At 42.7% G+C, this 72,089-nt stretch overlaps 4 protein-coding genes across 4 annotated transcripts in view; 3 read left to right on the top strand and 1 right to left on the bottom strand.

Annotated features, from left to right (window-relative positions):
- Positions 1-4,520, top strand: part of LOC106612928 (metal transporter CNNM4) — a 28,338-nt gene extending 23,818 nt beyond the window's left edge. Inside the window, exons 12-13 of the mRNA XM_014214606.2 lie at positions 127-217; positions 1,931-4,520. Coding sequence (XP_014070081.1) covers positions 127-206 — 80 coding nt within the window. The 3' untranslated portion in view covers positions 207-217; positions 1,931-4,520. The remainder of the gene's footprint in view (positions 1-126; positions 218-1,930) is intronic.
- Positions 4,521-4,671: 151 nt separating this feature from the next.
- Positions 4,672-26,779, bottom strand: got1 (glutamic-oxaloacetic transaminase 1). The gene is given in 9 exon segments (NM_001141739.1): positions 4,672-6,688; positions 7,078-7,220; positions 7,427-7,592; positions 11,666-11,816; positions 12,148-12,252; positions 12,514-12,626; positions 17,159-17,282; positions 17,584-17,765; positions 26,616-26,779. Coding segments are annotated over 9 exon segments (1,233 nt in total). The 5' UTR covers positions 26,725-26,779; the 3' UTR covers positions 4,672-6,548.
- Positions 26,780-44,861: 18,082 nt separating this feature from the next.
- On the top strand, positions 44,862-48,991 carry LOC106612940 (homeobox protein Nkx-2.5). The gene is made up of 2 exons (XM_014214626.2): positions 44,862-45,562; positions 47,727-48,991. Exons 1-2 carry the CDS (start codon positions 45,172-45,174, stop codon positions 48,356-48,358), a joined length of 1,023 nt encoding a protein of 340 aa, XP_014070101.1. The 5' UTR covers positions 44,862-45,171; the 3' UTR covers positions 48,359-48,991.
- Positions 48,992-58,423: 9,432 nt separating this feature from the next.
- Positions 58,424-60,270, top strand: nkx3.3 (NK3 homeobox 3). Its single transcript, XM_014215926.2, has 2 exons — positions 58,424-59,037; positions 59,414-60,270. The coding sequence occupies exons 1-2, from the start codon at positions 58,689-58,691 to the stop codon at positions 59,926-59,928; spliced, it is 864 nt and encodes a 287-aa protein (XP_014071401.1). The 5' UTR covers positions 58,424-58,688; the 3' UTR covers positions 59,929-60,270.
- Positions 60,271-72,089: the final 11,819 nt, after the last annotated feature.

The following is a 72,089-nucleotide window of genomic DNA, read 5'->3' as shown; positions in this document are numbered from 1 at the left end:
TGTTGAGAAGGAACCTGCAAGTAAGCATTTCATTGGACGGTGTATACCATATGTATCCTGTACATACGACTAATCGTAAAACTCGAACTTGAAACTTGAACTTGACACTGTGTCCTATCCTTCCAGGTAACAAGAAGAGGAAAAAGTCCCGGGATGGGGAGAAGAGTGTGGAGGAAGGCTTGGAGCAGCCATTGGTGACCACCTAGCACAACGCCAGGTAGAGACAGCAGGGAAGACCTAGCATAGAGAAAGATAGAGAATAGACTGGCTCTGTTTCTCTCTCAATTCCCACTGGGAACTGGGTTAGAGGTTTGGTATGGACCAGACTCTAGTACTTGTCAATAGACGTCGAGAACCTCAAGATCTCTCTCTGAACGGTCTACTCCCCAGACCCTACCCCTGCATACCCTCTGTCCACTCCCCAGACCCAACCCTACCCCTGGATACCCTCTGTCCACTCCCCAGACCCAACCCTACCCCTGGATACCCTCTGTCCACTCCCCAGACCCAACCCTAACCCCTGCATACCCTCTGCCCACTCCCCAGACCCAACCCTACCCCTGCATACCCTCTGTCCACTCCCCAGACCGAACCATAACCCTGCATACCCTCTGCCCACTCCCCAGACCCAACCCTACCCCTCCATACCCTCTGCCCACTCCCCAGACCCAACCCTACCCCTGCATACCCTCTGTCCACTCCCCAGACCCAACCCTAACCCCTGCATACCGTCTGCCCCCTCCCCAGACCCAACCCTAACCCCTGCATACCGTCTGTCCCCTCCCCAGACCCAACCCTAACCCTAGATACCCTCTGTCCACTCCCCAGACCCAACCCTAACCCCTGCATACCGTCTGTCCCCTCCCCAGACCCAACCCTAACCCCTGCATACCGTCTGTCCCCTCCCCAGACCCAACCCTAACCCCTGCATACCGTCTGTCCCCTCCCCAGACCCAACCCTAACCCCTGGATACCCTCTGTCCACTCCCCAGACACAACCCTACCCCTGCATACCCTCTGTCCACTCCCCAGACCGAACCCTAACCCTGCATACCCTCTGCCCACTCCCCAGACTCAACCCTAACCCCTGCATACCGTCTGTCCCCTCCCCAGACCCAACCCTAACCCCTGCATACCGTCTGTCCACTCCCCAGACCCAACCCTAACCCCTGCATACCGTCTGTCCACTCCCCAGACCCAACCCTAACCCCTGCATACCGTCTGTCCCCTCCCCAGACCCAACCCTAACCCCTGCATACCGTCTGTCCCCTCCCCAGACCCAACCCTAACCCCTGCATACCGTCTGTCCCCTCCCCAGACCCAACCCTAACCCCTGCATACCGTCTGTCCACTCCCCAGACCCAACCCTAACCCCTGCATACCGTCTGTCCCCTCCCCAGACCCAACCCTAACCCCTGCATACCGTCTGTCCCCTCCCCAGACCCAACCCTAACCCCTGCATACCGTCTGTCCCCTCCCCGGACCCAACCCTAACCCTGCATACCCTCTGTCCCCTCCCCAGACCCAACCCTAACCCCTGGATACCCTCTGTCCCCTCCCCAGACCCAACCCTAACCCCTGGATACCCTCTGTCCCCTCCCCAGACCCAACCCTAAGAAATCTGAACGCACTAGCAACACTTTGAAAAGTTTATGTAATTATACTTTCCTGAGGATATATTGACTCACATTCCTACCTGCAAAAGGACTGACCGCATTGACAAGCGGTAAAGTTAAAATATAATTTTATTCAACATTCTGGCTTGTAGAGGTCGTGAGAGGAAACTTTCCCGAACCAAACGCTCATTTATGCCCAATGTAGAATTCAATGAAATTCAACGTTGTGTTTCCAGGCTGGCTGGGTAACAGACTACGGAAACATTAAGACTTTAATTAACTTTACTATATGTTTCTGTTGAGTTACCTTTCAGCCACCCATCTCTACTGTGCTAGAGGAGTCTGAAGAGGAGAAAGAAGAATAAACTAAATGAAGAGAAAAATAAGAGGGAAATAGCAAGTCTAGATATGAGCCATCTTTTAAATCTTTTTTATTGCTCAACCAAGAAGACAACAATTTCTGTCTTCTACCATCAGATGATTGTTTCTTATTACCAAGTGCTTTCTGCACAGGGAACTGTCCTTATCATAGAATAGAGTACTTCTATCAGTCAATCAACTGTGGTTGATAGGAGTCCTGCCATATAAATGCCATCCACACTGCCAGTGTTCTGATGACACATAAGGAAGAAACAGCCAACACACACCAGCCATGAGAACAAGCACAATGTCTACAACCATGGACTTTATACTGATTTAAAGGAGCAGTCTGTCATTTCTTTATCCCATGTGGCCACTGGATGATTTTTTTCATGCACAAACAGTCTAGTCTCAAGCAAAACACCACACACACACACACACACACACACACACACACACACACACACACACACACACACACACACACATTTAGTTCCATTGAAGTCAATTGACTCCCAGTTCTGTCAGATCTATACATTTGATCAGATTTTAAAAAGCCATATAATAACTAACAAACCTGCCAGCATAAAGAAGGGATATGCAATATTCACAATCCCAAAAACGTAGGTTGCGTGTTACCTAGATTTGAACAGGTATTTTATTATGATTAGATAATATGAGGTTTGACATTTTTGTGATGATTGGATGATATTTGATCATTTGATTTATAATATGGTGATTAATTGGTAACCTGTAATGAATAGGTTGTTTTAACAGCGATCGTTCAGCCATTTACTGGTTGCTAGCATTCTAATAGTTGGCCTAATTTCAGTTTGTGACAAAACAAGCAAGTGTAGTGTAGAGAATCATTGTACCATCTAAACCGCTTTGAGATATTTTTCCATAACCAAATATATTTTATGTTCAGCTGTTTGAAGCTGGTGTACAAAACCCAATGTAAAAGATGCAAAAATGAAATGATTTATAATAATATGGTGATTAATTGGTCATCTGTAATGAATAGGTTGTTTTAACAGCATGTACCTAGAACAACTCCTGCCTGCCATATCATTTCCTTTATCATCATAATATAGATACACACCCACTAAATGTCCCATCTCCATATCACCATGACATAAAGTAGTCACCATAAGTGTGACATTGCAGTAGGTAACAGTTGTAACACCCTATCTGTGTTTAGCCCCATGACGAAGTGAAGTGTTACTCCCACATGCATGCTATTACTACAGATGCAAACATAACAGGTTAACTATTCTCTTTGAATAGACCCCTCCAGGGACACGCAAGGGCATAGGAACACAGGGGGCTGGAAGCTGAGCTTCTGGGATGAGAGGCTGCAGATACAGGGGCCTGGAGGCTAGGGGTGTTTGGTTATATACAGTGGCACAGGAGCTGGGTGTATGCTTACTGCTTACTGCTTTCCCAGTAGAATATATTCCTATTTAAGGACAACGCCTTGGGCTAGATACTCGGCTTGATTATAGACAGGAGCATGACGCAAACCTATGGTTATGAAAGACCAGGCTGACGTGGAGATGTAGTTTTGATGGGAGGTTGTAGTGTATAGAAAACTGCTAAGCAATACATAAGCATGAGAAGAAAATACCTGAGTGTAATATTAGGTGACAGCTGCACAGAGTATCAGGACAGTGTAACATGCTTAAGGACAGACACCCCTGTAAAGTCAGCCAGGCACAGATTAAAATATATATACTGTTTTATAGGAATGTATGCCAATGTACACAGGGGTTCATAGTTAGAATTAGAGATGTACACAGAGAGATTACATTTTATAGTGCCCTTTATTATATAGGTGGTCAGACAATGGACTCTGTCCTATTCATCTGTAGCAATAATAATTCCCTAGATCCTCCCTGAGACCATCACTATTCCCTATTGGTTAGCTGCTATTAGGCTGGACTTAGATTGAGTTGCTCTTTATTGCGCAATACTGACAGATAACTGATTTACTGAGAGCATAGAGAGGGTGAGTGGGAGGGAAGAAGAAAGGTAGTGAAAGAGAGCAGGAGAGAGGAAAGGAGAGAGAGAAGGGAAAGTGAGCACTGCAGGGAAGGTGGGAGGAGACATGACGCAGTCTGACGTCAAGCCACTGCCTTCCTTGACGCACGCAAACACACACGCATTCAGTACTGAACTGCTTTACAGAAGGACCCCCCCCCACACACACAGGATCCCTTATGACCTGACAAATACAGTAGCTGAGTTGTTGAAATCAAAGAACTAAGAAACCAAGCACTCTCTCAGCCTCATGCTCTCAGAGAACACATTTGGTGAGGGTGACAGAGATACAGTAGATAGTGATAGCTTTTATATAGATTATAAGGGACAGGAGGATATGTAAGGGAACATTTTATGAATTTTTTTCCAGAATGTGCTAATTTAGGGATGGTTTAACAGTTTACATGATCTTCAGAATATCAGGGTTTTCAGGATATCAGGCCTCCCAATGTATTAAAAACGATGAACTCCTCAATAAAAAGATTAACACAGATTCATATCTGACTTGTTGTTCTGAATTCCATTTGTGTATTGATAGTGTTCTTTCTGCACTGATCCCCAATGTCATGAGAAACACACATAAAAGAGACAACTTGCACAATCAAAATATATTTTCCATCCTGGCTCTCAGATGGAAAGAACTGGCATTCTATTGTGGTGTGCCGACATTTATTAAAGGATTTGAGTCATACCCCCTTGAGATACATAGGTAATCACAGCATCTGTTAGTGCATTTGATTTGTGCAATTTTGAACAATACATGTATACCACTGAGATGTCAGATACTGATAATAGTGCAATAACAACAGAGAACGACCGCTTCGGAACAGACTGATTGGACATTCACATTGAGCAGACCCTTCTTTCAAATGTTGAAACAAAAATAACAGGGATTGTTGCTCTCTGATTGAGAACAGTCCTGTTTGTCCCTATTGAACGCACGCCAGGACTTCGAGCGTGAAATTCAACAGAGAGCTACACAGCTTAAGTCTGAGGTATTGGTACATAATTTTTACTTCATCATCTTAGGCCAAAATAAACATGATCGTAAATATAACGTCCATAGTTCAAGTTCAATATTAGCATCCTTATTACATAGCTACATCTCTTCGACATACATTTAGTGCATGACTGATTTGGTCAATTGATTGTTTTTCACTCTAGTACTTGTTGTATGCTTTCAAGTCAAGTACTGATTACTTGGTCACAATTAATATTTAGCTTCTCTTTCAAGTGGACCCAAACAACTCCTATAAGTTATGCAGGTGGGTAAGTCAAACAGAACAGGGAATGCGCCTTTCACAGTTGGAATGAAATCCGCATAAAAATGGGTCGTTCTTGAATTGAGATGGCATTCCTTTTTTTTTTATACGTTCTTCTGTATTGCACCTGATAGTACCCAAATACATTTAAAGGTGAAATTTGCAGAAATCGTTCCGCCATTTCCTGTTTGCTAACGTTCTAATAGTTTAAGTAATTTCAGTTTGTGACAAAACAAGCAAGTGTAGTGTAGAAAATCATTGTACCATCTAAACCGCTTTGAGATATCTTTTCCATAACGAAATATATTTCATGTTCAGCTGTTTGAAGCTGGTGTACAAAACCCAAAGTAAAAGATGCAAAAACAAAACTTAAGAACGGGAAGCATAGAATTAGTGCACATAGAACAGATCTACCGCTTTTTTGACTTGCTTTCAATGAGAACGCCAAATCTATAACTCACAATTCTACGTGAATTTGGTCAGGTCGCCCAAAAGCTTACTACTGCAGCTTTAAATAAATATAAATACAAATGAGGTCAATTTTTTTCAAAATGCCAGGCCCACATCCCACCGCAATTCAACGACCCAAACAATACTAATCACAAGGTAATGTTAACAATATTAATAAGCAATGGAAGATCACCATCACCAGCACTGCGGGAGCTAGTCCTAATACATCCAGAAACACTGGGGCTGTGTCTCAATAGTTTAAACAATATAGCTTATTTTCCATATCTCCTTTCCTTGTGTCCTTCCCTCTATGATCACTGATCTGGCTGGACACGATAGGTTGAAGGAACATCAGTTGTAATGAAGGAGATGAGGAAAGGAAGCCATTTCAGAGTATTAAGACACAGCCAGCTAGTGCCTTAGCGTAGAACCACACAGCAGCTAAAATGCCCTGACACACAGTGCTTAATCAGTAAACAGGACTTCAACACTACTGAACAAAAACAGTACAAATTAAATCACACCACACTCTACTGCAAGCAGCAGTGATGACACACAGGGATGATACCCACACAGAGACACACAGACAAATTATAAACACTTCTCTTTAGCCTTTACGCTGCCTGTGCATTCATTTAAGTGTTCAAATACAATGTACCTATAGACAACAAGTGACATTATAGGCCCAGCATAGGCTAGTGTGCTGGGGGTTGGGAATGGGGCTTATTATGTGTGTTTGGTCCAATACATTATACACACACACAAACACAGCTGGTGGGGGTCAGGAGGGAGTGCTGGTGGTTGTGGGTAGTGTAGTCTTCTACTGGACGTTGACAACAGTCTCGTGGATAGACTCGGCCACATAGTCGATGTTCTTAGTGGTCAGACCACACATGTTGATACGACCGCTGGCCATTAGGTAGATACTCCTCTCCTTGATCATGTACTCCACTTGTTTAGCTGGACAGAGAGAGGGAGAGAAAATATAAAAAGGTATGACATCACAAATATTATATTTTCAGAACGTACAATATACTATCGGTGTGAAAGGAGAGTTAAAGAAGAGAGGATATTTCTGTGCCAGTGTGCTGTGAACATGTGTATACTGAGTAGAACCGCCCCCCCCCGTTCAGTTAAGGCATCAGTGAGCCTTAGCGTCAGTGTTCTCTACGCTGGGAAGCTGTTTCCTGGTTCTAACAGCTTTTTGAAGCTCTCAGGAAGACAGCACAGCACAGAGGAGTTTAATGTTGATCCAGGAAGTTACTTCACACAAACAGTAATGAGGATGTGCTCAGCGGACTGGTGAAGCTAAACATAGCTGGGTGGTGAGTGTATGTGTGTGTGCTTACGGTTGAGGCCAGTGAAGCTGAACATGCCGATCTGCTGTGTGATGTGGTTCCATGTTCCTGGTGTTTCCAGAGCCTGCAGTTTAGCCTGGAGTGAAGCCCTCATCAACAACACACGGTCTGCCATGGTCTTCACATTATCCTTCCTACAACAGAGAGACAGGGAGACCGAGAGAGAAAGAGAGAGAGACAGGGATAGACGGAGAGACAGGGTTAGACGGAGAAACAGGGTTAGACGGAGAAACAGGGTTAGAGGGGGAGGAAGGGAGGATATAGATCAACGTTTTGACCACTCATGTATAATTGTTGGACGTGCATACACTACTTTTGTACTGTCTGTGTGTGTACCCACCATTCAGCAAAGAGTTCAGGTGTGTTGAGTGTGATGGCGACCAGCCTAGCACCCTGGGAGGGAGGGTTGGACCAGGTTACCCTGACAATCTTCTCCATCTGAGACAGAACTCTCTTCAGGTTGTCAGAATCACGAGCTACAATAGTCAGGTTCCCCACACGCTCATCTGCCAGCACACAGAACATTTATTTCAGGGTTCCCTTATGCATTATGTACATATATTACATTTGAAATGTGTGTGTGAGTGTTATGTGTGAAAGGTGGGAGTAGGAATACATTGATTGGTTTCATATGTTTCAATGCATCTTACAGTGTGTTTGTGAGTGCGTGTGTGCTCATCTTGGCAGATTTAGTTTTAATCTTAAAATACCTTTTTAGTCATAGTCAAATTTTTGTCCTTTCATCCGTTAGTTTTAGTTATTATCAGTCGACTAAAAGTCAAAACAATTTTAGTCACAGCCAAATGAGTCACATATTTTTTAAAGATATTTTTTATTTAACCTTTATTTAACTAAGTCAGTTAAGAACAAATTCTTATTTACAATGACGGACTACCCCGGGCAAACCCTAACGACTCTGGGCCAATTGTGCGCCGCCCTATGGGACTCCCAATCATGGCCGGTTGTGATACAGCCTAGAATCAAACCAGGGTCTGTAGTGACGCCTCTAACCCGGAAGCTTATAAGAAATCCTGCTATGCCCTCCGACGAACCATCAAACAGGCAAAGCGCCAATACAGGGCTAAGATTGAATCGTACTACGCGGGCTCCGACGCTCGTCTTATGTGGCAGGGCTTGCAAACTATTACAGACTACAAAGGGAAGCACAGCAGCGAGCTGTACAGTGACACGAGCCTACCAGACTAGCTAAATCACTTCTATGCTCGCTTCGAGGCAAGCAACACTGAGGCATGCATGAGAGAACCAGCTGTTCCGGACGACTGTGTGATCACGCTCTCCGTAGCCGAGGTTAGTAAGAACTTTAAACAGGTCAACATTCACAAGGCCACGGGGCCAGACGGATTACCAGGACGTGTGCTCCGGGCATGTACTGACCAAATGGCAGGTGTCTTCACTGACATATTCAACATGTCCCTGATTGAGTCTGTGATACCAACATGTTTCAAGCAGACCACCATAGTCCCTGTGCCCAAGAACACTAAGGAAACCTGCCTAAATGACTACAGACGCGTAGCACTCACGTCCATAGCCATGAAGTGCTTTGAAAGGCTGGTCATGGCTCACATCAACACCATTATCCCAGAAACCCTAGATCCACTCCAATTTGCATAACGCCCAAACAGATCCATAGATGATGCAATCTCTATTGCACTCCACACTGCCCTTTCCCACCTGGACAAAAGGAACACCTACGTGAGAATGCTGTTCATTGACTACAGCTCAGAGTTCAACACCATAGTGCCCTCAAAGCACATCACTAAGCTAAGGATCCTGGGACTAAACACCTGGACTTCCTGACAGGCCGCCCCCAGGTGGTGAGGGTAGATAGCAACACATCTGCCACGCTGATCTTCAACACTGGAGCCCCTCAGGGGTGCGTGCTCAGTCCCCTCCTGTACTTCCTGTTCACCCACGACTGCGTGGCCAGGCACAACTCCAACACCGTCATTAAGTTTGCAGATGACACAACAGTGTCACCGACAACGATGAGACAGCCTATAGGGAGGATGTCAGAGACCTGGCCGGGTGGTGCCAGAATAACAACCTATCCCTCAACGTAACCAAGACTAAGGAGATGATTGTGGACTACAGCAAATGGAGGACCGAGCACGCCCCCATTCTCATCGACGGGGCTGCAGGGGAGCAGGTTGAGAGTGTCAAGTTCCTTGGTGTCCACATCACCAACAAACTAGAATGGACCAAACACATCAAGACAGTCGTAAAGAGGGCATGACAAAGCCTATTCCCCCTAAGGAAACTAAAAAGATTTGGCATGGGTCCTCAGATCCTCAAAAGGTTCTACAGCTGCAACATCGAGAGCATCCTGACTGGTTGCATCACTGCCTGGTATGGCAACTGCTCGGCCTCCGACCACAAGGCACTACAGTGAATAGTGCGTAAAGCCCAGTACATCACAGGGGCTAAGTTGCCTGTCATCCAGGAGGTGTCAGAGGAAGGCCCTAAAAATTGTCAAAGACTCCAGCCACCCCAGCCATAGACTGTTCTCTCTACTACCGCATGGCAAGCGGCACCGGAGCGCCAAGTCTAGGACAAAAAGGCTTCTCAACAGTTTTTACCCCCAAGCCATAAGACTCCTGAACAGGTAATCAAATGGCTACCCGGACTATTTGCATTGTGTTTGTGTACCCCCCAACCCCTCTTTTACGCTGCTGCTACTCTCTGTTTATCATATATGCAGAGTTACTTTAACTATAAATTCATTTACAGTTGAAGTCGGAAGTTTACATACACTTAGGTTGGAGTCATTGAAACTCATTTTTCAAACACTCCACAAATTTCTTGTTAACAAACTATAGCTTTGGCAAGTCGGTTAGGACATCTACTTTGTGCATGACACAAGTAATTTTTCCAACAATTGTTAACAGACAGATTATTTCACTTATAATTCACTGTATCACAATTCCAATGGGTCAGAAGTTTACATACAATAAGTTGACTGTGCCTTTAAACAGCTTGGAAAATTCCAGAAAATTATGTTATGGTTTTAGAAGCTTCTGATAGGCTAATTAACATAATTTGAGTCAATTGGAGGTGTACCTGTGGATGTATTTCAAGGCCTACTTTCAAACTCAGTGCCTCTTTGCTTGACATCATGGGAAAATCAAAAGAAATCAGCCAAGACCTGGTTCATCCTTGGGAGCAATTTCCAAATGCCTGAAGGTACCACGTTCATCTGTACAAACAATAGTATGCAAGTATAAACACCATGGGACCATGAGGCTGTCATACCACTCAGAAAGGAGACGTGTTCGGTCTCCTACATTTCACATTCTTAAAATAAAGTGGTGATCCTAGCTGACCTAAAACAGGGAATTTTTACTAGGATTAAATGTCAGGAATTGTGAAAAACTGAGTTTAAATATATTTGGCTAAGGTGTATGTATACTTCCGACTTCAACTGTACATGTACATACTACCTCAATTAGCCCGACTAACCGGTGCCTATATATAGCCTCGCTACTGTTGTTATTCACTGTCTTTTTACTGTTGTTTTTTATTTCTTTACTTATCTATTGTTCACCTAATACCTATTTTTTACATAACAATTACACTGTTGGTTAGGGCCTGTAAGTAAGCATTTCACTGTAAGGTGTATTCGGCGCACATGACAAATAAACTTTGATTTGATTTGAGCCCACATAATATTTTTTTATATATTTTTTTATGAATATTTAGGCTACCTTTACCAGATAGCTTTGTCCAACTAGGCCTACTATCCCTTCCTATACCTTAGCTGGCAACATTGATATTGTGGCTTATTGTTACCAATGCCAGCCATAATTAACCATATAGGCCATAAAGCCTATAGGTTAAACAATTTACATCTCAGATTTTCTCCCCATCGTAACCGTCAAGGGTGTTAAATAACAATGGTTTCCTTGAAAGGGGGAGAATTTGAGCTTTCCAAAAATGCCAGAAGTATTACTGCAATCCTAATATTCAACAAATGGCATTTGTTTTTCCCATAGGAAAATAGCAACCGCAACTCGCATTTGAGTACTGTGGCGCGAGAGCGGCAACACGGATGAATAAATAACAGCTCACATGGGAAAACAGTCTACATGAAAGTAGGAGAGAGTAAACATTATTGTTTCTAGTTGAGGTTAGCCTAGTTACAAGTGAAGTGTCCTGGCTTCGCATCAGTTCAGAAGATTGACGAGTGACTGAAGTGACTGCCTGGGAGCTGTGTGGGAGAGCCAGACAGATCAGCTCACGGCAAGTGAAGAAGTTCATTCTGCCAATGAGAGGATTGCATGAAATATTCTGCATGCACGCATGCTTAGGATTGAACAAAACAGATGAAAAGGAGCTTCATGTCAAATTAAATGTCCATTAGTCTCATGTGGAATTCTCATCTCGTCACATTTCCATCGACTAAAATTAAAAGTAATTTGTAAGTTATAGTTTTTTCCAGGGCATCTCGTCTCGTTATAGTCATAGTTTTAGTCAGGAAAAATAGGTAGTTGACAAGTATTTTTCTTCATAGTTATTGTTGACAAAATTAACACTGGTGTGTGTGTGTGAGTGTGTCTCTCACTGTAGAGGCCAAAGTTCTTGGAGAAGGACTGGGCACAGAACATCTCAAAGCCCTGTGTTACAAAGTAGCGCACGGCCCAGGCATCCTTATCCAGACAGCCTGATGCAAAGCCCTGGTACGCTGAGTCAAAGAACACAAACAGCTTCCTCCTCTGGAGAGAGAAAATAAAAATAGAGAAATATTAAAACCTCCAGGAGAAAAAAAAAATTACATACAAAAAAAGCATTTGTTTTTTAAAATATATACTTTTTTACAAAAGTTGCGCATGTACACACACACACAGTGTGTGTCTTACTATACTTTTTGGGAACCAACAATTGATTCCATTCAAAATGCTATTTTCACTAACCCCTAACACTAAACCTAACTCTAACCCCTAAAACAGTATTTTTACAAATAGCCTTTTTATTTGGTTTACTATTCCTGTGAGGACCTCTGGTACTCACAAGTATAGTAAAACGTGCACACACACACAGTCTTACCTTCATGACCTCAGCCACCTGCATCCACTCTACGTGTGTAGGGTCTGTGCCGGTGGGGTTGTGGGCGCACGCGTGCAAAACAAAGATGGAGTGCTTTGGTGCACTCTGGGACAGGGGTCAAAGGTCAATGTTAGTCTACAGGACAGACAAATTACATATTGTGTACTGGGAGTTGATGCACCAAGTTGGTATCGCTAGAAAGCCAAACCTATCCTCTTTTCAACAGTGTGTAAAAAGCTAATTTACTATCTACGTTGACATGAGCAGTTAAGATATTCAATATTCACTATTGTGATGTAAACTCAGAGTTCGGGAGATGGTCTGGTCTCCATGTCAACACCACCAGTTCAGAGGTCAGCGTCTCACCTCCAGGTCGCCTAACAAACCGTCCAGATCCAGACCCCGCTTTTCTGCGTCCCAGTACTTATAGGGACGGATGTCCTCGAACCCGGCGTTGGCAAACACAGCATTGTGGTTCTCTAGAAACAAACAGTAGAGGAGATTTCACAACACTTTTCTCTAATAGAGGAGTCTTTCTTTGAATGCTTCATGTGTCTTTTGAGGCCTGCTTTGTAACATTAGCTGACATTGTTACAAAGATTAAGTCCAGCATGTTAAAAAGTAACATGTTGGACTTAATCACCTACAGTGCCTTTGGAAAGTATTCAGACCCCTTGACTTTTTCCACATTTTGTTACGTTACAGCCTTATTGTAAAATTGATTAAATAACAAAACTTCTCAGCAATCTACACACAATACCCCATAATGACAAAGCAAAAACAGGTTTATTAAAAATAAAAAACAGAAACACCTTATTTACATAAGTATTCTGAACCTTTGCTATGAGACTCGAAATTGAGCTCAGGTTGATCCTGTTCCACTGATCCTCTTTGAGATGTTTCTACAACTTGATTGAGGTCCACCTGTGGTCAATTCAATTGATTGGATATGATTTGGAAAGGCACACACCTGTCTATATAATGTCCCACAGTTGACAGTGCATGTCAGAGCAAAACCCAAGCCATGAGGTTGAAAGAATTGTCCGTAGAGCTCGTAGACAGGATTGTGCCGAGGCACAGACCTGGGGAAGGGTACCAAAAACATTCTGCAGCATTGAAGGTCCACAAGAACACAGTGGCCTCCATCATTCTTAAATGGGAGAAGTTTGGAACCACCAAGACCACCAAGGCCAAACTGAGCAAAAGGGGGAGAAGGGCCTTGGTCAGGGAGGTGACCAAGAACCCGATGGTCACTCTGACAGCGCTCCAGAGTTCCTCTGTGGAGACGGGAGAACCTTCCAAAAGGACAACCATTTCTGCAGCACTCCACCAATCAGGCCTTTATGGTAGAGTGGCAAGACAGAAGCCACTCCTCATTAAAAGGCATATGACAGCCCACTTGGTGTTTGCCAAAAGGCACCTAAAGACTCTCAGACCATGAGAAATAAGATTCTCTGGTCTGATGAAACCAAGATTGAACTATTTGGCCTGAATACCAAGTGTCACGCCTGGAGGAAACCTGGCACCATCCCTACGGTGAAGCATGGTGGTGGCAGCATCATGCTGTGGTGATGTTTTTAAGCGGCAGGGACTGGGAGACTAGTCAGGATCAAGGCAAAGATGAACAGAGCAATGTACGGATAGATCCTTGATGAAAACCTGCTCCAGAGCGCTCAAGACCTCAGACTGGGGCAAAGTTTCAACTTCCAACAGGACAACAACCCTAAGCACACAGCTAAGACAATGATGCAGGAGTGGCCTCGGGACAAGTCTCTAAATGTCCTTGAGTGGCCCAGCCAGAGCCCAGACTTGAACCCGATCGAACATCTCTGAAGAGACCTGAAAATAGCTGTGCTGCAACGCTCCCGAATGGCAGGGTCTCCCGAGTGGCGCAGCGGTCTAAGGCACTGCATCTCAGTGCTAGAGGCATCACTACAGACCCTGGTTCGATTACAGGCTGTATCACAACTGGCCGTGATTGGGAATCCCATAGGGCAAATGTCACGACTTCCGCCAAAGTTGGTCCCTCTCCTTGACGAGTGGAAGACGGCATTCAGTGCCACCTCAGGGCACTATGAGTACCTCGTCATGCCGTACGGGTTGATGAATGCGCCATCAGTCTTCCAAGCCTTTGTAGATGAGATTTTCAGGGACCTGCACGGGCAGGGTGTAGTGGTGTATATGGATGACATTCTGATATACTCCGCTGCATGCGCCGCTGCATGCGCCGCTGCACGCGCCGAGCATGTGTCCCTGGTGCGCAGGGTGCTTGATCACCTGTTGGAGCATGACCTGTACGTCAAGGCTGAGAAATGCTTGTTTTTCCAGCAATCTGTCTCCTTCCTAGGGTATCGCATTTCCACCTCAGGGGTGGAGATGGAAAGTGACCGCATTTCAGTCGCGCGTAATTGGCCGACTCCCACCATGGTAAAGGAGGTGCAGCGGTTCTTAGGGTTTGCCAACTACTACCGGAGGTTTTGGTCAGGTAGTGGCTCCCATTACCTCACTGCTGAAGGGGGGCCCGGTGCGTTTGCGGTGGTCGGCTGAGGCGGACAGGGCTTTTAGTCACCTGAGGGCTCTGTTTACCTCGGCTCCCGTGCTGGCCCATCCGGATCCCTCTTTGGCGTTCATAGTGGAGGTGGACGCGTCCGAGGCTGGGATAGGAGCGGTGCTCTCTCAGCGCTCGGGTACGTCACCGAGGCTGCGCCCCTGTGCCTTCTTCTCGAAGAAGCTCAGCCCGGCGGAGCGAAACTATGACATGGGGGACCAAGAGCTGTTGGCTGTCGTCAAGGCCTTGAAGGAGTGGAAACATTGGCTTGAGGGGGTTTATGTTTCCTCCTGCTCGGGGTGCGCCCAGTGGAAGGCTCCTAGGCACCTGCCCAGAAGTAAGCTACACCCCTTACCCATTCCACAGCGGCCGTGGTCGCACCTGTCGGTGGATTATCTGACTGTTCTTCCACTCTCACAGGGTAACACCGCGATCCTGGTCGTTGTGGATCGTTTCTCTAAGTCCTGTCGTCTCCTCCCTCTGCCCAGTCTCCCTACGGACCTACAGACTGCGGAGGCCTTGTTTACACACGTCTTCTGGCACTACGGGGTGCCTGAGGATATAGTGTCTGATCGGGGTCCCCAGTTCACGTCTAGGGTGTGGAAGGCGTTCATGGAATGTCTGGGGGTCTTGATCAGCCTTACTTCAGGGTTTCACCCCGAGAGTAATGGGCAGGTGGAGAGAGTGAACCAGGATGTGGGTAGGTTTCTGCGGTCCTATTGCCAGGACCGGCCGGGGGAGTGGGCGACGTTCATGCCCTGGGCCAAGATGGCACAGAACTCGCTCCGCCACTCCTCCACTAAATTCTCTCCCTTCCAGTGCGTACTGGGGTACCAGCCGGTTCTGGCGCCTTGGCATCAGAGTCAGGCCGAGGTTCTTGCGGTGGACGACTGGTTCAGGTGCGCGGAGGAGACATGGGAAGCCGTCCGTGTCCACCTTCAGCAGGCCATGACGCGCCAAAAGGAGAACGCAGATCGCCACTGCCTGCCCTGCCGGAAGCTGAGTCCGCGGTTTGTGGGACCATTTAAAGTCCTGAGGAGAGTGAACGAGGTTTGTTATAGGTTACAGCTTCCACCCGATTACCGTATTAACCCCTCGTTCCATGTGTCTCTCCTCAGGCCGATGGTGGCTGGCCCGCTCCAGGAGTCTGAGGTGCGGGAGGTTCCTCCGCCCCCTCTGGACATTGGGAGGGCCCCGGCGTACTCTGTTCGTTCCATACTGGATTCGAGGCGTCGGGCGAGGGGCCTTCAGTATCTCGTGGAGTGGGAGGGGTACGGTCCGGAGGAGAGGTGCTGGGTTCCGGTCGAGGACGTGTTGGACCCTTCAATGCTGCAGGAGTTCCACCGTCTTTGTCCGGATCACCCTGCACCTCGCCCTCCGGGTCGTCCCCGAGGCCGGTGTCGACGCGCAGCTGGAGACGCGCGTCAAGGGGGGGGGTACTGTCACGACTTCCGCCAAAGTTGGTCCCTCTCCTTGTTCAGGCGGCGTTCGGCGGTCGACGTCACCGACCTTCTAGCCATCGCCGATCCACTTTTCATTTTCCATGTGTTTTGTCTTATCTTCCATCACACCTGGTTCCAATTCCATCAATTACATGTTATGTATTTAACCCTCTGTTCCCCCCATGTCCTTGTCCGTAATTGTTTGTTGTAGTGCTTGTGCACGGTATGCTGGTATTTTACCGGGTTTTGTTTGACCCATTTATTGTATTGTTCTGTTGACGGTGGTTTATAGTTATTAAACACAACCGTTGTAAATCCGTTTCCGCTCTCCTGCGCCTGACTTCTCTGCCGCCAGTAGCATCGCATTACAGCGAAGCACAATTGGCCCAGCGTCGTCCGGGTTTGGCCGGGGTAGGCCATCATTGTAAATAAGAATTTGTTCTTAACTGACTTGCCAGGTTAAAGGTTAAATAAAAATGTTATCAAAAAAAAGAATCCCCATCCGACCTGACAGAGCTTGAGAGGATCTGCAGAGAAGAATGGGAGAAACTCCCCAAATACAGGTGTGCCAAGCTTGTAGCGTCATACCCAAAAAGACTCGATGCTGTAATCGCTGACAGAGGTGCTTCAACAAAGTACAGAGTAAAGGGTCTGAATACTTATGTAAATGTGATATTTCAGTTTAGTATTTTTAATAAATTAGCAAAAATTTCTAAAAAACTGTTTTTGCTTTGTCCTTATGAGAAGGGGGAAAAAAACGATCCATTTTAGAATAAGGCTGTAACGTAACAAAATGTGGAAAAAGGTCAAGGGGTCTGAATACTTTCCCAAGGCACTGTATATAGTCACCTATTAATTAACTATGAAGAGGACTATTTAGCAGTATAAGGTCTAGATAAGATAACAACAACGAAAAGTTTATATCTTATTTGAGGACATTCATACAGCCCTGAATCAGCCGTACAAGCAACAGGTGTTTTTGTGTTGTCATTCCTGTGTGCATGTGTGTGTGTGTGTGTACCCCAGGTAGGCGCTGAGACATAGACAGGTGTTTTTGTGTTGTCATTCCCGTTGTACCAGCGTCTGAGAAACTCTGCCCCCATCTTCAAAGCACCTGTACCCCCCAGACACTGCACTGCTCCCACCTGACAGAGAGAGACAGGAAGCGAGAGAGCGAGAGAGAGATAGGGGGGAGAGGGTGAGGGTGAGGGTGAGGGAGAGCGAGAGAGGGTGACCGAGAGAGAGAGACAGTTGAGAGAGGGGTAGAGAGAAGGTGGTGGCTGATACACACTAAGTAAGTGACTTGATAACTACTTAGGAGCAATGTAGCGCACCAGTACAAATTTAAATACATACCTTTAAATTCAGCTCAATATCTGCATAATCACGCACACATGCACACAACACAACTCCCCTAACACATTCACACTTCATAAACTACCCTACCCTGTTCTCCTGGATGGCAGGGCTGTCTTCTCCCAGGGCGATCTTGGATGCAGAGGACCTAAACTCAGGCAGACCCAGAATGGCCAGGTACTCATGGTTCAGACTGTTGTCCGCTACGATGATCTTCTCCACCTTCTTAACCACGGGCAGCACCCAGGGCTGGCCCTCATCTGTCCTGTAGGCTGTAGGGAAGAGACAAGCTAGCTACAGCAGGTGAGGGGGGATACAGTGTTTCCAATATATGGGCCTGATATAGCCTATATATTGATATATACTGCTCAAAAAAATAAAGGGAACACTTAAACAACACAATGTAACTCCAAGTCAATCACACTTCTGTGAAATCAAACTGTCCACTTAGCAAGCAACACTGATTGACAATACATTTCTCATGCTGTTGTGAAAATGGAATAGACAACAGGTGGAAATTATAGGCAATAAGCAAGACACCCCCAATAAAGGAGTGGTTCTGCAGGTGGAGACCACAGACCACTTCTCACTTCCTATGCTTCCTGGCTGATGTTTTGGTCACTTTTGAATGCTGGCGGTGCTTTCACTCTAGTGGTAGCATGAGACCGAGTCTACAACCCACACAAGTGGCTCAGGTAGTGCAGCTCATCCAGGATGGCACATCAATGCAAGCTGTGGCAAGAAGGTTTGCTGTGTCTGTCAGCGTAGTGTCCAGAGCATGGAGGCGCTACCAGGAGACAGGCCAGTACATCAGGAGACGTGGAGGAGGCCGTAGGAGGGCAACAACCCAGCAGCAGGACCGCTACCTCCGCCTTTGTGCAAGGAGGAGCAGGAGAAGCACTGCCAGAGCCCTGCAAAATGACCTCCAGCAGGCCACAAATGTGCATGTGTCTGCTCAAACAATCAGAAACAGACTCCATGAGGGTGGTATGAGGGCCCGCGTCCACAGGTGGGGGTTGTGCTTACAGCCCAACACCGTGCAGGACGTTTGGCATTTGCCAGAGAACACCAAGATTGGCAAATTCGCCACTGACGCCCTGTGCTCTTCACAGATGAAAGCAGGTTCACACTGAGCACGTGACAGACGTGACAGAGTCTGGAGATGCCGTGGAAAACGTTCTGCTGCCTGCAACATCCTCCAGCATGACCGGTTTGGCAGTGGGTCAATCATGGTGTGGGGTGGCATTTCTTTGGGGGGCCGCACAGCCCTCCATGTGCTCGCCAGAGGTAGCCTGACTACCATTAGGTACCGAGATGAGATCCTCAGACCCCTTGTGAGACCATATGCTGGTGCGGTTGGCCCTGGGTTCCTCCTAATGCAAGACAATGCTAGACCTCATGTGGCTGGAGTGTGTCAGCAGTTCCTGCAAGAGGAAGGCATTGATGCTATGGACTGGCCCGCCCGTTCCCCAGACCTGAATCCAATTGAGCACATCTGGGACATCATGTCTCGCTCCATCCACCAACGCCACGTTGCACCACAGACTGTCCAGGAGTTGGCGGATGCTTTAGTCCAGGTCTGGGAGGAGATCCCTCAGGAGACCATCCGCCACCTCATCAGGAGCATGCCCAGGCGTTGTAGGGAGGTCATACAGGCACGTGGATGCCACACACACTACTGAGCCTCATTTTGACTTGTTTTAAGGACATTACATCAAAGTTGGATCAGCCTGTAGTGTGGTTTTCCACTTTAATTTTGAGTGTGACTCCAAATCCAGACCTCCATGGGTTGATAAATTCGATTTCCATTGAATATTTTGGTGTGATTTTGTTGTCAGCACATTCAACTATGTAAAGAAAAAAGTATTTAATAAGATTATTTCTTTCAATCAGATCTAGGATGTGTTGTTTAAGTGTTCCCTTTATTTTTTTGAGCAGTGTATGTTTTACCAGTTAAGTTTGTTTTACGGTGCAAATGTTGCAGTAGCCCATTTCTGGCCCTATGGCTCTCTCTCCAGCTGGCATTACTGCCTTGGTGAGCAACCCACTCAAGAGAGGAAGGTGCCAATGAACAATGAACACTGACAACCTGAGGAGAGTTCTAACTCAGATGGAAATGTCACAAACACTCTCACCTGCGCTCTACTACACTAGAAGCTTTACTTATCTGCAAGATCCAAGTAGACTAATATGTAATTAGGCCTACCGTATGTCTCATCGACATGAAAAAATACTATAGTATACTATGGTATTAATATTATAGTGTTCACTGTAGTGTTTTCGCAGTCTTTACTGTAGTATTTACAGTTTACTACAGTATTTAAACGGTATACTATAGTATTTCATGTAGTGTTTTTACGGATTGTATAATACTGTAGTATTTAGTACTGTAGTGTTTTTGCGGACTTTAGTATACTGTAGTATTTACTGTAATGTTTTAACAGCCTGTAGTATACTGTCGTTTTTGCAGGCATTACTGTAGTATTTACTATAGCATTTTTATTTTATTATCTTTGACATCAAAGTGCAGGCTTTGTCCCTGAGGAAACCTACTGGAGAAAAACCTGTGTAAATAAGGTATATCTGTTTTAGTTATTTGTAATACATTTGCAAAAAAATCCTAGAAACCTGTTTTTGCTTTGTCATTATTGGGTATTGTGTGTAGATTGATGAGGAAAATTTTAATTTAATCAATTTTAGAATAAGGCTGTACAGTGCCTTGCAAAAGTATTCATCCCCCTTGGCGTTTTTTCTATTTTGTTGCATTACAACCTGTAATTTAAATCGATTTTTATTTAGATTTCATGTAATGGACATACACAAAATAGTCCAAATTGGTGAAGTGAAATGAAAATAATAACTTGCTATGAAGCCCCTAAATAAGATCTGGTGCAACCAGAAGTCACATAATTAGTAAAATAATGTCCACTTGTGTGCAATCTAAGTGTCACATGATCGGTCACATGATCTCAGTATATATACACCTGCTCTGAAAGGCCCCAGAGTCTGCAACCCCACTAAGCAAGGGGCACCATCAAACAAGCGGCACCATGAAGACCAAGGAGCTCTCCAAACAGCTCAGGGACAAAGTTGTGGAAGTACAGATCAGGGTTGGGTTATAAGAAAATACCCGAAACTTTGAACATTCCACGGAGCACCATTAAATCCATTATTAAAAAATGGAAAGAATACGGCACCACAACAAACCTTCCAAGAGAGGGCCGCCCACCAAAACTCAAGGACCAGGCAATGAGGGCATTAATCAGAGAGGCAACAAAGAGACCAAAGATGACCCTGAAGGAGCTGCAAAGCTCCACGGCAGAGATTGGAGTATCTGTCCATAGGACCACTTTAAGCCGTACACTCCACAGAGCTGGGCTTTAAGGAAGAGTGCCCAGAAAAAAGCCATTGCTTAAAGAAAAAAATAAGCAAACACGTTTGGTGTTCGCCAAAAGGCATGTGGGAGACTCCCCAAACATATTGGAGAAACTACTCTGGTCAGATGAGACTCAAATTGAGCTTTTTGACCATCAAGGAAAACACTATGTCTGGTGCAAACCCAACACCTCTCATCACCCCGAGAACACCATCCCCCACAGTGAAGCATGGTGGTGGCAGCATCATGCTGTGGGGATGTTTTTCATCGGCAGGGACTGGGAAACTGGTCAGAATTGAAGGAATGATAGATGACGCTAAATACAGGGAAATTCTTGAGGGAAACCTGTTTCAGTTTTCCAGAGATTTGAGACTGGGACGGAGGTTCACCTTCCAGCAGGACAATGACCCTAAGCATACTGCTAAAGCAACACTCGAGTGGTTTAAGGGGAAACATTAAAATGTCTTGTAATGGCCTAGTCAAAGCCCAGACCTCAATGCAATTGAGAATCTGTGGTATGACTTTGATTAATGTACACCAGCAGAACCCATCCCACTTGAAGGAGCTGGAGCAGTTTAGCCTTGAAAAATTGGCAAAAATCCCAGTGACTAGATGTGCCAAGCTTATAGAGACATACCCCAAGAGACTTGCAGCTGTAATTGCTGCAAAAGGTGTCTCTACAAAGTATTGATTTTGGGGGGTGAATAGTTATGCACGCTCAATTTCTTATTTCTTGTTTGTTTCACAATAAAACATTTTGCATCTTCAAAGTGATAGGCATGTTGTGTAAATCAAATGATACAAACCCCCCAAAAATACATTTCAATTCCAGGTTGTAACACAGAACCCAAACCAGCTGTGCTCGTGCGCTATTGTGCATACATTTATTTTGTCCCCCTACACCAAACGCGATCACGACACGCAGGTTAAAATATCAAAACAAACTCTGAACCAATGACATTAATTTGGGGACAGGTCAAAAAGCATTAAACATGTATGACAATTTAGCTAGTTAGCTTGCAATTGCTAGCTAATTTGTCCTATTTAGCTAGCTTGCTGTTGCTAGCTAATTTGTCCTAGGATATAAACATTGAGTTGTTATTTTACCTGAAATGCACAAGGTCCTCTACTCCGACAATTAATCCACACATAAAACAGCCAACCGAATCGTTTCTAGTCATCTCTCCTCCTTCCAGGCTTTTTCATCTTTGAACTTATATGGTGATTGGCATCTACACTTTCATAGTATTACCACGACAACCGGCAAAACATTTCGTCTTTCAATCACCCACGTGGGTATAACCAATGAGGAGATGGCACGTGGGTACCTGCTTCTATAAACCAATGAGGAGATGGGAGAGGCAGGACTTGCAGCGCGATCTGCGTCAGAAATAGAAAGGAGTTCTATTTTAGCCCTTGCATCGCTGACGCTTGTTGGCATCGCTGACGCTCGTTGGCGTGCACGAGCAGTGTGGGTACAATAATTGAATAACATGGATTTCTAAATATATTTTGCGGCGCGCGCGACGTGTCTGGTCTGGTCAGCATGTAAGGCAACAAATTAGGAAAAATGCCAAGGGGGGTGAATACTTTCGCAAGCCACTGTAACGTAACAAAATGTGAAAAAAGTCAAGGGGTCTGAATGCACTGTATACTTTCCGAATGCACTGTATAGTATTCTACAGAAGTAGTTCCCAAACTGTGGGGGCGCAAAGGGTCGGAACTCAGTCCGGCTTTCAATTTACTACTGAAAGTTGTAATAGTAGAATGCTCAAGGAGCAATTTCATTGGGTAGTGCATCAGCAGTTTTCCTCAAGTCATGGCAGACCTTAGAGAGCTACAGTTGAAGTCGGAAGTTTACATACACCTTAGCCAAGTACATTTAAACTAATTTTTCACAATTCCTGACATTTAATCCTAGTAAATATTCCCTGTTTCAGGTCAGTTAGGATCACCACTTTATTTTAAGAACGTGAAATGTCAGAATAACAGTAGAGAGAATTATTTCTTTCATCACATTCCCAGAGGGTCAGAAGTTTACATACCCTCAATTAGTATTTGGTAGCATTTCCTTTAAATTGTTTAACTTGGGTCAAACACTTCGGGTTGCCTTCCACAAGCTTCCCACATTTACATTTAAGTCATTTAGCAGACGCTCTTATCCAGAGCGACTTACAAATTGGTGCATTCACCTTATGATATCCAGTGGAACAACCACTTACAATAGTGCATCTAAATCTTTTAAGGGGGGGGTTATTCCTCCTGACAGAGCTGGTGTAACTGAGTCAGGTTTGTATGCCTCCTTGCTCGCACAAGCATTTTCAGTTCTGCCCACAAATTCTCTATAGGATTGAGGTCAGGGCTTTGTAATGGCCACCTTGACTTTGTTGTCCTTAAGCCATTTTGCCACAACTTTGGAAGTATGCGTGGGGTCATTGTCCATTTGGAAGACCCATTTGCGACCAAGCTTTAACTTCCTGATTGATGTCTTGAGATGATGTTTCAATATATCCACATAATTTTCCATCCTCATGATGCTATCTATTTTGTGAAGTACACCAGTCCCTCCTTCAGCAAAGCACCCACACAACATGATGCTGCCACCCCCGTGCTTTACAGTAGGGATGGTGTTCTTCGGCTTGCAAGTCTTCCCCTTTTCCTCCAAACATAACGATGGTCATTATGGCAAACAGTTCTATTTTTGTTTCATCAGACCAGAGGACATTTCTCCAAAAAGTATGATCTTTGTCCCCATGTGCAGTTGCAAATCGTAGACTGGCTTTTTTTATGGCGGTTTTGGAGCAGTGGCTTCTTCCTTGCTGAGCGGCCTTTCAGGTTATGTCGATATAGGACTCGTTTTACTGTGGATATAGATACTTTTGTACCTGTTTCCTCCAGCATCTTCACAAGGTCCTTTGCTGCTGATCCATCCTCAGTATTCTCCTATCACAGCTATTAAACTCTGTAACTGTTTTAAAGTCACCATTGGCCTCATAGTGAAAATACCTAAGCGGTTTATTCCCCTCTGGCAACTAAGTTAGAATGAAGCCTGTATCTTTGTAGTGACAGTGTGTATTGATACACCATCCAAAGCGTAATTAATAACTTCACCATGCTCAAAGGGATATTCAATATCTTTTTTTTATATGTTTTTATCCATCTATCAATAGGTGCTCTTCTTTGCGAGGCATTGGCAAACCTCCCTGGTCTTTGTGGTTGAATCTGTGCTTGAAATTCACTGCTCGACTGAGAGACCTTACAGATAATTGTATGGGCGGGGTACAGAGATGAGGTAAACACTATTATTGCACACAGAGTGAGTCCATACAACTTATTATGTGAATTGTTAAGCAACCTTTTACTTCTGAACTTATTTAGGCATGCCATAACAAAGGGGTTGAATACTTATTGACTCAAGACATTTCAGCTTTTCATTTTTGATTAATTTCTAAAAAGATGATTCTACTTTGACATTATGGGGCATTGTGTGTACATTTTTTTTTTTTTTTTTAAATGTAAGCCATTTTAAATTCAGGCTGTAACACAACTAAATGTGGAAAAAGTCAAGGGGTATAAATACTTTCTGAAAGAACTGTAGTGTTCCAATAGGACCCTAATCCACCGCAGTTTTTCCATCTCTTATGAATTGTTAATGGAGGGTTTAACACCATGTAACAACAGAGCTTTGGCCAGTTCTCTGGCGTAGCTCTGCTCACATGTAGCGCAATGCAAATCCTTTAGTCCGGAGAGGCCAAGCAAGCAGTCACAGACCCCACATAGAGATTTCAGCCTTTGCGCTGCAGTGTTAAATAATAATACAACACTCCATACAAAGATCCAGTCAGAAGAACGGTAATGTGTGAGTGCACTGCACTGTGTGACTAAATGGAAATTTGGGTTGTGTGACAATAAGAAAGGGGAGGGACGGGGGTGTATTCTGTCTACAGTCTCTCATAGGAGGATCGTAGAGAGAGTGAATGGGAGTGAATTACTCTATGATTACGGTCAATTTATCTTAACTTACAGTGATATGACCATGACTCATTGATCTCCAGCTACAACTACCGGCATGTTCCAGTCTGTTCCAGTCCTCCTTACTGCAGTGACAGAGCCACTTCTTTGGATGACTGCCAACGACAGGTTATATAGGCCTTGCTAGGCTATCTACGGATTCTGAACAATCAGCACAGAAAGCAAAGGACATGATGCTAGCCTGATTGATTGGTTTGGTGAAAAGGTTTCAACACATAGAACAGATCCAGTCTGTCACAACATTGAGGGAGAATGCAAAAAGGTGACACTTTACTTGACACCCTCTGTCATAAAACGTTATGACACAGTCAAACATGTCATAAAAACTTACATAACTTGCCATAACCTGTTATAATATGGTCATAACACTGTCATGACATATATTTAGACTTGTTGTGACATATATTGCATACTTTTATGGCTGGTTATGACACCTACATAAGAGTGTCAAACCCCACATCCTACCACACAAGGTAAAGCATTCCATTACACCACAACTTGTGTCAACAGTATGATTCTGTTATATAAAAATAAAAAATTGACCATGTTAAATTATCTTTGCAATTGCGCAAACATTGATGTCAGACATGCGCCTACCTCAATGCTCTGCTGATGATGACTGGGATGAATGAGGGGCAGATTTCAGGAGCAGGACAAGACATCCTCTTTTTGACTGATGACTCTTTTTGATGGTGACTGATATAAGGGCATGTACGTGATAGGCCTACCTGGCTTATATGATTATGAGGGTCATAATGCTTCTTGACAGTTTTATAAAGTGTATTTTCTTAGTGCAAGCAAAGTGATACTAGATGGTCATAATGGTTCTTGACAGTGTCATAAGTGTATTTTCTTAGTCCAAGTACATTAACACAGGATGGTCATAATGCTTCATGACAGTGTCATTAAATGTATTTTCTACAAGTTAATAAAAATTACGATGAAAAAAACATGACTGTAAAGAATTTATTACAACAAAAACAACGGATTTAAGTGACAAACTTTCAAATGAAAGGAAACTTCTTGGCAGGGAAAAAACTCATTTGAATAAATGTAGGTTCTGACACTCTTATGTAGGTGTCATAACCACTCTTATGTAGGTGTCATAACCACTCTTATGTAGGTGTCATAACCAGCCATAAAATAACGCAATTGGTCACAACAGGTGTTGCTTTATATATATATATATATATATATATATATATATATATATATATATATATATATATATATATATATATGCAATGACAGTGTTATGACCATATTATGACATGTTATGACAAGTTATGTCAGCTGTTATGACATGGTTATGACCGTCTTATGACACTGGGTGTCAAGTGAAGTGTTACCCAGTTTTCAAACAGGGCCCTGCAACACAACATTTCAGAATTTCAGATGATGGACTAGTTATAAAGGATTAGCTATGGTATACTAAGCCATCATTGTAAATAACATTTTATTCTTAACTGACTTGCCTAGTTAAATAAAGATTAAATAAAATTAAAAAATAAAAGACTAGTAAATTAGCTACTAACGTTAGCTAGCTAGTTAGCCACGGTTGAACGGTTCGCTAGTAAATGAACTATGCGATTATTAATGCTGCAGGAAATCAGACAGGCAGCAGGTGCATTGTTATCGCATTGGAACTCTGTGATCCAAATGTTAGCTAGCTTGTTTACTTCATCCCAGCGATTGACGCACCATCATCCCTTACCTCCAACTCCGAGGTTCACCTTCTTGGGGTTCGCGTCCTCTTTAAAATCATTCGACAGCTTGAATACAGCCACTGGGGTGGCTTGGGGAACCTCACCGAATAACGACATAATGATGAATATTACCAAGGAGGGGTGTTAGACAAAACGGTAAACAACCCGGGCGCAGACCGCTGTGTAAAGTGCTGCAGGACGAGATAGGAAAATACTTTCACCTTCAACTTGGATGGATTTGAGGTCGTCCCTAGTTAACACAGCCACAAAGTCATAAACCCCGCCTATTTCTACAATTGCGCTTCTCAATACAATTTGATTTTAAACCTAAACCTAACATTAACCCTAACCACACTGATAACAATTGCCTAACCCTAACCTTAATGAAGTCCAAATATATAATTTTTGTTATAATTTTTACGACATAGCCAATTTTGACTTTGTGGCTTTGCCATCTAGTGGAAAACGTGGATTTGGCCAATTGAGAATGAATGGAGAATGGGTGTGAAAGATTTCACCAATAGAAATCGAAAGCAAGCAGTTGACCCAAAAATCAGCCAATCCTAGCAACGATCGAACGGGGTCAAGGGGTGCAACATTGTGACGTTGTTTACAGCTGGCGCCAATGACTAGCCTCCATTGGAGATTGACAAATTACTATGCAAATCTCGGTCGCTGAATATGAAAGAGCGCCGTTGTGAGGCATTGGGATTTCCCTGCAAAATTTGTCTGACATCTAATAAATAGCCTACATGTTATTGCAATACCAGTAGTTATGCAGATATTCCAAAGCCTCATAACATCCATAGTTAAGCATTCTGCCTATAACACTGCAACAACTTTACTATGGATCTAAAACTATGGCTACCCTCTTGTTAAAATCTCCACATCTCTACACTTTAGTTACCTGATTGTCTATTCTCTAAACAGGCAACTGAATACATTTTATCATTTGTATTTCAATCAAAGATATTTACTGTTACAATCTATAAAAATGTTATATTGAACACCCCAATTTCTTTTAAATCACATTTCTATCAACCACAAGGTGGCACCCTAGGCTTGTTAGTCATGATCTACCATGATTTCTGCCCTGTATAGAAGTTGACCAGAGATCACCCTCCCCTCATCCTATATATTGTCCCAGGGACATCATACATTAGGGAACCCTAAACTGACCATAGATCAGTGTTAAAGTAACTTCCCAGTGTCTCCAGATTTTTATGAAATATGACCTATAATTACTTACAATATGAGTGAAATAGTTTTCCTTACAAAAAATGGTAATTAAGTATGTTAAAAAGCAGCTTTTCTGTGTTGGAGGGGTGTGGGCCTACCCCATCAATAGAATGATGTGGACATATACCTGTCATTAAAAATATGAACGCTCGCAGACCGCTGATTGGCCAGCTCATCCTCCTCTAGACCGCTGACTGGCCAACTCATCCTCAGGGAGATTAATGGCAACTTCTTCAACTGACGAGAAAAAATATATTCCTCGTTTGACCAAGTAGGCTACCTACCATGTTTAGACTGAACTACAAGCATCAAGTGCAGGTAAGCTATTGTAGTAGACCTTAAAACCTGTTGAGGACAGACGTTCCGCTAGCGGAACCCCGTTCCGCCAGCGGGACCCCTAGCCAACAGCCAATGGGATAGCAGGGCGCGAAATACAAAACATCAAAAATCGAATAATTCAAATTTCTCAAACATACGACTATTTTTCACCATTTTAAAGATACACTTCTCCTTAATGCAACCACACTGTCCGATTTCAAAAAGGCTTTACAGCGAAAGCAAAACATTAGATTATGTTAGGACACCACCAAAACAAGAAAAGCCACACAGCCATTTTCCTAGCAAGGAGAGGCGTCACAAAAAAACAGAAATACAGCTAAAATTAAGCACTAACCTTTGACGATCTTCATCAGATGACACTCATAGGACATCATGTTACACAATACATGTATGTTTTGTTCGATCAAGTTCATATTTATATCCCAAAACAGCATTTTACATTGGCGCGTGATGTTCAGAAAATGTTTGCCTCCCAAAACTTCCAGTGAATGTGCACATTAATTTACAGAAATACTCATCATAAACGTTGATAAAATATATAACAATTATTTAAAGAATTATAGATACACTACTTCTTAATGCAACCGCTGTGTCAGATTTCAAAATAACTTTACAGAGAAAGCACATTGTTCAATATTCTGAGTACAGAGCTCAGCCATCAATGCAAGCTATACAGCTACCTGCCAAGTCATGGCATCAACTAAACTCAGAATTAGTATTATAAATCTTTCCTTACCTTTGCTGATCTTCGGCGGAATGCACTCGCAGGACTCCCACTTCCACAAGAAATGTTAATTTGTTCGATAAAGTCCATCATTTATGTCCAAATACCTCCGTTTTGTTGGCGCGTCCAGAACACTATTCCAAAGGCACGATGCGGGAGCGCAAATCAATAGCCGAAAAGCTCAAAAGTTCCATTACCGTTTGTAGAAACATGTCAAACGATGTTTACAATAAATCCTTAGGGTGTTTTTAACATAAATAATCAATAATATTCCAACCGGACAATAGCGTATTCATTACAGAAGAAGAAAAAAAATGCTAGCCATGCGTGAACGTGCATGAAGTAACTACATGACCTCAGACAGTCCACTGCTTGAACCGGCTGTTATTCCCTCAAAATTCACCATAGAAGCCTCAAACAACTTTCTAAAGACTGTTGACATCTAGTGGAAGCCTTAGGAAGTGCAAAATGACCCCACAGACACTGTAGTTTCAATAGACACTGGTTTGAAAGACTACAAGTCTCAGACTTCCCACTTCCTGGTTGGATTTTTCTCAGGTTTTTGCCTGCCATATGAGTTCTGTTATACTCACAGACATCATTCAAACAGTTTTAGAAACGTCAGAGTGTTTTCTATCCAAATCTACTAATAATATGCATGTTCTAGTTTCTGGGCCCGAGTAGTAGGCAGTTTAATTTGGGTACATTTTTCATCCGGCCGTGAAAATACTGCCCCCTATACCTTAACAGGTTTTAATAGTGATGACACCTTTCTGGCATGGCCCCACTGACAGGTTCATTATCCCCGTGTCAACTCTGTTTGAATGCAGACATGTGAATGCAGATTTTAATCCTAACTAAACAGGGTTGATCGATGATAACAATAACATCTCTGTCTTTTCAAAGCAGTATTTTGTGTGTGTGTGTGTGTGTGTGTGTGTGTGTGTGTGTGTGTGTGTGTGTGTGTGTGTGTGTGTGTGTGTGTGTGTGTGTGTGTGTGTGTGTGTGTGTGCGCGCACGCATGTGTGGGGGGTGTGTGTGCATGCATGGATATGTTTATTTGTGACTCTGTGTGTGTGTGTGTGTGTGTGTGTGTGTGTGTGTGTGTGTGTGTGTGTGTGTGTGTGTGTGTGTGTGTGTGTGTGTGTGTGTGTGTGTGTGTGTGTGTGTGTGTGTATGCATGGATATGTTTATTTGTGACTCTGTGTGTGGGTCTGTGTGTGTGTATGCATGGAGATGTTTATTTGTGACTCTGTGTGTGTGTGTGTGTGTGTGTGTGTGTGTGTGTGTGTGTGTGTGTGTGTGTGTGTGTGTGTGTGTGTGTGTGTGTGTGTGTGTGTGTGTGTGTGTGTGTGTGTGTGTGTGTGTGTGTGTGTGTGTGTGTGTGTGTGTGTGTGTGTGTGTGTGTGTGTGTGTGTGTGTGTGTGTGTGTGTGTGTGTGTGTGTGTGTGTGTGTGTATGGATATGTTTATTTGTGACTCTGTGTGTGGATCTGTGTATGTGTGCACATGCGTGCATACGTACCTATGTGCGTGTTTGTGTACTCTCTCCCTCAGCTGTCTGTCCGTCTCCCTGAGGTGAAGTGGTTGATAAATGAAGGCTACTTCTGCTCTTTCATCCCTATCGTCTCCTGGATTAAAATTGAACAATTCTCAGGCCTCAATAGAAATTCCACCATGTGTCACTCTTCAACACTTCAACACTCTGTGTCTGCTGGTAGTGGTTACCTAAAGTAACATTTTATTGCCAGTGTACTGTAGTTTTGTTAAGGGTATTTGAGAGGCCGGTCTCACTGCATACCAACCAACTCACTGTATAAGGAAATTTACTGTAGCTTACTTAGCATACTAGATTGTCTCAATGCAGTTGGTTGGAGCACTAATGAAAGGCATCATCTAACTCAAAAACGTTTCTAGAGTTTGGGATCTCTATGATTTCCCCCTCACTACCCGGGCCAGGTGCAGGGTAACCCCAGTGGGCCTGCCAGAAGAGGTTCTGGCTTTCTGAAGGCCAGGGTCACCCCCCCTCTCCTCTCCCCCCACCTCTCCCTCGCTCAGGCAGTAGATGTTTTCATTACTTCCGACCAGGTGAGACCAGGTATCAGTGTGTGTATTACCTGTCACTGTCAGGCCAGCAATTATAGGATTTGAGCACCCTGAGCAGAGCAGAGCAGGCTTCATGCCTGGGGCCTAGAGATGACTGAGAGGGCCAGGGAGAAGGACTGACAGTGTATGTGTGTGTGAGTGTGTGTGCACAAACACACACAGCCACAGTCCACATGGGTATCAAATACAAACACGAGAATGTGCACACACACACACACACACACACACACACACACACACACACACACACACACACACACACACACACACACACACACACACACACACACACACACACACACACGGCTGCATTCCAGCGGGGACCTTCTAGCGTAGCTCACATGTTGTGTTGCCCTGTGTGTCTGTGGGTCAGTGATCTGTGTTGAGTGACAGTCTTTCAGCTCCCCGCGCTGTTTGTTTTCCTGAGACAGTGTCATCAATTCTGTGACAAGGGACCAGACACACCAACAACAGAGGCACAGGGACCTCCCTGCTTCCCTGCATGCAGCGACCCCAACTGATGGTGCGTGTATGCAGTAGCCAGACATGCCTCCGTGTGGTGTGTGTGTGTGTGTGTGTGTGTGTGTGTGTGTGTGTGTGTGTGTGTGTGTGTGTGTGTGTGTGTGTGTGTGTGTGTGTGTGTGTGTGTGTGTGTGTGTGCGCGCGCGCGCGTGTGTGTGTTTGTTTAGTGACATGTTGCGTGCATGCAGTAGCCAGACGTGTTTTCTCTTCCGAGGCAATTGATCAAAGGTATATGCAGGCTTGGCATGCAAACTGAGAAACCACACCTTCCACACCTGAGATATCACAGACATCACCTCAAACATTTCCAACAGTCCATTTAATGTTATTTGCAATGCAAATATAAACCAGGGGATGCTTGTGTATTAGAATATATGGACGTGATACTGGCAAGCCTACCACATTGTTGCTATACTTTCAAACCACAGATGACAGTGATTTACATATGTTTACATGTACGTTAATACTTGAGTGGTGGGAATGGCTTTGAGAGGGATATTCAATGTCACATACAGTAATGTTGGCCGCAAGCCTCTCTTTCTCTCCCTCACTCCTCTCCCTGTCTCTCTTTTTCCTCTCTCTTTTTTTCTCTCTCTCCAACAAAGACCCTTGTATGAGACCTGAAGACATATAGCACTCTGACCTAATGCCTAGACTTTAGCTCAACAAGTAAACATAGTCTTGTGGAATGCAGGAGACCTGGGTTTGAACCCAGTCGGTCACACTAGCCCAGACCTCCACAAGTGAGAAAGCAGAAGGCGTGAACATACATTCCTACTAAATTCGGTTCTACAGCAATTGATTGATGTAGTGTTTACCCGACTCTGACTGACCAGACCAGAGCTCAGTATAAATATGTAGCTCTGTAACACAATAGGAGGAAGTGGTAGGCTCATGTCTGCGTTTCTACGTCCACCCTTTGGTTGTACGTCTCTATGAAAAGAAAAAACAAACACCAGTTAATATTGGACCCATAACCATGGTCTTCAATTAATCCTTTCGCTCCAAACGGCTCATAATTCAACCTGATCAATTTTAAACAATGAACAATGATGTCAACGCCACTGCGTTGCTCTAAGGAAATGCACAGAGGAAATGTAAAAGCAGAGAGTCAGAGAGAAGAGCGTGCTTCTCTTCCAGTTCAGGAAGATTTTTAGTGTGTGTGTGTGTGTGTGTGTGTGTGTGTGTGTGTGTGTGTGTGTGTGTGTGTGTGTGTGTGTGTGTGTGTGTGTGTGTGTGTGTGTGTGTGTGTGTGTGTGTGTGTGTGTGTGTGTGTGTGTGTGTGGTTCATGACAACTGTGTTTGTGTGTAACCAATTCTGTAAACTGTCCTACATGCCTGTGGCCAGATGAACTCAACTCAACCTTTTGTTTTTGTTCCAACATGGCTGTCCAGACAGATGTTTTACTGAGACAGAAACATAGCAGCAGCAGACTGGTAACCTTTGCCCGCACATCCTATGCACAAGATTTTACATTTACATTTTAGTCATTTAACAGGATTTTCCAAACTCTGTTCTGGGCCACCCGGCTGCACGTTTTGGATTTTGCCCTATTACTACACAGCTGATTTAAATAACCAACTCATCAGCAAGCTTTGATGATCTAAATCAGCTGTTTAGTGCAAGAACCAAAACGTGCACGAGGGGTGGACGAGTTTGGGAAACCTTGATTTAGCAGATGCTCTTATCCAGAGCGACTTACAGTTAGTGCATTTATCTTAAGGTACCTAGGGAAGACCCCATTCTACTGAGTTTTCCACTGCAGTTTCTGTATGTCTATTTCCCAGCGTGGGAGGTAGTGGAGAGGATAATCATATTTAAGTTGCATGTTTCTTCCAATACTACTGCATTCCACCCCCCACCCTAACCCCACACAGAGACTCTGAACATGACTCATTACCAGTGTCGTAGATCACAGCCGTACAGACCTTACATCCCCTGGTAGTGGGTCATATATACAAACACACACCTGCCCGGATCAAGGCTGCCTGGAGAATACAGCTGCCTGAGTTATGAGTCCCACAGGGGCAGGGGGGCAGGGGGGGACAGGGGGGCAGGGGGGGGCAGGGGTCTGGGTATGGATCCGGGGATGGTGGTGTGTCTGGAGACCCAGACTAGCCTGACCTTACATCCTTCTCTGGTTCACAGACCGACCTCTGCCCTCTATACCCCTGGTGCTGTTCCGGCTGTGGTTTGTAAACTTCACCCATGACATGACCTTTCTTCTTACACACCAAATAATGACAGCGTTATTTCTACCTGTATTTCTAGTGTATTGTCACCAATCTACAACCTATAGCCACTAATTCCCAATCCACCAGTGGGTCCACACTATACCCACCATTAGAGAACAGTTGAACCACTGATTAGCGTGACCCAGCAGTGTGGACGAGAGCTGGGTTGCACTGCAACTCTGGGCCTAAGCTCCCCTCCGGCCTTGTCCTTTCCTCCAGAGAGAAGGAGGCCATCCATCATGCTGGCCCAGGCAGAGGCACAATGGCATGGGCCTTTTACCCAGTGCTCAGCCCCTCTCACACACCCTGCTGATAACACACAGCTTCCGGAACCTTGGAAGGGGACTGGAAGGGGACTGGAAGGGTCTCGCCCCTGACAGATATACAGTCTGGTCTCTGGCCTGCTTATTCAATGTGCTGATGCCAAGGCAAATTGCTTAGGAACTCCCTACAAGGTCGGTCAGGGATAAGGAGAAGATACATTTTCTGATGTATGTCCAATTATCAATGCCCACTTTTGCACTACATACAATTGGATTATTGTGCTTTAATAAGTAACATATTTTGAGGGACATTTTGGGAACATTTACCAATTCATTTGATATTTGATAGCTACTTTCCAGAGGTGTAATGCATTTTACAGACCTGTTAAGACCTCCATCCCAGACAACTCTCCACCCTCATCAATCCCACAATCCATCCCTCTAAAGCTCTTAACACCTTCTGCTGGGAAAACAAATCACATTTATGGCACTACTTCCATCTAATAAAAAGTATGAGCTGGCGCACACCCAGGAAAAATTATTTAGTATAGAGGTGCTGACTAACAGCGAATTAAACTGTAAGCTATAAAAAATAAATAAATAAATAAATATACATATAAACTCCCAGTAATTGATTGGGTAAATTCCATCTTAAACAACACAGGCGATACTCTCTCTGTAACAGATTATGGAACACTTTCCCATGGACATCCTCATTAGATTATCCATTATCTTAATAAAGTAACTACCAACTCTCCAGTACTGTACTCTCAAACCCTTAGCCCAGAGAAAGATCTACACTACAGGACTACATTTGACATTACAGGCATTTGGCAGACACTCTCATCCAGAGCAATTTACAGGAGCAATTAGTGTTAAGTGCCTTGCTCAAGGGCACATCAACAGGTTTTTCAAATAGTCAGCTCAGGGATTCAAACCAGTGACCTTTCTGTTACTGGTTCAATGCACTTAACTGCTAGGCTACATACAGCCCTGTCAGAGAGAGATTGTCTCTACAGGTTAGTGTGTGCGTATGTGTGTGTTTTGTGTGTGTGTATATGTGTGTGTTCACGCAGTAGCCTTCTCATGTCAGAGAGAACAGGAGCTAAGATGTTGAATATGGCCAGGTGGGATGAAGGGTGTTTCATCATACCTTCAGTTTGGCTACATGTAACTCTATATTTTATTAAGGTAATTATCTCAGTGTAATTATCCTATGGAGAGTGAGCCACACCTATTTGAGTCATCTGTGAGTTGACGTGAACTAGGCCCACTAGCTACACTTAATTGAAATAAATGTCTTTGCACTGTTTGCTGCTCCCCAATGTGATATGTTTATTTAGACTTTCTTTTATTTTTTACAGCTCCTGTGCTTCATTTGGATAAACGTCTAAGATGAATTATTCTGCTGACGATCCTGTCTGTCTTTGAAGGCTTGGGCTGAAGAGAAATTCGAAGCCTTGGGCTTGAGGTCCATCCCTATTAGCCTATGCCTTTATATCTCAGCTCTGTCTTGCCCTTATCTCCCAGCATGACCTTACCTGTCCTAATCATGATGGAGATGTTGTATCGGCATGTCAGTGTCACATCCACCGCAAGCCGCGCCTACTAGACACTATGGCTGGTCCTGGGTTTTGTTAGAGACCGGAAACAGGCTCTTCCGCCCCATAAACACAGTGCTGAGCTTGGTAGTGTGGCAGGGCTGACTGTGGCACGCGAGGACTACTGATAACGTTAACAGACATTCCATTATCTCTCCATTCCATTATCTCTCCATTCCATTATCTCTGCGTAGCCTAAGAACTAAGCATGGGTGTGAAAATGGCCCCTAAGTGGCCAATGTGTAAATGTATTAGTTTCTAGCTTATAAATGTCTTAGTCTGTTTTCCTTGACAGATGTAGGCTGTCCTAAAATCACCGTGACCATTGAGGCGCTCTATTAGCACATGGTGGACCGAGTCATTACTGTCAATAATAGTCTATCTGTAAAAAAATCTGAATACTCTTTTTTGTGTGTTTTATTTCCATTTATATTATGGAGTCATTATGCCAATGATAGACTCTGCATAAATATCGATTTTTATTTGGTATGTTATCAGGCTGAATGCTGTTGTTAAAACCCTATTCTTCCCCGTGGTTGTTTTCACAGGGCAGCTGAAAGCTGAAAAGTAGCCTAGATAATTACAATGGAAGGACGTGTTTATTGAATTAAATATAGATGAAACGTTGCATTAGCTGTGGTGCTTTCTCTAATGCTTTAGACCTATGTTGCTGGGTTTTTTTTTTAAATGACTTTATCATCCAGTATCTCGCCATGCGGTGCTGCTTGTGTGTATGTGTTAGCCTTCTCATGTCAGAGAGACCAGGTGTTGTGTTGTACCAGGAGCTAAGATGTCGAATATGGCCAGGCGTGATGACTGGCTCTTCATCATACCTTCAGTTGTGCTACATATTAACTCTATATTTTATGAATGTAATTATCTCAGTGTAATTATCTTATGGCGAGTGGAGTGAGACATACCTACTTGAGTCATATGTGAGTAGATGTGAACTAGGCCTACCAGCTACACTAAAAATTAAATAAATGTATTTGCACTGTTTACAGCCCCTGTGCTTAATTTGGATAAACATCTAAGATGTATCTATGTCCTTGAAGTGGGTCTTGGGTTGAAGATTGAGAAATTCGAAGCCTTGGGTTTGAGGTCCATCCCTACCTATGCCTTTATCTCTCAGCTGTGTCTCGCCCTGACCTCCTAGCATGACCTCCTAGCATGACCTCCGCCTGTCCTAATCATGACGGAGATGTTGTATCTGCGTGTCCGTGTCACATCCACCGTAAGCTGCTCCTCCTGGACACTATGGTGGTCCTGGGGTTTGTTAGAGATCAGAAACAGGCTCTTCTGTCGGTTAAACAAGAGCTCGGGATTGCAGCAGAGCTGACAGTGGCACGCGAAAACCACTGATAACGTTAACAGCCATTCCATTATCTCTCCATTCCATTATCTCTGGGTAGGCTAAGAACTAAGCAGAGTGGTGAAAACGGCCCCTAAGTGGCCTGTGAGTAAATGTCTTAGTTCATAGTTTATAAATGTATTCATCTGTTTTCAATTGACAGATTTAGGCGATGTCCTAAAATCATGATGACAGTTGAGGCGTTACCATTAAGCACACGGTGAACCGAGTCCTACTTGCATAAAAAAAAATGAAGAATACAAAAACAGTTTATGTTTTCTTTCGATGTATGTTGTGGAGTCATTATGCCAATGATAGCCCATAGCCTGTGTCGACATATCGATTTTTATTTAGTATGTTATCAGGCTGAATGCTGTTGTTAAAACCCTATTCATCCCCGTGGTTGTTTTCACAGGGCAGCTGAAAGCTGAAAAGTAGCCTAGATAATTACAATGGAAGGACGTGTTTATTGGATTAAATATAGACGAAACGTTGCATTAGTTGTGGTGCTTTCTCTAATGCTTTAGACCTATGTTGCTGGATTTTTTTAATGACTTTATCATCCAGTATCTCGCCATGCGGCGTGTGTGTACGTGTTAGCCTTCTCATGTCAGAAAGACAGGAGCTAAGATTTCGAATATGGCCATGCGGGATGACTTGCGCTTCATTTAACCTTCAATTGGTCTATATGTAGCTCTATATTGTATTAATGTAATTACGTCAGCGTAATTATCTGTGGTTTTCCTCTAATGCTGTAAACCTATTTTGCTATATATTTTTTTCCTTAATCGTGCGGTGTCTCGTCATGCAGCGCGTGTGTGTGGACTGTGCGACTGCAATCTACAGCGCTCGTAACACCATTAGCAAGGTGCATCAGTGATCCGTGACGCTTAGTTTACCAGAGAGGACAGAGGCCGCGAGGCTGCTCTGATTGACACGATAATAGCTTTTAACCCTCATACTGTCAACATATTTTACATACATGCATTACCAACGGGGTCATTTTGACACCAAGCAGAAACTATTGGGAAAAGCAACAATCATAGCAAAGTAGCAACTTCATTCTTATCAAACATCACTAGGCTTGTAAATAAGGTTATCTGAAATAAAATATTTGCAAAAGTATTTTTTTTTTACAGGAATTTGCATATTCTGTCAAATTAAAATATACATTTGTCCCATAAATAATGTGTGGCTTTTTTCCAAAGTACAATCGACATAGGAACTAAAAGTATGCCTACTGATTCACCATTATTGAATTGTAGAATTATATATTTTTTTTTATTAAGTAAATAGGCCTAATAATTGTGTCATATTTAGGTGATAAAAACTACTGTAATTTAAAGGGCGGTACACCAACATTTGAAATATAGCGTAATTAATTTTATTGACAAAAAGTGATTCATCCACATTGATCCCGAGAGACAACTTACCCTACTGCCAGGATTAGCATCGCTGCTAGTGTAACACTGGGAGTGGTAGGGCCTAGCTGGCAGGATGCTTCAAAAAGCATTCCCAAATCCTCAAAATGACTTCAAACCAAATGTTATAGCCACCCACATAACATAACATAACATAACTAGTTGCACATATAGACTATTGGAGAATATTATAGGATTTCTGGTATTTAGGCTATATAACATTTCCTGTAGTATAGCCTACCTATTTTTCTGAGAATACACACCAATATGTGTAGGCCTACATTTAGAGTGTAGCTGGTTTCTGTATTACAGTTCTAACAAGAATTCATACCACTGACATACTTTTATGAGCTGTTTTGACTGCAACTAAGCATGTAAGGTCATTTTTTGTTATTGTGTACACAGTCATACATATCCTCAGAGGGTTGAGGGGATCTATCAGTAATTTTGACCAGATAAGCAGATCACCTGCAGTGATGGAGCACCTTATGTAGGCATACTCGCCCTTTCCTTTCCTATATAACTGCTTATAAGTGTAATTTAATATTATGTCTCCAGAGAAATATGGAATCAAATAAATACTAAAAAAAATTAAAAAATAGATTTGGGCTAAACTTCCTCAGAGCTGCATTATTTTCCAGAAAACACATAGAGCCCCGAGTTGATTATCCCTTTTATACCATGGCTATAATTGAACACATTTGGCACTAGAAATGTGTTAATTTGCAGATAGAAATGTGTCCAACATCCACTGAGTAGCTAGCAAGTTTACTAGATAGCTACAGTAGTTGCCTCAGTAACCAAACAAATAGACTTGCTAGCTAAGCTAACCAAACCATCAGTCCTAGCTTGCTATTATGAAAATCCAATTTAACAATGCCAATACTGTTTTCAATTCGACTTTGGCTTTCAAAAGCAGCTTAAACATAGAACATGTAAGAATGAACTATAGCCATTGGATTCTACCATTCTGATATACCATGCGTTATTTAAGCAATACATAAGGCATACCTGTGGTATAAGATCTGTTATAAACTGAGTGGTTTGAGCCCTGAATTCTGATTGGCTGAAAGCCATGGTATATTAGACCGTATACCATGGGTTTTACTGCTCTAATTACTTGGTAACCAGTTTATAATAGCAATAAGGCTCCTCGGGGGTTTGTGATATATGGCCAATATACCACGGCTAAGGGCTGTGTCCAGGCACTCAGCATTGTGTCTGAGTGCCTGTATACAGCCCTTAGCCATGGTATATTGGCCATATACCACAAACCCCCAAGGATTTGTGTGACTGCAATGCAATCTGCAGTGCTCATAACACCATTAACAAGGTGCCTTATTGCTTAATTATAAACTGGGTGGTTCGAGCCCTGAATGCTGATTGGCTGACAGCTGTGGTATATCAGACGTATACCATGAGTATGACAAAGCATGTATTTGTATTGCTCTAATTGGGTTGGTAACCAGTTTTTAATAGCAATAAGGCACCTCAGGGCTTTGTGGTATATGGCCAATATACCACGGCGTTGCGTTGTGCGAAGAACAGCCCTTTGCCGTGTTATATTGGCCATATACCACAGCCCTTCGTGCCTTATTGCTTAAATATACCACAGCTGTCAGCCAATCAATCAGCATTCAGGGTTCCAACCACATAGTTCATAAAGGGAAATAATGCACGGCCTAGAATGCCCTTCAAGCCAATCAGAAACAAGTATTCAACAATGCCATGGTATAAACACCGATAGTTCTCTCTATGTAGATTCAGAATGAGGCTGAATTCTGTATTGCAGTTCTATCAAGTATACACACCATTATACTATTGGCAGATATTTTTTATGCACAAAAATACACAGTCATATGATACGTGGTATAGAAAAGTAAGCTACAATCTTAGGCGAGTACATGGTGTGCAATATTTTGGCAAACTGTCTATCTGGTCAAAACCTCTTATGCAGGTCCTCCTCCACCCTCTGCTGGTACGGATCATTTATAATTAGCCTATGTCGCCAGAGAAACCTAGATTCAAATAAAGGTCCTATATATCAAATTTGCCTGTTGTAGGCTGGGGTCAAAATTACGATAAGTCAATATTGATACAGAAACACTAAACAATGATTGATATTTGATAAGAACAAGTTGATTGACAAAGTCATTAACAATTTGAAGAATTTTATTACCCAGCTTTGGGCTATGTTACAAAAATATGCCTCTGGTGTCAAAATACCCCAGTCGGTAGTATGAGGGTTAACAGACGTAAACAACATTAACTCGACAAAACTTGAGGATATCGAAAATAGTATAATTATGCTAGCCTAAAAACAGCACCATATAGAAAGGAGGACTAGTTTTTGCCCTGGCCTATGCAAATTAATATTTGTGTCACTATTGTGCTAGGTCTATTTGATTATTCAAATAATAATATGGATTGGTAGTATGGTGAGGTATAGAGACATAAACCTAAAACCATTCATTAAAAAGTCACCGCCATTTACAGTCCAAGCATGCCCCCTCGAATCCTGATGTCAGTGGTGGTGAGATAATCTCATGATGGATTAGAAATAGGCCTATCTATAGCAACCATGTCTGACTGCCTTGTGCTATGGAACACATGCGGTCAGTCAGCGCTCATTTAGGCAACAAGCGCTCACAGTCTCACTTCAGTTTCACGTCACAATTAGACATTAATCCAAATGTCAAATTTCGTGGGTGACCTGCCTGCATTTATGCCCGGGGAAAGGCAAAGCCTCGACATTAACTCTGCCTTAACAATTCACAAATATTATTTCAAACATTATTTTGCCATGGCTTGTAAAAATCAAGCACATTCGTAGAATATAAGGTGTTATCTATACTGAGCAAAAAAATATAAACGCAACATGCAACAATTTCCACGACTTTACTGAGTTACAGTTCATATAAGGAAATCAGTCAATTGAAATAAATTCATTAGGCCCTAATCTATGGATTTCACATGACTGGGCAGGGACGCAGCCAACGAATGGGCCTTGGAGGGCATTGACCACCCAATTGGGAGACTGGCCCACTCACTGGGGAGCAAGGACCAGCCAATCAGAATGAGTTTTCCCCCACAAAAGGGTTTATTACAGACAGAAATGCTCCTCAGTCTCATCAGCTGACCGGGTGGCTGGTCTCAGATGATCCCACAGGTGAAGTAGCCCGATGTGGAAGTCCTAGGCTGGCGCGGTTACATGCGGTTGTGAGGCCGGTTGGACGTACTGACAAATTCTCTAATATGACATTGGAGGCTGCTTATGGTAGAGAAATGGAAGTGGATATTCCTGCAGTCAGTATGACAATTGCACACTCCCTCGAACCTTGAGACATCTGTGGCATTGAGCTGTGTGACAAAACTGCACATTTTAGAGTGGCCTTTTATCGTCCCCAGTACAAGGCACACATGTGTAATGATCATGCTGTTTAATCAGCTTCTTGATATGCCACACCTGTCAAGTGGATGGATTGATATGCCTCACCTGTCAAGTGGATATATTTTTGTTCAGTAGAATCTTAAATGGTTCTTTGGCTGTCTAAAGAACTATTTGAATAACTATTTTGGGTTCCATGTAGAACCCTTTCAACAGATGATCCTACATGGAACCCAAAAGTGTTCTAGCTGGAACCCAAAAAGAAGAACCCTTTTGGAACCCTTTTTTCTAAGAGTGTAGACCATTACTATTGTAAATAAACCAACGGGAATAAACCTTTGGCTCACCCGGTCATGTTTTGCGAGTCAATAAATTCCACCTAAATACATGTGTAAATTATCTGTGTCCCTAGGCTAAAATAGCCATAAACAAAGTCTGTTTCAGATTGCTCCACATTTTCATTGCGGTGTAACCACATCTTTAGCCAATACAAGCAACGCAAACCGTAATGGATGACTTTGTTTTGGAAAACACAAGTTCACGAGTTGTGTTTATAGCCCTCGCCCTACACTCCCTCTCTCTTTCTACTCCCCCTCTCCCTCCTCGCCCTCTCTTCCCCTCTTCCCGCTCTCCATCTCTCAAATTGGCCGTTTTAAAGACATCCATCTTGAGAAGCCGGGGTAGACGCTCCTCCAATCTAAACAGCACTCTGCTGATGGCGAGCGGATGAGATTATGTATTGTCTTTCTTTCTCTCCGCACGGTTTAGGCGCTACCGGGGCTTTTGTCCCTGGCGCCTGTCCTGGGCCACTGTAGACAGGCGACTTGAGGAGAGGAGAGGTGTAACATTACAACATCTCTGATTTTCCCTCTGGATTTGCGATAAAGTTTGCTTGCAGACGGTGGTCCATATATCTGAAAATAAATATATTAAATATATTTAATACAACAGGCTGTCCCTTAGCTGTGTGTGTGTGTGTGTGTGTGTGTGTGTGTGTGTGTGTGTGTGTGTGTGTGTGTGTGTGTGTGTGTGTGTGTGTGTGTGTGTGTGTGTGTGTGTGTGTGTGTGTGTGTGTGTGTGTGTGTGTGTGTGTGTGTGTGTGTGTGTGTGTGTGTGTGTGTGTGTGTGTGCCACTATTGAATCATCGTCCATGCTTGGTTCTCATTTTGAAATGTTGATCAGTGTTGTATAGTTTAGACCCCTTTCATGCATCTGTCTTCCTAGGACTAAAACATATATGGACTAAAGGAGAGGGGCAAGGCATTCAGAAATGTAAATAATTTTGCAAAGTTATAAAACATCTCAACACAAATAGTCGCAGTGCAAGACGCGCAGTGTGCTCTGTTTTCTGTCTGTCCTCGGTAGCCACAGTGGATAGTACTGGAGTGAGAAACTGGCAGGTCTGGATTCTGTCCACATACACGTTATTCTCATCCTATTTCTCTTTGCTTTGTGAAAAAATCTTTTAAATGAGTCTGCAGCTACATAATGCGTGGCGTGTTTTACTTTTAGTTGTAAACCAATCAACTAGGCAAAAAACATATATTCAAAACAAATATTAAAGCCTTTAATATTCAGAACAAATCTGACTATTTAGAGTTATTCGTTGGCTGTAGACCACTTGTACGTGGTCACATTATATAGGATAGCTGCATCAAAATTGGTAAGTGAAATTGTTCCAATTTAGATTAGCCAATAAGGCCTTCAGAGCTTTCCTATATGTTTGACTTCATCAATTCGAACGATAAATTAATTATTCACACAAGCATGCGATGACAGACTAACAAATAATAGCTTAAGTAAATGCCTATAATTGTAGTCCTAATATTATTATAAATCATTAGACCTATGCCAAGTATTATAGTTTGGATATTGTTTCAATGTAGCCTAATATAAATAAAAGCTATGTGCTATGTTTTATCATATTTTCAACACAATTCTAAGACAGAAATATCGATATGCAATGTAAACGAAAATGTCAGTGAATGAATATGACAATGTTGTATTTTGTTTTTTAAGGATCCCCTTGTAAGTTTTGTTCGTTCGTTTAATAAATGTATGTATGTACATTTATTCGTTTTTTTACGTGTTGTTGTTATTTTATACTCTTACCAAATACTAGGTACGCCTATATCCATTTTATTTAGTTATTGACCGGTAAAAAAAATACTTCACACTAGAAATATACAAATACAATTGTAAATGTCTGTAGAAGTAAGTGTTTAAGTTACAAATGTACACTGTATAGTGTAGCCTATCAATTAGTAATACAGTAAAGCAATCGTTAGCCTATAATTCTGTTATAATCGCCCCCCCATTATCTTATGTGGAAACAGGAAAATAAGATTTGGGTTATCTAAGTGTGTGTGATGATAGGGAGAGTAGCCTAGAGAGAGCGAGAGAGAACGAGAGAGAGAGAGTGTGCTTAAATCGGAAAGTACACTGATAGCAACAGATAATGTGTCATTAATATCAGTATTCCTCTCTATGCTGCTTATCAGTATGTTTTCTTAGCCTATTAAACCAGCCAAAAAGAAACAGTCTCATATGTGCAGGCCTCCACACGCACTGACTCAATCTCTCACTCTACATGCAAGACGCATGCTTTTTCTTCTCCCATTTGTACAATGAGGAAGGCTACAACTATGTTGAGTTCATTATAGTTTCAGTCGGTTACTACTCCATTTTTACACTATTCAATGTGAGCTAAGCTATATGCAAACGATGAACGGATATATGATGAAAACCGGTCTCCTACCTGTACAGAAACTGCATGCAGACGCTCTGAGGGCTGATACCACACTCAAATTATTCTAGCCTAGGCCTACTTCTTATTAAATTTCCCATTGAAATAAAGATGTGTTCATTTCATGTAACATAATACAACATTTCAATAGTTGTTACTTGATAATCTTCTCTAAACTCTAAATACATAGAAGAGTTTGCGCCCTCGCTCCATGCAGTCACCCATCCCATTATCTCGTGACATCACATGGAGGAAAAGAAGCGTCCGCCTTGAGTCCTCCAACAAAACAGAAACTGCATCTCACCAAATCCCCCAACAAGCTAAACAGACACTGCAGGCGAGGCAGAGAGCGCAGGGCAGAGAGACGAGAGCTGTCACTTCACGAAACAAACCAGTCCTCTTTTGCATAACTCCATGAACAAACAACAAGCAAGGCTCAGCAATCATTCAGGCTACTGTAGAGGTTTTCTTTTTTCTTCTTCAAAGAGACGAATAGACCCCCTTTTGGATCCGTTTACTCTTAAAAACCGTCTATCCAAACAAACACCTGCTTGAGGAGTTCTTTATGCTCGGATGAGCCACTTCACCAAGGGACTATAATTCCTACTTCATGTGAACGAATAGGTGCCGATGATAATAATGCTTCCTAGCCCTGTTATTTCTGCCTCCACCACGCCGTTCTCAGTCAAGGACATACTGAAGCAGGAGCTTCAGCAGCAGTCTCAGCAGCAGCGGCTCGCCTCACACGTTGGGCCGCCCCATGAGTGCTCTCACCCGGTGTCGCAGCAGCACCGCTTCGCCCTCCAGTCGCCCCCGTCTTGTATGCTGGCTGGCAGAGACAGGGACAGTCCCAGCCCCGGACTCTTGGAGAGAGAGGCGAGGATGTCCTACCTGGGTAGTCTGACCGTGCAGGAGCGGCTGATGGAGACGGGTCTTGCCGGGGAGATATTCACTTCCCCGGGGCTACAGGGACACTCAGCCGACACCAGCCTGGAAGTTGAGCAGGAGGACATAGACACCAGTAAGTCGGTGATTGATTACCAGCATACATAGTATCCTAACCATTTGATTTTAAAAGAAAGTATTGTATTCTATCTCTATTATGATTGCAGTATTCTAGTTTATCAAGCTCATTTATTAAATCCAATTATAAGATAATACACCCGTATATATATTTTTTTCTCCCATTTAACTAGAGACTACTTCAGTTTAACGATTACAATATTAGCGCCTTTTATAGAAAGCGATAGCTTTATTTTATTTGTCATCTACATACAGGGTTCACCTGTAAATAAATAGGTTTTGAGAAGAAAACGCTCCAAACGACAGCATTTTGACAAATTGTGCATGGCTGAATCACCATATAAAAAATATGAGCAATCCAACATCCTTCGTTTTCAGAAATAATTTAAAGAGTCATGTTGTTTTTCAGATAAATGTACCTACTGCACTGCACTGAAATTAACCTTTAGATAAGACAGAAATTACAAGTAATATTGGGCCAAATGCTTTAATTAGGCCTATATGTTGCATATACCCTAATTATTTAATGCATTTACTCTTTAGGTTGATGTCAGCATTAGTGGGACTTCAAGTGTATTGGGACATTTGTGTTTGAGGGAACTGTACTATGGTAATTTTGCAACCCAATCACAACAAATGTCATTGGGTTTTTGCTAAATGGTTTTGTTGAGTGTGATTTCATTGTAGTGTGTGTGGTCAGGTATCTTAGACAGGGTGACCCGTTGAAACGCATGAAAAAATGCCATACATATGAAACCTTGAGCTAGAATGATAAGGCTGTCGTTCTGTCAACTATAATTCAACAATCTAGCTTTTTAATAACCATTCATGTAAACAGAGTCGCAGGAAGTAGGAGTGCTGAGGGTGCTGCAGCACCCCCTGAGAAAACAGCATTGGATGAAGGCATTAGAAGAAAATAAAAGAAAGGAAACAATTATGTACAAAGGGAGGATAGAAAAGAGGCTCACTTTATGAAAGGGGACAGAATTTGGGGATAGTAGAGGTGTTTCAGGATCCGGTAAAAGCTGTTCAGACTTCTTCAGTTAGATTTTCACCAAGAGCTTGGAATGTCCCCAAATCAATGTTCTAAGGGCATGGAAAGGGTTCAATAAAATGTTATTATATAAAAACAGAGAGTATGTTATCTACAAGCCTGTACAAAGGCTTATTGGTGAGTTCATAACAAGTGTGAGGTGAAGTGGAACACTAATGTATTTCTAATGAGAAAATAGTATCCCAGTTCATATTCTTCTAAAGTGTCCCACCAACACTGAAAGACACACTTTAGCAAAAGTAGGGGTCTGAGGTTGTTTTGGGGGTTTTAGCACACCCTGAATAATAAAAGATCAAGTTGTTTCATCATAAAATTGTAGATAAGACCTTAATTCATTAAAATAAACATCACCTGAGTATGGGTAGACTGATTTTGATTGTCTACATAGTGATCTACCAAAAAGTGTCCGACTTTTGCATATATCACCCTATTTAGACAAGGGGTGGGAAAGTGGTGGCACAGGGCCATTTTGTAGCCCCCCCCCCCCCCAAAAAAATGTGATATTTCAAGTTTCTCTCTTGTTATATCAGTCACTGACAATCACTCAGCCCATGCCAGCTAACATATTTTAGATTGGTAAATTAGTGTAGCCAGCTATCATGGTTGAATTACCAACCCAGGGCCCCCATTGATTTTGTTAGCCACTCTCACTCAGATATCATATTAAAAACTGAAAGCATGTATCTCCATCCTAACTACATTTAACTTAGGGCCCCCAAAAGGCTAGGGCCGGCTCTGACTACATGTGTGGCGGGTATGGATGTGAGTATGCAGAGCCGCGATCCACTGCCGCTATTCATGATGTTGTTCAGATTTCTTGTGGCCTCCACCCCCATCAAAGTTCCCATTAAAATGAATACATATATTTAAAGTAAAACTGGTTTCAAGCCACAGACTACACTAAAACAGCAATATTTGAACAACAAATCATAGGAAGGCCTTATCTGATTTAATTTTCTCTGATAGGCTAAATTTATATTTGTGTCATTGATTAGTAAAGACTCGAGATGCATTTTGAAAATTAGAATAGCTATTTTGTATAGAATGAAAGAATTGATGAATCTGTCGTCAAATATGACTAAAATCTCTCTCCCCTCTCTTTCTGGAGAATCTTGTGGCCTAATAGGAGTGAGGGACTGCGAGGAGTCCACGCAGGTGCACTCGGACTTGGAGAAACCCCCAAAACAGCAAAGGGCCCGGCGGAAACCAAGGGTACTCTTTTCCCAGGCGCAGGTGTTCGAGCTCGAGCGGCGCTTCAGGCAGCAGCGTTACCTATCCGCCCCGGAGAGGGAACACCTGGCCAACACTCTGAAACTGACCTCCACACAGGTCAAAATATGGTTCCAGAACAGGAGGTATAAGTGTAAACGGCAGCGGCAGGACAAGACCCTCGAGATGGCCGGACACCCACACCATCCTCCCCCGCCTAGGAGAGTGGCAGTCCCGGTGCTGGTGCGTGATGGGAAGCCCTGCCTGGCTGGATCTCAGAACTATAATACATCCTACACTGTTGGAGCGGCCAGCCCCTATAGTTATAATGGCTACCCGGCTTACAATAACCCGGTGTATACTAACACTTACTCATGCACGTACTCTAGCCTGCCTGCTCTAGCGCCCAACACTACTGCTAACGCCTTTATGAATATGGGTCTTGGGAACCTGGGCGTGTCGCAATCTCAGGCCCAAACGCCACAGGGAACAGCCTGCCAAGGAACTCTGCAGGGCATTCGGGCCTGGTAGCTGAATGTGTTGATCTTCAGTTGAATAACATTTGCTTTGTTGATCAAGAGTTGATGAAGTTGATAACTAACCTACAGTATTTTGGGATAAGTAAAAACGTATGTGTCCCATGCAGCACAATAAGGATTTATCGTTGAAAGTCGTCATATTGAGACACATTTTGTACAAAGAGATTAGCTGTTTCATCATCAACGGCAAAAACGTGTTTTTAAAAGTTGGACTATTCCAAAGTCACTGTTGGATATAGATAAATACTGTGACAGCATTGTATACTGCCTAAATCCCCATGCGCAATTTGGGATAAACTATTGGGTGCTTATCACTCAGGATGTGAATGGCCTATGCTGGCAAACATTAGCAATGATTATATCTGAGCTCTTTACTTAAAAAATATTACTTTACATGTAGCCTACTACAAAAGGCAAAGGGGTCCTTACCAGTGAAAACATTCAACATCATATCAGAACATCCCTAAATAAAAGATCGAAAATCCATAAGGATTTGTTTTCTGCAGACTTTTGTTAATTTGAGATGTATCATTGTGCACCTGAACAATGCCTGCTGAGTATGTTTTGTTGTTGAGGAAAATAAGCATTTGAGAAATAAAGTGAAACATTTTGGTATCAAAATGAAGGCATATGTTGATTATATTTTCAGAGGGAAAATGCAATTGTGGTATCTTTTGCACTCTCCATCGTAGTTTCGAAAAGAGTTTCGAATGCGGCTGATATGTGTGTGTGTGTGTGTGTGTGTGTGTGTGTGTGTGTGTGTGTGTGTGTGAGAGAGAATGTGATTTTACACCCTATGAAACTTTAGGTGTCTGGTCAAGTTCCTTCAATCCCATTTAGAAAAGGTGTGTTGTGTTTCTACATAAACGCATAAATATGTGCGCACAAATTTCGGATATATTCATGGTGTTTTTAAAATGCTTTGATTGACAGTGGTTGAAACCGTAGGCCTAGCCTACTTTCTGATACTATATGTTCTCATTGTTGGCCATCGAGAAGTGCGCTTTGGTTTTGTACACGTTCTTCAGAAGCGCCCCGCACACCAAGGGCGTTTGGTCTCTGTTGAGCATTTGACAAATTCAGTTCCACATTTTTTTTTTCAGGCCGTCGCTTATGCTGATTATTTGTAATCTAAGGATACAACTAAACTTGAAAATAAAATATCACTGAAAATACATAACGATTAAAGCAAATGCATTTTCTTCATGTTATGCTATGTTGGGCTATACCAAAAATACATGTTTGAGATATGGCTCCAGCATACTGTTCGCCATGGAAGGCCGTTTTCCAGTCGTCGCTTTGGAAGAGCTGAAGAGAGAGGCAGATATAGGAGAGTAGGCCAGAAACACAGACAGACACAGACAAGAGCCAGAACTCAGACAGAATGGAAAATTGAGAATTTAGGCTAGAGAGACGTTATCCAGACAATGCGCTATAATGGTCTGACCGCGCACCCACGGAGGGCCCACAAAGACAGTCTAGGCCTAGGCTAGCATACTATGCTGAACTGATCTCTTATTAATAGCCTAGTATAGAGCCCCACAGTGGAGGTATCTTAATACCCATAAAACCTAGCGGTCAAACAGGAAATGGTACCAGTCGTTTTTCCAACATTCATTTTTTCCCATAGGGTTCTTTAGAAACACTTCTAATAAGGGCAGTGTTTCTTGTAGGCTTACCCTGGCATGACGATTTGTTAACCATGTAAATCTCTCTCTGACAAGGTGACTTTTATCAACATATTCGGTTCTATTTACGCTCAGATTTGAAAATGCTAGTTAGTTTCTAATTTAATACTATGTAAGACTACAAATCCCTGCAAGCTCCTGCACATTATTTCTAGCAGACACCTTTGCTAACAGGTATTGTTTCAATTTAAAACTTGAACAACAGTTCACAGAATTCTACATCTAAAGACATTTAGCCAATTTATTCATTACTACATTTAGCTAACATTAGATAGTTAATCCAGAGATTCTTACCTTGCCTTGATTTGTCAGTCTCGTCCAGATCATCATGGCATTTGTAGTTCTTTATGATAGCCACATTAGCAGCTAATTAGCATTTCATTTGGGGCGGGGGTAAATACAGACATATATAAAGAGATTTACACGGTTATCAAACTTCCCGTCAGGGTAAGTCTACACAAAACACAGCCCTTATTAAGTGTTTATAAAAACCCCTATGGGAAAAATAAATGGTGGTTTAATGGGTTCACATTCAAAAAGATAAAGCTTACTTCATTATTACATTTTTTAAATTATTTTCACTGCATCAAGGATAGCCTACAGAGCCGTTTCGGCTTTACAGCCTTCTTCAGTGTGTAGGTACAATATTCTTTGAATTCAAAACAGCATTTGTAGAGAACAACCGATGAGCAGCAGGTGCTTCAAATTAGGGTTGTCACTCATCTGCAAATCAGGGATGTGGCTTTTCTGGTCTACCTGTACACAAATTAGTCACAAAGAAATACATAATTATATGGTATGGGAGCGGGCACCAAGGGCATCTCACAAATCAACCATCCCAGGTGTCCGCTCACCTGAATACCTCATATCAATTCATTAGATAACCCACCACAAAGAACATCAAGCACAACCGTTCATACATTTCTGGGGCCAGCTCATAAACAATATGCAAAGTCTGATATGGAGAGTGTTCTTGTATAACAGCCTAAATGTGGCTTATATGAAGGAGATGAAATCTAATTCTTAATTTTAACCATGTGGAGACAAGCTCTCATAGTTTCACTGCAGAATTAGACGTTCATCCACGTTCTATAAACGTAAAATGTCGAAGTTGCTCCAAACGTCAAATGTTGATGTCCTTTTGTTTCTCCTACTGCTCAATATCATTCCATTTCTCCAAATGTCAAATTTCGAAGTCCAAGGTTAAGTTAAGGGACTCACTCATTGCAAATGGTTAAGGTAAGGGTTAAGGTTTGGGATAGGGTTAAAACCAAAATTTAAAAAAACAGTGTCCACGACTGGGATCAACACACAACATTCTGATCCAGAGTCATGGGGTTAGACATGGGATGACTCATGGGGTGATAGTGCTCCCTGTTGCCCCTATTGGCCGGTTTTGAAGGCATTTCCCTCAGGGCATCATAGACGTCTAATTTCAATGTCAGTCTTGAACAACCTGGCTGGTCTAGGAATGGCATGAGTGGCGAGGGGAAAACTGAAAGCTACCTGTTATTAGCAGAGAGGTTTGGAACTCTCTTTCTTATTGGTCTATTAATGAATTTACCAACTGTCTTTTCAAACAGCTCTTACACTAAAAAGGGCACTATCATATTTTTCACAATTTCACAGTATTATTCCAACCTCATAGTGTGTAAATATATGACTGCACCAGGCCTTTAACCCGTGAAACTGAAATTAGACTGATTTGCCTTCATTCGATTTGTCATTGGATGAAGGCCTAAACCAATCAGAAACACTGATTACATAGTTGGGTTGCCACTTTTTCCACTACTTTTGCCTTTGAGGACATGTCACTGTGTTCTCATGGTAACTTCCATCCAACTTTCCACCTATAAAATGGGAAACATCCAACTGGGCACACACTGGTTGAATCAAGGTTATTTCCATGTCATTTCAACGAAATTACGTTGAACCAATGTGGATAAGACATTGGATTGATGTCTGTGCCCAGTGGGATGGTCTTCCGTCACAGTCCCCAAATAAACGATGATGTTCAATGGGACGAGAGTGTGGCATGGTTTGGGTTTACAATGGAGGAATTCATATAACTTTGATCTCTAGGTCTCCATATCACTGGCGCTCATTACAGACAGCTAACCGTTTTAAACAAACGGCCTGCCTCTCTCTATAGGCCTACACAGGACTGATCCGATACGAAGACGCCAATAATGGAGATGAATAGAAACGTAAACAGTGTTTGTGTCCAGTGATAGGCCGCTTCCCCTTGGCTACTGCACTGCCGGGAGAGGATACCTGTGTCAGGGTAAGTGGCAGAGAGACGCTAAAGTAAATAGAGATGGCGACAGGAGGGCGATGCCTGAGGACGCGGTATGTGTATGTGTGTGTGTGTGTGTGTGTGCGTGCACGTGTGTGTGGAGAGTAAGTGCCACAGCCGTGATTGCTATCTATTGCTGTCAAAGATTGCAGCTCATCCAAAAGGCGCACGGCGTTAACAGAGTTTCCTAAAACAGACTCCCAGGGCTACAGAGAACAAATGCCAAGTATAGAGTAGACCTATAGACAGCTATAGGCCTAGCGGAGGAACTTAAATATTGATAGCCCACCTTACTCTCTCATCCTGGTCTACCCGAGCAGCAGCAGCTGTCAGCGGGGTTGGGGAATGACAGAGATGTGCTCCGGATCCCCGGATGGAAAGAGGAGAGGCACATATAAACATGTCTAGGCTGTTAATGACATTATATAGGCCTATGTAGGCTATATGTTTGCAATATCTATGCTTCTGAGAAAATGTGAATCATACAGTATTTTAGGAGATTGTGATGAGGCTGAAAAAGTAATTCGTCATTATGCATAGAAGCCTACAATAGCTAGCCTACAAAGATCCTGTAATACAGGCTACCATGAACACCTGTAGGTTTGCTTAATAGAATTTCCATGACTTCTTCTCCAGACATGTTTTGACACCTCAGGGCTGTGTGTTCTCTGTAGTCAGAGCAGTGAGAAAGAGAGACCTCTCTGTTTAGTCAGGGGACGAAAACAAAACACAACCAAGGAGCAAGAACACTCACCTGTCATCACATAATCACATCATCTCATAAATGAAAGGTAGGCTCGAAAGTTGCACAATATGGACAGAGAGGGAGGTGTGTGCGTGTGTGTGTGCGTGCGGAGGAGGACTGCGAGTTGCTGCGCATAAAGGTAATGTGTGTACTTAGGTAGACTATTTTAAATTTGGTTATTGAGCTTTTGTTTTTTAAAAGCTCTATTGTGTAAAAAGGCACTCAAGACTAGGCTAATGACAGAAAAATCTAATTCACAAAAAAATATATACAACTGAAAATGTAGGACAAAAAAATCCCAAGAAAGTAAGAACAATGGAATGTCTCAATAAATGCATCAAACATGAAACATTATTAAAATAATGTGTAGTGACGTCTTATGTAAACAGTTTCCAACAATTATTGTATTTAGAGGATATATAGGAAACCCTAATTATGTCATTTGAGATCCTGATTGCAGGGTTGTCGCGATCATATTCAGATTATTATTGTTCTATTGTGAAGATCAGCTCTGTGTTGGAACCACTCGTCAAGGCGCAGGGCTGTATTTCCATACTCTCTCAAACCCATGTTATGACTGAGCCATTTTACTGAGTGTGGTAATCATTACTACCACAGGGCGGCGCTACTTACTCATTAACTAACTAACATTGACAGCAAATTAGATGAAGGTGAGCGGATTACTTCAAGAATGTAGGCTATTATATTCCAGGGCAATGATCCTCTAAGTCTTCCCTTTTCCAAATCAGTTTGCTATGGTTGCCAGAAGAGCTGCTGTAAGATGGAGGATGGTGTTCTTTCTGTTGCTGAAATGTTCTAGCTTCTAAATCACCTGTCAAACTCATTCCAAGGAGGGCCGAGTGTCTGCAGGATTTTACTCCACCCTTGTACTTGATTGATTAATTAAGGTCACCAATTAGTAAGGAACGCCCCTCGCCTGATTGTCTAGGTCTTAATTGAAAGGAAAAAACAAAAACGTGCAGATGGCATTGAGGAGTACACCACATCAGTCACTGGCTTCATCAATAAGTGCATCGATGACGTCGTCCCCACAGTGACCGTACGTACATACCCCAACCAGAAACCATGGATTACAGGCAACATCTGCACTGAGCTAAAGGGTAGAGCTGCTGCTTTCAAGGAGTGGGACTCTAGCCCGGACGACTGTACTCCCTGTTCACTCATGACTGCACGGCCAGGCACGACTCCAACACCATCATTAAATTTGCCGATGACACAACAGTGGTAGGCCTGATCACCGACAACAACGAAACAGCTTATAGGGAGGAGGTCAGAGACTTGGCCGTGTGGTGCCAGGACAACAACCTCTCCATCAATGTGATCAAGACAAAGGAGATGATCGTGGACTACAGGTTGAGAGCTTCAAGTTCCTTGGTGTCTACATCACCAACAAACTAACATGGTCCAAGCACACCATGAATGTCATGAAGTGGGCATGACAAAATGTATTACCCCTCAGGAGACTGAAAAGATTTGGCATGGGTCCTCAGATCCTCAAAAGGTTCTACAGCTGCACCATCGAGAGCATCCTGACTGGTTGCATCACTGCCTGGTATGGCAATTGCTCGGGCTCCGACCGTAAGGCACTAAGAGGGTAGTACGAACGACCCAGTACATCACTGGGGCCAAGCTTCCTGCCATCCAGGACCTCTATACCAGGCGGTCAGAGGAAGGCCCTAAAAATTGTCAAAGACTCCAGCCACCCTAGTCATAGACTGTTCTCTCTGCCACCACATGACAAACAGCTTCTACCCGCAAGCCATAAGACTCCTGAACATCTAGTCATATGGCTACCCAGACTATTTGCATTGCCCCCCCCCCACCACTGCCACTCTCTGTTGTCATCTATAGATAGTCACTTTAGTTAACTCTGCCTACATGTACACACTACCTCAACTAACCGGTGCCCCCGCACATTGACTCTGTACCGACACCCCTCTGTATATATTGTTATTTTTTTACTGCTGCTCTTTAATTACTTGTTACTTTTACCTCTTATTCTTATCCGTATTTTTTTTTAACTGCACTGTTGGTTAGGGGCTCATAAGTATGCATTTCACTGTAAGGTCTAAAACTGTTGTATTCGGCGCATGTGACTAATAACATTTGAATTGATATGATTATAAGAAATCCCGCTATGCCTTCCGACGAACCATCAAACAGGCAAAGTGTCAATACAGGACTAAGATTGAATCGTACTACACTGGCTCCGACGCTCGTCGGATGTGGCAGGGCTTACAAATTATTACGGACTACAAAGGGAAACCCAGCCGCGAGCTGCCCAGAGACATGAGCCTACAAGACGAGCTAAATGACTTCTATGCTCGCTTCGAGGCAAGCAATACTGAAGCATGTATGAGAGTATAAACTGTTCAGGACGACTGTGTGATCGCGCTCTCCATAGCCGATGTGAGTAAGAACTTTAAACAGGTCAACATTCACAAGGCCACAGGGCCAGACGGATTACCAGGACGTGTACTCCGAGCATGTACTGACCAACTGGCAAGTGTCTTCACTAACATTTTCAACCTGTCCCTGACCGAGCCTGTAATACTAACATATTTCAAGCAGACCACCATAGTCCCTGTGCCCAAGAACACCAAGGTAACCTGCCTAAATGACTACAGACCCGTAGCCCTCACGTCTGTAGCCATGAAGTGCTTTGAAAGGGTGGTCATGGCTCACATCAACACCATTATCCCAGAAACCCTTGACCCAGTCCAATTTGCATACCGCCGCAACAGATCCACAGATGATGCAATCTCTATTGCACTCCACAGTGCCCTTTACAACCTGGACAAAAGGAACACCTGTGTGCTTTTCATTGACTACAGCTCAGCGTTCAACACCATAGTGCCCTCAAAGCTCATCGCTAAGCTAAGGACCCTGGTACTAAACACCTCCCTCTTCAATTGGATCCTGGACTTCCTGACGGGCTGCCCCCAGGTGATAAGGGTAGGGAACCTCACATCTACCACACTGATCCTCAACATAGGGGCCCCTCAGGTGTGCGTGCTCAATCCCCTCCTGTACTCCCTGTTCACTCATGACTATATGGCCAAGCACAACTCCAACACCATCATTAAGTTTGCCGATGACACAACAGTGGTAGGCCTGATCATCGACAACGATGACACAGCCTATAGGGAGGAGGTCAGAGACCTGGCAGTGTGGTGCCAGAATAACAACCTCTCCCTCGAAGTGATCAAGACAAAGGAGATGATTGTGGACTACAGGAAAATGAGGACCGAGCACGCCCCCATTCTCATCAACGGGGCTGTAATGGAGCAGGTTGAGAGCTTCAAGTTCCTTGGTGTCCACATCACCAACAAACTATCATGGTCCAAACACACCAAGACAGTTGTGAAGAGGGAATGACAACACATATTCTCCCTCAGGAGACTGAAAAGATTTGGCATGGGTCCTCAGATCCTCAAAAGATTCTACAGCTGCACCATCGAGAGCATCCTGACTGGTTGCATCACCACCTGGTATGGAAACTCCTTGGCCTCCAACCGCAAGGTACTACAGAGGATAGTGCGTACGGCCCAGTACATCACTGGCATCCAGGACCTCTATACCAGGCAGTGTCAGAGGAAGACCCGAAAAATTGCCAATGACTCCAGCCACCCTAGTCATAGACTGTTCTCTCTGCTTCCGCACGGCAAGTGGTACCGGAGTGCCAACTTTAAGTCCAAAAGGCTTCTTAACCTCTTCTACCCCCAAGCCATAAGACTTCTGAACAGCTAATCAAATGGCTACCCATACTATTTGCATTGTCCCATTTTTAGCTGCTACTACTCTCTGTTTATTATCTATGCATAGTCACTTTACCTCTACCTACATGTACATATTACCTGTGTCCTCGCACATTGACACTGTATCGGTATCCCCTCGCTACTGTTATTTTATTGTTGCTCTTTAAGTATTTGTTATTTTTCTATTTTGTTATTATTATTTTTTTACTTCAGTTTATTTTAGTAAATACTTTCTTAACAATTATTTTTCTTAAAACGGCATTGTTGGTTAAGGCTTGTAAGTAAGCATTTCACGGTACCTGTTGTATTCCGCGCATGTGACAAATAAAATGTGTTTTGATTTGATTTGAAACTCGGCCCTTCTTGGAATGAGTTTGACACCCCTGTTCAAAATCAATGGCAGTCACTTTACAATTCACCTTCACATTTCTCTAAAATCGCAAGCTAATTGAGGTGCTCATTGGTTTCTCCATTCCTTTCTTCACTTGACCATAACTAAGCTATGTTGTTGTTAGGCCTACTATCTGTAAACAATCTGCAGACAAAAGTCTTCTTAATAGTTATACATCGCAAGTTCCTCTGATAACAAAAGTTATTAAGGCCTAAATGTTCTGCCCATTCCTTCTGCAAATACAGGCAATGCCACACCTGCGAAAACCATGAGGGTAATCAGGCTTCACTCACTTTACAAACACTGACTTACAGTATATAGGTCAACTACATTCACCTGACATTTGATCCGTTATGTACACAAGTAAACTTTAAATAGTACTTTGATTGAACAGTCATTTCGCTGAAAGTTTCGCAGCGTTTGATCCATGGGACATGCATAGCCTACTGTTTAGGCCATTTTAGGCATTATTTTAGCTTCAAATCCACATCAAGGCAAAAGCACAGGAAAGGTGATTAGGAAACTGGACGGAAGGGCGCAGCACACATTTGTGGACAAAAATTATAAACAAAATACAATATATGCCAGCTCCCTGTTTTAGTGTCAGCATCTTTACTAAATTTAATGTAGGCTAATATTGAAATGCGTAGGCCTATGCAATTCCTATAGTGTGGATAGCCTATTAGGCCTGAGGAGGTGAGGCTATAGCGCCCGACGGTCTCCACGTCCATTGTTATTGATCCTTCATAACACATTAAAACAAGATAAGAGTAGGCTACACAAATACAATGTTCTTAGATCTTGCAGAGCTCCGCGAGCCAATAGCCCATCACAGATTGCCCTCAACAAAATCACCCCAACTGCAGACCTTTCCCATAACTGTTGACGGTCACTACTTTCTCCTCATTCCGATAACAACTGTTGTCAAACTGAAACATGCGTTTAAAAGGTCTGAATTTGTGCTACCTTCATCCCTCATAGTCCATAACACTTATACAATCACTGCAGGCTTTTCCTCCTTGTCTTCAAATGACGCAAGTTTATCCTATTTATCTCTCCGTCTTCAAATAAAGTCAAGTGCTTGAAGGATAGACATACAGGGCAAGGCGGTCTGGGGCGGAGATAACTAGGTCAGACAGCCAATCAGCGCAGGCTTCAGTGGCAGTAGTGAGAGTTGTAGTGCAGACATGACATCTAATGACACCTCTGCTGTTGATTAGACCAGCGGCTGTTTCACCGCAATTAAATCACCTCGGGAGAATATCGAGAGAGAAGAGCAACGGACAACCCAATCAATACCTGTAGAGTTTAGACTTTTGAGGGGTCTCTGGATGGGGGTCGCACGACTTTAGAGAGCGGGTTGCGAGAGTAGCCTAACAAAACTTCGGTTGTGATAAAAAATTGGTTTTGCGTAAATGTTATCATGGCGCTGGGCTGCTCCTCTTTCTCCATCAAGGACATCCTCACCCGGGGACGTGACGCACGAGAAAACATTCCAACTTCACGGGATCTGACAGAACTCTGCACGTTAAAGCTGGCCTCCATCAACCAGGACCGGCAAACAGAGAGCAGGGATGGGAGCTTGAGGGGCCCCGGTTCATCCACTTCGGATTGCAGTGACGAGCACAACGGGGATGAGATGGAGATGAAACACATCCGCCAAGGAAGTATTAGTTCCTCTCCTGGTTTGGGAGACATCAGGAACCCTACGTCCGAGTCCGGTAGTGAAGAGTCCACGGGGGAGGAGGCGGAATACATGGCATGCAAAAAAGGTACTTCGCCCTCTGACTGTCTAAGATTATTTATATCGACCATGAATCTAAATGCAATTCTAAACTGGTGGTTCGAGCCCTGAATGCGGATTGGCTGAAAGCCGTATTCCACGGGTGTGACAAAACATTACTTTTTACTGTTCCAATTATGTTGGTAAGCAATAAGCAATAAGCAATAGCAATAAGTCACCTCGGGGGTTTGTGGTATATGGTCAATATATATAGGCCTAATAGTAAAATTATTTTGTGGAAACACGCTGTGTCCTGGAGAGATATAGACTGGCTAGCCAACGTCATTGCTATTTGAAAAATAAAGAGGTCGCCTGTTTGCCAAATAACCACAAGAGCTTTTACTTTTCTCTTTCCTCCAATACAGACATAAACAACAAACAACCCAGTCTGGATCAGGACAAACAGAGGGAGGAAGAGGAGAATGAGAGGGAGAGTAGTTACAGCACCGTGGGCCAATCCATATCTGTTAACAAGAAGCGCTCCCGTGCGGCCTTCACCCACACGCAGGTCTACGAGCTAGAGCGTCGGTTTAACTTGCAGCGCTATCTGTCCGGTCCCGAACGGGCGAACTTGGCGGGCGCCCTGAAGCTCACGGAAACCCAGGTGAAAATCTGGTTCCAGAACCGGAGATATAAGACCAAACGGCGGCAGATGGCGGCCGAAATGGCCGCTTGTATATCCTCTACACCAGCCACACTGGCTAAGAAAGTGGCGGTGAAGATCCTGGTTCGAGACGATCAGAGACAGTACCGAGGGGACGAGCTGCCTAGTCCGCCTGCTCTGCCACTCTATCCGGCCTACCAATATGGATACAACCCCTACATGTACTGCTTCCAGCCATGGATCTCTAGCAATGCGCTTTGTGGGGGGATGCATTGACACAATGGTGTAGCTCCAATTCCTCATGACATTCATTCACTTTATGGACTTACTAAAAGATGACAAAGACACTGGATAACCAGACGACATTTCTACATGCGTCTATGTGTAGCTAAATACTTTCTTTATTCTCTATTGGAGAGTGAGGTCATTTCAAAGCACAGGGAGCTTTTTGATACTGTATACCTGCAAGGCAAATGGGCCTATAGACATTACACTGACAACATTGATGGATACAGCAAAGTGTAGTAGCCTAGATAACAATATTGGAATTATTACGCAGGAATGTGCATCGAGTTTAATTGTATAGCCAACTAATAACCAAATAAAGCTTAAAAACTAGTTGGGAGTCATCATTATCCTAATGTCATTGTTTACACACACACACACACACACAAAGTTGATAACTGATTATAAAACAGGAAAGGGGTACATTCAACGGTGTCTTCCGCATTTAACCTAACCCCTCTAAATCAGAGAGGAGTGCGGGGCTGCCATAATCGACGCCCGGGGAACAGTGGGTTAACTGCCTTGCTCAGGGGCAGAAGGACAGATTTTTACCTTGTCAGCTCAGGGATTCAATCAAGCAACCTTTCGTTACTTGCCCAACGATATAACCACTAGGCTGCATGAGGAATATAGGTTAATTTAGGATTATGAAACAATGTTGGCTAATATCAAGTGCTAAATCGAAATAAACTACATTTACATTTCTAACATTTTCATACACTTTTGATAGACTTTTCGATCTAAACTTTCAATTTAATAGGTCTAATAACTTTTCACATTAGTCGATCGCATATATGCAATAGATTCGTTAAAACATTGATACAACACAAATACAATTGAAATACTTAGGTAAACTAAGGATTGTTTTTCTCCAAATTAAGCCAACATCCATCTTCATGAAATTATTAAATTCGTAAGAGGAAAAAACAAATATATGGATTTCAAAATATTGTGGGATTTTTTCAAAACATTCTTAAGGGTTGATAACGAATTTCATTATGACAGACACAATATAAGTACCGATAATATCTGTATTGTTTCTGCATTTAGCTGCCTGTTAGAAGTTGAACCCACAATATGTGGACAGAAAACGTACACAACATGACGACGCAAAAGACGTTGCACCAATGAGGACGTAATGCGTTTGAACATGGTTATTATTAGCCCATGGTGGAGATCTTGAAGACTACAAGTAACTCAATTGAATCACCGACATTCTACAATCTAAAAATGCTAGGTTTAAAAACAACCCAATTTTATAATTGAATATGAGGCTTAGAATGTAAAGGTATCAAATCAAATGTTATCTGTCACATGCTTCGGAGACAACAGGTATAGACTATTTGTTATTTATTTAACCTTTATTTAACTAGGCAAGTTAAGAACAAATTCTTATTTTCAATGACGGCCTAGGATTAGTGGGTAGAATCTTGTTCAGGGGTAGAACGACAGATTTTTACCTTGTCAGCTCGAGGATTCGATCTTGCAACCTTTTGGTTACTAGTCCAACGCCGCTAGATCACGCAACGCAGCCACAACTGTCAGTAAGAGTGTCCATTATTGAGTCTTTCAATGAAGAGATTGAGATAAAACTGTCCAGTTTGAGTGTTTGTTGCACTGACTAACAGTGAAATGCTTAGTTAGAATCCAAAGTTAAAGATAATATAAAAAATAAAATAAAACATTTAAATAGTGACACAAGGAATAAATACACAGTGAATAACGAATAAAAATAACGAGTAAAAATAACATGACTAGCCTTTATATAGGGAGTAGAAAATAACATGGCTATATACAGGGAGTACCAGTACGGAGTCAATGTGCAGGGTACAATGTAATTGAGGCAGCTATGTACTGTACATATAGGAAGGGGTAAAGTGACTAGGCAACATTATAGATAATAGGCAGTAGCAGCAACGTGTGTGTGTGTGTGTGTGTGTGTGTGTGTGTGTGTGTGTGTGTGGCGTCAGTATGCATGTGTGTGCATGTTATGTGTGTGTGGGCGTATGTAGTGTATTATCATAGAGGAGGATAGACTAGTTTGGCTAGTTTATATTTATGACATTTTAATTTTAGACGCTTTCACGCTTTCAAAATGTTGAGCCAAAAATCACAATTAATCTAACTAAATACGTGCTGCTGACACGCCCCTGATTTGTTTTGTGGTTAAAGTGTGCAAATGTCCCCTACCTTCGCCACAGGGTTTTAAGTGATTTTCCAAACAGATCTCGGATAGTATTGTCATTAAGGACCATAAATAGTAACCGTGGTTGAATGGTAGGCCTAAATCAATATCATATTAATAGTTGACCTGTAATTCATATAGGCTAATCATACATTTCCCTATTGATAATACAGGTATAACAAACCAATCGTAATACAATCATAATCATTTTTCATTAAAATACATATTAAAAAGTACATTTTAAGTTACTCATTTAAACTTTAATCCTGACCTAATAAACCTGGATGAAAGTGTATAATCAAAAACGTGTAATGTTCACAAAATACAAACATGCGTACACGAATTGCAAAAGTGTAGTGTAGGGCTGCCTACACATAATAAAAACACGTGATGTACACAAAATAAAAAGTGTGTTCCCCACGATTTAAAGAGTGCACTACATACACTTATACCTAAAAGGTGTACAGTGCTTTCAGAAAGTATTGACTTTTTCCACAAAATACTCTGTAATGTCAAAGTGAAAGAAAAATTCTAACATTTGTAAAAAAAATTATATGAAAAAAATAACACTAATATATCTTAATTATGTAAGTATTCAACCCCCTGAGTCAACACATGTTAGAATCACCTTTGGCAGCGATTACACCTTTGCATCTTTCTGGGTGTCTCAGAGCTTTCCACACCTGGACTGTACAATGTTTGCACATTATTATTACAATTCTTCAAGCTCTGTCAAGTTGTTTGTTGATCATTGCTAGACGGCCATTTTCAAGTCATGCCATAGATTTTCAAGCCGATTTAAGTCAAAACTGTAACTAGGTTATTGTCCTGCTGAAAGGTCAATTTGTCTCCCAGTGTCTGTTGGAAATCAGACTGAATCAGGTTTCCCTATAGGATTTTGCCTGTGCTTAGCTCTATTCCATTTCTATTTATCCTGAAAAAGTCCTTGCCGATGACAAGCATATCCATAACATGATGCAGCCACCACCATGCTTGAAAAAATGAAGAGTGATATTCAGTGATGTGTTGTGTTGGATTTGCTCCAAAATTAACCCTTTGTTTTCAGGTCATAAAGTTAATTTCTTTGCCACATATTTTTAAGTTTTACTTTAGTGCCTTATTGCAAACAGGATGCATGTTTTGTAATGTTTGTATTCTGTACAGGCTTCTTATTTTCACTCTGTTATTTAGGTTAGTATTGTGTAACTAATGTAACTACAATGTTATTGAGCAATCCTCAGTTCTCTCCTATCACAGCGATTAAACTCTGTAACTGTTTTAAAGTCACCATTCGCCTCATGAGGAAATCCATGAGCGGTGACCTTCCTCTCCGGCAACTGAGTTTGGAAGTTCGCCTGTATCTTTGTAGTGACTGGGTGTATTGATACACCATCCACAGTGCAATGAATAACTTCACCATGCTCAAAGGGATATTTAATGTCTGCTTTTTTTACCCATCTACCAATAGGTGCCCTTCTTTGCAAGGTATTGGAAAACCTCCCTGATCTTTGTGGTTGAATCTGTGTTTGAAATTCACTGCTCGACTGAGGGACCTTACAGATAATTGTACAGAGATGAAGTAGTTATAAAAAAAATCATGTTAAACACTGTTATTGCAGACAGAGTGAGTCCATGCAATTTATTATGTGACTTGCTAACATTTCAGATTGACATTTTTTTATAAATTGTTTAATTCAAAATGTCTAAAAGCATAATTCCACTTAGACATCACAGAGTATTGTGTGTAGGCTAGTGACACACCATCTCAATTTCATCCATTTTAAATTCAGGCTATAAAACAACAAAATGTAGTAAAAGTCAGTAAAAGTCTAGGGGTGTAAATACTTTCTGGTGGCACTGTATCTATTCCACTAAATTATCATAAAATGTGTGTCTTACTGTGTGGAGTTTTGTCTGCTGTGTTTGTAGCCTAGCTTGTTAACTCTTGTTCTGAATCCGCTGTCTCTTCAGATGCATGAGTTGAGGTCAAAAAGAATAACAAAAAATTATCCAAACTTGTAGACTTCACTGAATTGTGTTGATACTTGATCATTTTGGGTGTTGGGGCTATATTATGAGGTGCTGTTAAATTCTACAAATGGCACCCCATACCATATATTCTTACATACACTGAGCTTACAAAACATTAAGAACACCTTGACACAAACCGGTGTGCTTGGCATCTACTACCATACCGCCCGTTCAAAGGCACTTACATCTTTTGTCTTTCCCATTCACCCTCTGAATGGCACACATACACAATCCTTGTCTCAATTGTCTCAATGCTTGAAAATCTTTCTTTAACCTGTCTCCTCCCCTTCATCTACACTGATTGAAGTGGATTTAACAAGTGACTTCAATAATAGATTCATAGCTTTCACCTGGATTCACCTGGTCAGTCTATGTCATGGAAAGAGCAGGAGTCCTTAATGTTTTCTACACTCAGTGTATTACAGGTATGAATGTGTGTTTACTGCTGTTGTAAATTCCCTGCTCTAGGCCCAGCTGCATGAGTCAGATAGCTTCAATAGAGCATGTCGGTGTTGCACCACACAGCCCTGCTGCTCAGGACAGATCCACATTAATCATGCTATGCTGAAAAGACTGTACAGACTAAACCCTCATCTCACTGTAATAGGCCCTGCTGAGCAACCTGGACTCAGTGGTAGACGTAACATAGTAAAGGTCAATCCGGGATGCTGCAATTAGTAGGATATGTTACGTTTCGTAAGGTATGTATTCGTTTGTGGATGTCCATCATCCATTTCATATAATATGTTACAAATTACAATTCATATGATATATTACAAATTGCAATTCATACACTATGTTACAAATTTGCAAAACATATGCTATGCTATGAATTCCAAATTGTTGTGACTAAAGTTAGCTAGGTGGCTAACGTTAGATAGGCTAGGGGTTAGAGTTAGGGGTTAAGGTTTGGGTTAAGGTTGGGATTAGGAGTTAGGTTAAAGAGCTAAGGTTAGGGTTAGGGGAAGGGTTAGCTAACATCTTAAGTAGTTGAAAGTAGCCAAAAAGGTAGTAAATAGTTGGAAAATTGCTAATTAGCTAAAATGCAAAAGTTGCCCATGATGAGATTCAAAGACACCCAACCTTTGGGTTGCTAGATGTTTGTGTTATATGCCTACCCATCCCCCCCAACCAACCATCCACCCTACTCTCGTTTTTGCCTTAAGTAATCTTCTGTGTTATTTAGCGTTTTGTTCCACTGTTCCAAATAGCTAAGTAAAGTTCTGAACCAGTTCAAACCCCCAAAAGTACTGGTTTATATTGTTCCTTTCTGTTAAATTTTTTTTACCTGTGAAATCAACCGTTTTTTTACATTTAGCTCATTAAATGACTTCACCAATCAGTGCAGATAGAGCAGGCAAGCTAGTTGTTTACATGCGTGGTGGAAAGACAAGTGTAGACTATGGTGCAAGATGCAACTGAAATTGTGCGGGTGGGGAGATGTTGAGAAGGAGGCTTGAAGCACTGGGCATCTTGTTATGACATGCATTCTATGAATTAGGTTCACAGAATTATACTTAGGAGGAGTGGCTTCTATGGAGGAACTTTGAATGTCCTTTGAGCTAGCTAGCTAACAAGCTTGTGTGTGCAGAGCGGCACCAGAACTTTACACATGTCTTACATGGAACGTGATAACGTGATAACTAGGTCTATAGTATCCTTAACTAGCATTGAACACGTTAATCCATTCTCTAGCTAACTAAAAATCTTTCTCCCATCTTCTGAATCAAGCTTATAACGTCAGTACAGTAGCCTATGCTTCGGATGGGGAGGGGCAGGTAGCACACACAGGCAAAGATTTAGCACAGTGTGGATCACTTTCTTTCCAAGTTACGTTTCTGTTCCTGGTCTTACGCAACCATACCAAACGTAACACATCACTAATTTGAGTGTCCCGGATTTACATTTACTATGCTACGTCTAGTCTATGAGACCAGGCTGTGCCAAGGGGTTAGCTACTGCAGTTTAACTAAATATAAATATGTATGTTGGGTGGAGTTAAGTGGCAATAGGATATAGAACATGGAATGAGGAATGCTCAAAGCGACATTAGGCCTACTTTAAGATGGGAACTTAGTAAAGTTGTGTGCATTCTACATAGTCAAAGAATAATGAGTGCATTCTCTGTAGGCTAAATTATTGTGGTTTCAATGCGTGGTGAGAGTTTGATGCGTGGTGAGCGTTTGGGAAGAAAATGGCTGCAGTGGCATCCCTTAGGTAGATGAAACCTCAGTACTTTTGGATAAGGTGAGTTTTTCTCCCTAACAACATAAATCAAGTATTCATCATTACTTGAAGTATTCCAATGCATTATCGGTAGTAGTAGTATTGCAGCTGTAGTGAAAATCTCCATCACCCTATCTGCCTACCTACATGCTACACACCCACTAGGCCTCCAACCTGTTTGTCAGACAGAGTCACTCTCACCTTGGGCACGACACTGGCAGCCGCCCAAGCCTCATTCATCTCTTTCAGATCAGATTTACCACTCTAAGCTATCACGTGTGGCTGGTATTGTACATACATGGTTCTGTAGAGGAGAGACAACACAACTCCTTGTGATTAACGGACCATCATCAAGTGACATCTATTGACATTTACAGGGTGGTTACAGTCATGTGACAACAGAAGACTTGGGTGATTAGAGTTATCATTACATAATTGACAGCATGGTCATGGTCCCAAATCCCAACTGAAGACCATGATTAGTTTGTTACTGAAACAGGTGTGTTAGTGCAGGTTGGACCTTGGATCAAAAGCCTGCATATCTAGACCCTGCAGCCTCTTTTGATTGTGGTTAGGTGAGAGAAGGCCTGGGTCAGCAAGCTAACGTCTGTGTTTATCTATACATATATAATGCACAAGTATGTAAACATTCAGTCTGAGAGCGAGAGCCAAGTATCGCCTTCACGCTTCCCTGCTGTTTGACGTGAAGAGGCTCGTAAAACAGATAGAGTGAGTGAAAGAGAGAAAGAGAGGACCCACTAGGCACACACTGGTTGAATCAACATCGTTTCCACTTCATTTCAATGAAATTAAGTTGAACCAACGTGGAATAGACGTTGATTTGATGTCTGTGCCCAGTGGAGTGATAGAGATGAGTGGGAGAAAGGTAAGTAGAGAAACAGAGAGGATGGGGGGGTGTAGAGAGAGGGAGGGCAGAGACAGACAGACAGACTGACAGAGGGGGGAAAAACTCAGTGAGAAGAAAGTGTGTTTGAAGAATAGACTGGATTTGTTTTAGTGTGAAGAAAATGGGCCTAAAAACAAAGTCAATGTTGGGGAGAGATTTCTACCTGTTTTAACACCACGTCTGGACAGACAATGTACCTGTACTTAACATAATTAATTTGCAATGACTTCAAGTTGATAGATTTCTCATCTGTATTGGAAACACTAATCCTTTGTTGTCTTAGGAGTTTGCTACAGTAGCTCAGCTCTCAGCAGGGTGGAATGTACTGAGGGTGAGACATAGATACAATGAAACACTCACCCAGTCAGCACACACACATGCATACACGCACGCACACACACACACACACACACACACACACACACACACACACACACACACACACACACACACACACACACACACACACACACACACACACACACACACACACACACACACACACACACACACACACAGAGGTGTCATGCGCATAGGAAATGTATTACATTTTTTTGTGGTTGTTGTTGTCTCTCTGTAATACTACTGGCCACCTAGCAATTTTTGGAAGATTGGCTTTAGCTAGCCTGGATAGTTTCCCAGTCTCAACCAGAGAGGAAGACACATTTTAGGCTATTTTGGAGAATTGGCAAGGCATGCAAAACAAGATATTGCTAGATACAGATTATTAAGACATATGGGTATGGTTCAATTTGCCTGCACCCTCCTTGATCTCTCTCGTGCTGGCTCGCCTGCTCTTTCTCTTCGCTAATGATGAGAGTGTGTGTTCAGTCTTCGGTCTGTTGTGTGTAGATTATCCTAGCCTATTGATTGATGATAGGCCCTGCTTTACCAAAATTGCGAGACATTGCAAGCCAAGAAATTGCGAGATCCAGCTTTTGATTGCCAATAGATAGGCCTAGTGCACAGTTCTGACGGTCTGCGTGGCATCCGACCTGCCTATACTGTGCCCCTCCTCTCTCGCTCCATTCCTTGCTAGCTCGCTATGGAAATGGCTGTTTAAACAGTAAGATATTTTTTTTCAATTTGTGACATCCCTACTCTCAATCATGTTACAGTTGCTAGCTTGTCTAACTACACTGAACAAGAATATAAACACAACATGTACAGTGTTGGTCCCATATTTCATGAGCTGAAAGAAAAAAAATCACAGAAATGTTGGCATATCAAGAAGCTGATTTAATAGCATGATTATTACAAAGGTGCACCTTGTGCTGGGGACAATAAAAGGCCATTTTAAAATGTGCAGTTTTGTCACACAACACAATGCCACAGATGTCTCAAGTTTTGAGGGAGCGTGCAATTAGCATGCTGACTGCAGGAATGCCCACCAGAGCTGTTGCATGATAATTTAATGTTCATTTTAATGTTCATTTGTCTACCATAAGCTGCCTCCAACATCATTTTAGAAAATTTGGCAATACGTCCAACCGGCCTCACAACCCCAGACCACGTGTAACCACGCCAGGACCTCCACATCTGGCTTCTTCAACTGTGGGATCATCTGAGGGGGTTGCAGCGATGCTGAGGAGGATTTCTGTCTGTAATAAAACCCTTTTGTGGAGAAAAACAAATTCTGATTGGTTGGGCCTGGCTATGCCTTCCCAGGCCCACCCATGCCCAGTCATGTGAAATCCATAGAATAGGGCCTGAATGAATTTATTTGAATTGACTGATTTCCTTAAATGAACTGTAAATCTTTGAAATTGTTGCATGTTGCGTTTATATTTTTGTTTAATATATCTTAGCTGGCATGCCTGCTGGCAAGGTTGGTAGACTTTAGAAAAGCAAGAAATTACTAAATGTACTGAATAAGACTCACATTCCTTTCTATCTTTTATCCAGATTTTAGCAGAGATTCAGAGAAGTATATTTCGTTTCTTTAAAAAAAGAACCACCAGTCAGGAGGATAGAGACAGCTCAAGAGGTATGCTTAGATATGCAGAAAAATATACATGTTTTTATATAGAATTAAGAATAACGATTATGGCTCTAGATGGCAGGAAAAATCTGTTTCAGATGTTTGAAAAATGAAAAATGTGCCAATTTACAACCTCCCAGCCATCACGTACTTTGTGCTCCCTTAGGTTTTTGGAGTGTATGACGCCACTGCACATACACAAACACACATGTATGGACGTGTGTACAGACACAAACACACAGACACAGTCTCTGCTACACTACAATGCTTTGTAAGAGCTAGGCTCAGAGATCTCACACTGTTCACAATCTGTCTTATATCTCCCTCACTAACTTTAAGCATCAGCTGTCAGAGCAGCTTAACAATCATTGCACCTGTACACAACCCATCTGTAAATAGCCCACTCAACTACCTCAACCCCATATTGTTATTTATTTTTTTGCTCCTTTGCACCCCGGTATCTCTACTTGCACATACATCATATGCACATCTATCACTCCAGTGTTTAATTGCTAAATTGTAATTATTTCACCACTATGGCCTATTTATTGCCATACTGCCCTAATCTTACTACATTTGCACAAACTGTACATAGATTTTTCTATTGTGTTATTGATTGTACGTTTGTTTATTCCATGTGTAACTCTCTCTCTTTATCTTGACCAGGTCGCAGTTGTAAATGAGAACTTGTTCTCAACTGGCTTACCTGGTTAAATAAAGGTGAAATATAAAAAAAACAAAAAAACTGTAATTACAGTATCTATTGCAACAGTAATTATTTTGCCCTTTAACACTGAAAGTGATGTAAATGATCTCTATACAACAACTGTCAGCACTGACTGTTAATGGATATTTCCATTACAAACCTCACATAGATGCTGGGTGAGGATGGAACAACATCAATCTATCCAAAGAGATTTAACTAGGCCTACGGAGGGTGGAGTGTGTGTGTTTAAAGGTGAAAATGGTGAGGTTGGGGAAGTGTGTGTGTTTAAAGGTGAAAGGGGTGGTGTGGGGGTAGTGTGTGTGTTTAAAGGTGAAAGGGGTGGGGGGAGTGTGTGTGTTTAAAGGTGAAAGGGGTGGTTGGGGGTGGGGAGTGTGTGTGTTTAAAGGTGAAAGGGGTGGGGGAGTGTGTGTGTTTAAAGGTGAAAGGGGTGGGGGAGTGTGTGTGTTTAAAGGTGAAAGGGGTGGTGTGGGGGTAGTGTGTGTGTTTAAAGGTGAAAGGGGTGGGGGGAGTGTGTGTGTTTAAAGGTGAAAGGGGTGGTGTGGGGGTAGTGTGTGTGTTTAAAGGTGAAAGGGGTGGGGGGAGTGTGTGTGTTTAAAGGTGAAAGGGTGGGGTGGGGGGAGTGTGTGTAAGTGTGTGTGCAGGCGTTAATGTGTTGTCCCAGGGTAGACTTGGGTCAGGACTCAGGAAGGAGATGGGTCATGGTTAATACCTCTGTTTAAAAGACAGAGCTGCTTCCCCGGACCTTGTCTCCCCAGCCGCATTAGTGCTCCACACACACATGCACACATAGACACACACACACAGACACACACACGGCCAATATTCCCCCTCAGAGGACTGCTCTGCTGTGTTCCAGAAACTATTAGCTGATAGCATCGCAGCATGTAGGAATGTAAACATTTACAGTAAAACCATAAGAGATCTCCTCCCTTCTGGGTGTGTTGTATCCATCACAGACAACCACATTTTCCCCCAAAGACGAGGGTTTTCTCTCATATTTCACATAAACAATGGATGGTTCATTGAATGATTACTCATGATACACGATTTCCTCTTATATTACATTGGTGTCGGCAGTGGGAATTTATTATATGCGGTTGGATAACAATAATAATCTTTTAGATTTTACCTAGGAAAATTGACTGTATTTCATACAGAAATAACTTTTTAACCCAGGAACATTTCCCTCAATGCGGCTTTGATTCAATTCTCCCTGTCATGTCATTCTGAAGTTTGAAAATTCCAAAAAGAATTTTCTCTCTCTCTCTCTCTCTCTCTCTCTCTCTCTCTCTCTCTCTCTCTCTCTCTCTCTCTCTCTCTCTCTCTCTCTCTCTCTCTCTCTCTCTCTCTCTCTCTCTCTCTCTCTCTCTCTCTCTCTCTGTGTGTGTTCTAAAGCATTGGGAGGGGTCATAGTGAGGATTAGTAAAGGCAGTCTGATAGATGAGACCACCCAGGGGAAGGAGAAATCAGGGTTATTTATGATCACTAGAAGGACTATAGTGTTTGAGTGGAGTCCATTAGATTATGAGGAAGTAAGTTGCTTCAGATAGATAGACACTAGACAAGATGCACTAGACTGGACAGACTTTTCAGTCTGATAACAACACTAACAACAACCCCTTGTCGCAGATCTAAAAGAGCCTGAGTTGTGCTGTTGATCTTGGTTCAAAACCCAGTGGTATTTTATCATAGTAGAAAGCCTCTAAAACCAAGCATCAAACTGGACCTTCCTCCCGCCCTCACATCTATGTTATGTCATATTTTTAATATTATCTAATTATTTGTTTTTCATTAAACTATGTGTTGTTTATTTATGGTAAAAACAGGGGCAACATGCGTAAACATAGCACTTTGCTTGGACATACAAATAAATATTTCTCTAGTCAACTTAAAAAGAAACTCATGGCTACACTTATCAAATCCATGTCTTTCAGGAGAGATACTCTCACAGAAACATCTATGTTCCCTTGCCTTGGACATGCTGTGTGTGTGTGTGTGTGTGTGTGTGTGTGTGTGTGTGTGTGTGTGTGTGTGTGTGTGTGTGTGTGTGTGTGTGTGTGTGTGTGTGTGTGTGTGTGTGTGTGTGTGTGTGTGT

Source organism: Salmo salar, chromosome ssa01, assembly GCF_905237065.1.
Source record: "Salmo salar chromosome ssa01, Ssal_v3.1, whole genome shotgun sequence".
Classification (NCBI taxonomy): Eukaryota; Metazoa; Chordata; class Actinopteri; order Salmoniformes; family Salmonidae; genus Salmo; species Salmo salar.
This window is presented reverse-complemented; position numbering and strand designations above follow the sequence as displayed.

Bases quoted from the DNA above. Each gene is read 5' to 3' on its own strand.
- LOC106612940 (XM_014214626.2), top strand. From the start codon at position 45,172: ATGATAATAATGCTTCCTAGCCCTGTTATTTCTGCCTCCACCACGCCG. The intron at 45,563-47,726 runs GTAAGTCGGTGA...CTCTTTCTGGAG, and splicing joins GCAGGAGGACATAGACACCA to AATCTTGTGGCCTAATAGGA.
- nkx3.3 (XM_014215926.2), top strand. From the start codon at position 58,689: ATGGCGCTGGGCTGCTCCTCTTTCTCCATCAAGGACATCCTCACCCGG. The intron at 59,038-59,413 runs GTACTTCGCCCT...CCTCCAATACAG, and splicing joins ATACATGGCATGCAAAAAAG to ACATAAACAACAAACAACCC.